Consider the following 72,089-nt stretch of genomic DNA (forward strand, 5'->3'; position numbering starts at 1 on the left):
AGCTGCTCTTACAACTGCTTAATAAGCAAACCTAGAAGGAGAATCCTGCAGACCCATTCCCACTGCAAAAGCATTTATCTTGAAGACAGCAAGCTGCATCCCTGCTGCCTACTGAAGGGTGCTAGAGCTCTGAGAGCAAGCCAACAGGAACAGTACGAGAAACAGGCCAGACACAGCTAACCAAGCAGCTATGGGGAAAGCCAGGGCTGTTCAGGCCAAAGCGTGACAGAAGCACCAATGTCATTGCAGTGCAGCACAGGTAAGAGAAACCGGCATCTCTAGGTGAACTAGTCAGGCAAATTCTCCAGATGCTTCCCTGCTCCCCGGCGATATTCCTCTACAGGCGTACGTCGTGACCTGGGCCCGTCTTAACAGCAAAAGGCCTTTTGTCTGGAGAAATTCCTTCAGCGTATCCTCACGCCTCTCATTACAGCAAATCTCCACACAGTGCACAGTGGCTCCCTTCTCACCTTAATTAGGAGTGGCAGTTCCACTACATTAGCCAAGTCAGGCAGGAGACTAGTGACCAACATGTCATCTTTCTTCCCACCGCTAGATGTTTTGCATTTCCCATCCGTGTTGTGCTGCTGAGGGTGAAGCTGAGAGACAGCACGCAAACCCAAGAGAGACCTAAGCTGCCAAAAAGCTGAGCAAGGCCAATATTCAAAATAAGCATCATTTTTTTTACTGGTTTGCAAGCGGCGAAGTGCTATTTGTGAACTGCTTTCCCAAACGAGACACCCCGCCTACGCTTGTGATGTCGAATTGCTCTGCATAAAGAGTTCCTGCATTATGAACAGGGAAAGTCATCTCTCAAAACGCTTGGGCAAACTGCAACAGAATTGAACTACGAAAGCCCACCCTCGAAGGGTTACACTCAGAAAAAAGAAAAAAATTGCTTACTGCTTGAACACCTTTGATTTTCTCTAGGCATTAACTGCAATATTCAAATGCAATCCTTTGGCCAGAACAGAGGCTGCTCGAGGCAGCGATACCTATTACAGGCAGCCACACTATAAAGGAAGAAGGCGGTGTGTCCTCGGACCGAACAGAAGCACACACTTAAACTCGCATCGGTTGCTGGCACCGACAGCCATTTAATAAGGTAGAGTGCTACTCTGGGGCAAACAACCCTTGGGGTTCTCGGAACACACATGCAGACCCCGATAAGGGCAGTTTCACTTGAGCAGCTTAATTAAAAGCCTCACTCTGAAGCTACTGCTCGTTTTCCCCAGGAACTCTTTCATGTTAGGTTCCATTTTGTCATCACTCATGATATAAAAAGCAGAGAACAGGGAACCAACTTCACATCTCATTTTCTGTCTGTCTTTAAAGCCTTAGAAGACAGCACCACCACTTCAGATTCCACAGACCTACTCAGCAGTGCTTATTTGCCTCTCACAGAGCACTCCAACTTAAACCTTGGACCCGGATTTTTCCTCCATTTAGCTTCAAGTCAGCATCTTAAATCTTGATACCTCACCTTTCTTATTTCCTCATCAATTTAGCAGATGTCAGTTCTGGGGCTTGAAGAAGCCAAAAACGATTCCTTACAGCATGATCTGTAAGAGCTCAACCCACAACCAGCCACGTTTAGTGGAACATTAGGGTTTAAAATAGCAATCAGTTTTTTGGTATTTACTAAAGACTTTTTGAAATACTTTCAGTCCTGCATTTAGCTTTCTCTAGCGATGTTACAGCAAAAAGAAAAAAATTTTCTTCTGACTTGCCTGAATATATTTTAGCCAAAAAGCCAATGACTTATGGATACATATACATCCCTGCAACTGCAACTACTGTTGATATTACTGGCATCGTATGTAGCTATTCTGCTGCCCTTCCAAATCATGAGAACATGGTTGAATCGATTAGCCCACACTGCAGCTGGGAAAACTGAGACTCAGCAAACAAAGCTGCCTGGTCACCCATGTTGGAAGAGCTATTAGAAGCACTTAAGCGCAAACAGACATCAGCCAGGAGAGGGACGCGCAGCCATGATAGCCAGTGGTCCTTCCGTTTGAAGGCAATCATGCAGATTTGCTTGGAGAGACACAAAAACAAGGCAGCAGGAGGAAGGTGGGAATAACAGACAAGAAAGGAGACGAGCACATTTTGCAATGGTACATGCAGATTGAGCTATTCAGCATTCTCAGCTGAGAAATTGATCTCAGTGATTGAAATTGCTGTCCTGGATGAGAGAGGTGTCAAGATATTCAACTGATGCGGTTCAGCCAAACAGCGCTGTCGGGTCAGGTGAAAGTTACCACAGCAACAAACTGCCAGTTTGCCCGAGACTGGGAACAGGCCGCCGGCGGAGCCGAGAGCAATGCAACCGCTGCGCTGCCAAGCACCCGGGGCTGGGCTGCTCGGCCAGGTGCGCTGCCGGAGCCAGCTCACACTTCCCGGGCTCTGGGAGTCATCGTTTGAACACCAACTCGCTCGATGTTCACGTGAGCACTCGCTGAAATAGACTGCTCTTAATTTCACCAGACAACTAATTATAAGGCGGATGATGTAACGAAATACACGACTAAGTTATAAAGTGACAGCCTGGGTAAGTTCCAACTATAACCTCACCCTAGATATGCCAGAAACTATCCATTTCAAACGCAACTGCAGTTATTTTCGCACTGCGAAATGGGGGGATGGGTGTGTATGGTTTGCAAACACTCATCGTTGAGGCCGTTATTTATAGAACCAGGAGCAACTGCCCAATCTTGCTTTTTTCCCCTGAAGAGGTTCTCCACAGTACAGCATTACTAGCCACCCGCTTCAACGAGTGATGCGAAGAGAACAAACTTCTTAGACAACTTAAGGCACTAAAAAAGGTTATGAAGAAGCTTCCTGTACCACACCCAAGGCTACTGGAGGCCTAACCGAACCTTGCTAACCCAGCATGTAACCTCTTAAATGAATTTAATACTAGTTGCTTTTTTCATCCTTACATCTCCTACTAGCAGATTGTTTTATAACTTGATACCGCTTAACATCAGAGCCTAGCTTCTGATTTCCCAGTGCATTTCTTCATGGTCAGTTTATACACATTCCTGCGTGCGCCCATTTCACCTCTCAGCTTCAACAGCTCGTCTCCCTGACGTATTCCTAGACAGATGCCACCGCGCAAGTCTAACCGGGCTAACCTTTCCAGCCTTGTCTGTTAAGACAGGCATTCCTGCCCCTAATGGTACTCACATGCCCTCTTTCCTCACGTCCCAGTTTGCCTCCTTTACTGTGCCCTGCACAATGCTTCCCTGCCTTTAGGAGAAATAAAACAAAAAAACCCCACTAACCTAAGGAAACTTGATTGTAAGAAGTACAGCTGAATTGTAGCACTTTTCTGAACCTTTTTAATGGTATTTGTACTAAAACAAGCAATGGCTTTGGAGTTATTTGGTACCAAAGGACTGCGTGAAAAGAGCAAGAGAGCTGTGGACTGGGCATACAAAAATAACAGTGTCAGCTGCAAGCATCAGCATCTTCTCTCCTGCTCTTTTTTCAGCCCATCATGAGTAAACACTGGCACCGGGGGAAGCCAGTTATAGAAAATACCAGAAGCCCGATTAATCCTTGGGCACCTATGGACAAGCATTTTCTAGCAAGACTTTCAAAGCAGGTTATATACCTGACTCCCTCTCACTTAATACGAAGTAGGCACATTATCTGCTTGGATGCTATCAGCCCTACCTGACCTGAGAAGTACACAAGTCTTTTTGAGAGTCAAGGTCCAAGCAAAACATTCATAAGCATTTGTGATTTGTGACGAGTGATTTGGACATTGCAGGGGCATAGGAAGACCATGTGCCTGACATGTCAAGCCCACAGGAAAACTCAGAAGGATAATTCAAGTCTCCCACTCTTTTCCGGGTCTTTCCTTTTGGATTAGCTCCCTCTGGTTGTTCTTACTACACCCATAGCATCCTTTGCCTTTTATCATGATCCAAATGCACGCAGTTCACTTTAGTGAAAACTCCTTCAGCACAAGGGGCTAGTTTGGAGTCTTAGCCCATGTCAGAGCAACCTCACTTACACCGAATCATCTCTGCTCTCCTTCCGCCCTTCTCAACGAGCCTCAAGTAGGAAGGCTAACGCAAGCAGGGGGTGACAGACGGGCCAAGCAAGAGTTAACTGTACAACCATACAATCCTCATTAAGGTGAGAATCTATCGCCAACCGCTGCTTATACATCCCTCCTATCAACATCTGGCCATTGACCTTCTGCGACTTCAGAATTTATTTTTTCAAACGTCTGTTTTTGAAGTTTCTATCCCTTTAAACTACTCCTGCTAGTAACCAGGTAAGTAATTTGCTATTTCCACCTGCTATGTAAATTGATTAACCACAGGCAAACATAAGGCTGATTCCCATGCTGAGGAGAAAGGAAATCTGTTTCAACTCATCTTTTTAACACCTAAATTTCATAAAGCTTCCACCAATGCTAAACCTGCAGCCTGCGCTCCAGCTCAAAACTTACCTTTCTTCTGGCCAAAAGGGAACAACTCTTCTAATGGCTTTTAAACTCACTGGGAATCTCAGCACAATAAACACAAAGATTATTTTGTTCATTTCAGCCTAACACAACGAATACTCCATCAGGCACGCAGGACTATACAGATGGTTGCTGAAGTGAATGGACTATCTTTCAAGGGCCAGTTGCAAAGTGACACCATCACTTTGTCACTCCAGCTTCCCACTTAAGGCAAAGTTGGAAATTCTTCCTAAAGAAGAATTCTGCAGATGGCAACATTTACACAGGAAGCGTATCACCTTTAGGGAACCTGAGGGGTTACGCGGCGTTCAGAACGTCCCTGGCACTGTCATCCATCACATTATCCAAGTGACAAAGTTCAGAAGTAACCCTCCTTGGTGGCAAGTCACCCAAGCTGTCTGTACTTTGCCAAGAGGTACGGGAAGACTCTCTCACACTCCACTCAGTGGATCATCGGGACAACCCCCGAAATAAAGAGCAGTGTCCTCCCCACCTCAAACGGAATGACTTCACAATTGCCCTGCTGAGTGTTAAGTCTCACCATTATTCATCTACTTCCCACAGACCCCATCTTGAAGAGAGGAAGGCACATGCCTTATTTGATGACCCCTATACTGCCCTTTCCACCAAAATAAACCTGAGAAGTTGAGTAAGTGCTGTTTTCCAACTCCAGGAACTGTATGCAACTGTCAGACATCCATAGGAAATCCTGAACCAGTGGGGTGCTTGGGGGTCAATTGCCCCTCAGTCTAGGACCTCCTGGGTGAGAAAAACAAGCTGCTGTTTCCAAACAAAGCAGCAAAGGAGATCTCAGGGCAGTCTAGGTCAGTGGCAAGATAAAACAAGAAAGGAAAAAAAAAAGAGAGAATTCCTTGATAGGGTTGGTGCTGTAACAAATCATTGAATCAGTGAGGCTAAACACTACTATGTAGCATTAGAAATCAGCAAAGTCAGAAAAAGAATTAGACTGAAGAAAAGGTAGAGGTGGGAGGGATAGAGAAGAAAACATAGACTACGCTAATATGTAATGAAGGTGATAGAAAAATCAAGTGGGATAAAGAGGAAGAGGAGACCATGAATGAACATGAATGGAAAGGAGACGCTAAGTTGACCAAGAACAAGATTAAGCAGGACTGCAGCAAACGGAGGTTGATTTTCAAGGCCTAACTTCAGATGGGAGTCACGTACAGACTGACCCATTACTGGAAATTCGCTCTCCCCTCTCCGGCACTTCATAGGGGTACAAGTGCATTTCTACCTCTGAGTGATTCCACATGCTGAGGCCACCAAAGTGTGTGCTGGACCCAGAGCCAAGGGTAACAAATATCACCACATAGGTTTCAATGAACCTTCTTTTCCCCACCCTGCCCCAGACTCCACAGCATGTCCCACTTGCACAGCAGTACAACCCGGGGGCCTGGCTGTCCATCTCTTACCCCCTGCCATTGCATCCATGCGATTAGAGAAATAAGCAAAGACCTCTCTTCCTCCCTAGGTACTAGGTACCCAAGCTCATCGATATCCAATTCTTTTGAAGCATTTCTGGTGAAAACTTCCACTTTATTATCCCCCCCCGCCTCGCAACCTGCAAAGGAATGCAAAACACCTCTAGAAGCCAATTATGGTTTGCTGGCCCAGCAGATCAGTTGAAACGCTTACATCTGCTGTTAAATAGCTTGTATGGATAAAACACAGCTTGCTCAAAGGATGACTCTTAGGAGCTTATTACCACTTGGGGGTCAGCATTACAGCAAGGCTCAGGGATAGCTACTGAAGAACAGCATAATGCCACGGTTCATTTAACTGAAGTGAAACTATTCCGAAGGAGAAAGTTGGCATTGCATGTCACACACCACAGCAGCAATAAACAAGTCAAGAGACACACCTGAAAGATACCCACAAGCAAATATAACACCATTAGACCCACAAACTACCTGTAGCATGGAAAAGGTCTTCCAGACATTGGGCCTCCTGTTCATTTACACCCTCTCAAGTTAAGCAATACCCATCTCCTATGTCTGACTAGTTCAGAAGTAAGGTTTTACAATTAAAGAATAAAATGCAGTCTGCCATACACAGCAGCACAGCTAGTACATTTAAGAACAGACACAGGTTAAAAAGCTGGCTAAGTTCACTTTCCTCCCTCACTCCCATAAAGCTGCTTATCCTAAAGCAGCAGGATTTACCCCCTCAGTCTGCCCTCAGGTAATAACAACTCCTTGTTTTGTGTTCTACTACAGCCTCTTCCAGCTCCTTGTTCTCCCTTCCCTCCTCCCACTCAGCCCATGCAGTTAAAAAAAAAAAAAAAATCTTTCCATCCCTCCTGCAACCATGTGTTTATCTCTTTATTTTTAAATGTTACAGCTTCCCAACATCTGTCTCTGTGTGGTATAATCTTACTGATGAAATACTTCATGTTTTCCTTGAGCCCTCATCAATATGTCTCTGTGTTATCAGCTTAGCAGATGGAGACACAGAAGGAATAACCTCAGCTTACCTGGGTGATTTCTTCTTAAGCACATACTTATTGTACTCCAGAACAAGAATTAGAGTAATTTTAGCAATGCAACATGATATCTCTCTGTAGCAAACTGAATTCTCTCAAGTCACATATGCATACTTCACAGCAATTTTCCCCTCGGATTCTCCGAGTTCTTCTCACTGAACAGTAGCATTTCCAACCTCATCCCCTACATACTGAAAAAACTCAGGGAGACACCAAGACCACCAGAAAAGCCATTGGCATAGCCAGAAATTCAACCTCACTTTCCCATGCTAAACCACACTCATTCTGTCGATTTACACAGCCCTTAACCAGATGACTACTCTTCTTTAAGTGCCTAAAGAAATGCCACTGAAATGCCTCCAAGAATTCCAGCCTGCCATAAAGCTGTACAGTGCACATTCCCATACGTTTAATACTCACTGGAACAATCCTAGCACCGGTGACATCAGTAGGTGCTTTGTCACTGACTGTTACCAAACCATGACTTCCTGCCTTGTGTGTTAACTGTGCAAAAACATGTTAAAAAAAAAAAGTCCTTGTGCTCAGGGAAAGAGTCTTGGTTAGCTGGAGCTCTGCAGATTACCTGAGAAGCAAAAGAAAGTACAGCGAGTTCCTCCTTAGCCTCGTAAAGGATGCCTACAGTGCTTGCCTATTTAAGCAGGCTTGCATGTCTAATTTCCTTTCGTGCTTCTGAAAAAATCTCCGCTTAAAACATTCAGCCAACTCAGTGCAAGTCATACTAAAACTTCTGGAATAGATACTAGGAAGCAACCTGGCAAACTTGGAGCCCAATCCTTTCCAAGACAAAAATCCCATTTATTCTGTCAAAAATCAGAAAGGGTTAGAAAACCCCACACCACCAAATCAACACTTCTCCTGCTTTGACTTCACATTTTGGAGGTTCCTCTCTTCTCCATGTAAAGTAAACATTCCAGTGATTACAAAGAGCAGAGAGGTTTCCTTAAGACTTTCTCACCACTACTGAATTCAGTCTCCAAAAACCTACCTTCCTTTTTGGCACAGCTGGATTTTGTGTTAGCCCTCCAATGTCAAAGATACTCGACCAAGACATTACACAGCAGCAACTCCCCTGTATTCAACTAAAAAAAAAGAAGGCAGCTGTAAGTCTCCTTTCTTTACCTCTTCCCCTGTCCTACAGAAATACTGCCCTGCACATTGAAAAAACAAGCAAGCGATAATCTGATAAACTATTTTGACATTATTTACTGACCACTAAGGCAGTTAATGGCCCAAGGCAGAGCCTACAGCCAGTAAGGTACTGGCAAAAAAAGCCATTCATTATATTCAGCTGAACAGGGTTTTTGGCCAAGTCACCAAAACCACACGGGCCAATTTAATTCTTTTGTCTTTGAGTTGCACTCAGCACAGAAATAAAACAGAAGTACTATCAAACTGAGTAAAGGAGCTACGCTTAGCAGGAGTAGCCTACCAACACATGCTAGCCTACCTGTCTGCAACCTCCATTGACATTTACACCATTTACACCGGGTCCTCTTTACGCCGTGCCTGCAGGCACGGGGGATCACAGCAGGAGCCAACACAAACAGGAGGGCAGCCGTAAGGCCGTTCAGGAAACGCGCTCCTCTGTCGAAGGGCTCTTGGGCAGCGCTGCTGCGGTGTAACAGCAACCGCAGAGTAAGCGCCAATCGAGCCCAGTGTACCGAACAGCTCAGCCTAACACATTAGAGAATGATTACTGAACTGAAGGTTATTTGTTGCATGTTAGGGTATGTTAGGGCGGGGGGGAGGGTTTTTATTTATTTGGTTTATAATCCCATCTGAATAAAGGTAAACACATAGGGATTATAAATGAAATAAATCTGAAGCAGAATAGAATGGGGGTGGCAGAAAAAAAAATCTCAAGAGGGTCAGGAGATAATGAAGATTATACCTCAATATTGGGATTATGATGTTAGTTCTTTATTTCAATAAAACTAGATAGAGATCTTTTATATCAGGGACAGAGCTTAGCTGTAAGGACAAAGTAATCTTCTGGGAATTATGCATACAGGCTCGACATCATTTTTATTGGATGGCTGATGAACTGGAAAACTCCAGGATAGCCTGGTTTTAATTTGTAATCTTAATTTTCATATAAATCGGTACAGTTGGAAGAAGGGGGGCAGATGCAGAGGGACTCTGATGCTGTGCTAATATTGCAGCATTAAGACAGCACATGCATTAAGGCTACAACTGTAACTCATCTAGTACCTGATCCTGTCTTTTTGTCTATCCATCTGTCTCCCATCTTCACATCTATCTATCATTTCCCCACCAAAAAAATCTCAACAATGACCCAAAAACAGAAGAGACAAAGTTTTCGTCCACCAAGAACCATCTACAATAGCTCTACAAAAGTCTAGCTCCTCACCAGGAGGCAGCAGTGTGAAGGAAGCAGAATCGGACAAGTCCCATGTTTTGGCATCAACTCCATCCTGACCCTCCCGTCTGAAATAAACAGCCACCAAGCAAGGAGTGAGAACATTCTATTGGTGGTTTTAAGTGTAGGGTCACCTAAACGTGGGTCCTAAGGCCTATGGGCAGCACAGCCCTTACCCTCAGATGAGCTGAGCATCCACAACTTCTCCTGCTAGCCTCTTGGGGAGGAACGGGGCAGAGATTCAAGTGCCTTAAACCTTCAATGTTGTGCATTTTTTGTTTCTACAGCAAGACATACCTTTTTCCCCGAGGCCTAGAAGTTGTTCCTCCTCGGTCCCAGGAACTTTCTCTATGGCATTTCGCTGCTTCCGAACCCTACCGCACACAGCAACGGAAAATGGCAGGTTCACCTTGAACTACAAGCCCACATCACAGGATCAAGCATGGTATAGAGGCTAATCCGGCCTGAACAACTGATGGTCTTACTAAGCAGGACACATAAAAGATAGCCAAAGAGGCAGCAAAGGGGGTGGGTCTTGTTTAAGGTCACACAACCTGGTGCTTACCACTTAGCCAGGGCTGCTCTATTAATGTCCAGGTCAAATTCCTGACCTCTGAGACACAAGGACTCCCATCCACGAGCTTCCCAAAGTGCTCACTTAATATGACGCCAGTAAAACCGATCGTCTGGCCCCCACACAGAGCATTTAGTCTCTGCCTCAATTCACTGGAAATCATTTGTCAACTCTGCTTTTTGTTCTGAAAAGTTTCTTTCAGGTGTTTCCTCTAACTTCCACCACCTCCTTCTTCAGGAAGAGGAGAGGAAATGTGGAATACAACATAAGCGAGACGGGAACCGAAACAGATCAGTCGTGGTGCCTTAACCAAAGGAAAGCGCACTGGTCTTCTCAACAGTTCTGTCACACAAGGTTCATATGCACAGAGTAAGCATTTACGTAACTAACAGTCCCGAGCAGCACAACCATAAGGAATGACTAACTGCCGTGGAATTGATTCCACTGAGTATAACTGATGAAATAAATAAGCAGTGGATTGAAGTGACCAGGCTATCCCCCCGATTGCCTGTATTCCTACCTTCTTGACAAGTAACAAAATCCACAGCATTGATAGAACAGCTGCTTTCATAAGGGCAGCAGTAACCAAAGAAGCTCCCAGAATTCCGTAGCACTTGAGCATCAAAACAACATTTCCAGGTGGAAAATTGAAATGCCAAAAAGATTTATATTTACTTATGCAGATGCCCTGCAAGCCTAGCCTCTAAAACATGGCCTATTATACTGGTGCTGACGGAGAAAAGAAAGAAGAACCAAACTTATCATTCCATTTCCCAAATATACAGCCACTGTAAAACGCAAAGAATGGGCTAAGCTGTTTTTTAAAACCTGCCTGATACCGAAAGGGTGAGAGTGAATGACAGAAGAGAATCTGATCTACTTGGACATAATCTCAAAGTGTAAATTTCTTTATTTTATCACTGTCAGGAATGCCTTAAATCAATTCCCACTCCTGCTTTTATTTCTGAGATGACATCGTGACACGCTGACAGAAATATTGTGCAAGCAAGCTGAAGAAAGGGCTCATTTCCCTTTCCCTGCTCCTCCTCTTCCCCTGCCACATATATCTCTCCACAAGTTCTTTTTCACCTCAATCCTCCACTCCGGGAGAGCCAACAAGTCACTAAAAGGAGTCAGCGTGACCATCGGTAGCAGTCACAGCAGCGCAATGAATCATCAACGAGCCCGCGTAGAGTGTGGAACATCATGACAGATAATGGCATTTCATCAAAACAGAAAATAAAGACTTAGGTGATGACATCTTATTTTGGACTTCCAAAAAGCCTCCAAATGCCCCAACAGACCTTCCAGGAGAATTAAGCAGTCGTGCACAGACAGACATTTTGGCTGCAAGTTTGACAGAGGGATGAAGGGAGGGGCAGGGGAGAGATTAGGATCAAATGGTCAATTAATATAATGGCTGAAGATTAACAAGGAGGTGCCCCGAGACACTAAGACCAGAGTTATTTACAGTCATTAGTCATGATTTGGAAAAGAGGCAGAGAAATGAGGCAATGACCTATGCAGATAATACCAAATCATTTGGATTAGTCAAATCTAGAAAAGACTGCAAGGAACACAGAAGAGAGAAAAGACAGAACAATTGCACCAGTGAGAAAAAAAAAAAAAAAAAGGTGATGAGCATTGGAACAAACAACAGAACACTCCTGTGCCAAATTCTAGGCAGAGACTATTCCAAATCTGAGAAGCCAGACAGGTTCTTTGGGCAGCTGGACAAGCAACTTCTCTCTTGTAGCGGTACAGATAAAGGAGAACAGAAAAGTCGACGGAAAGTATCTAGGTCTGGAAGCCACACTATAACATGGCTCCAGATACAAACACTGCAAATGATCATAGGTTCCCTGTAAAGGGCTTGGATGTGTTTTTTTTTTTCCTTTAATTACACATAATCATTTCAGAAAGGGACAGACAAAAACAAAGCCAGGGAAATCCGAACAAACCAGCATAACTACTTAGTATCAACAGAAGATTACACTCACTGTGACTGAAACGCAGCCACACTAAAACTCAAGGTCAAAATCCTTGTTTGTAGTTTTGCTGTTTATCCTTCAAATTCATCGTACCCAACTTTGTTATTTTTTAAAATAAAACTAGGACAACTACACATTTTTCTATATATTAGACAGTTGCCATAAGCAAGACTTGGTGTTTATGTTCAGAAATAGCCATCAAACACATTCACACTTGTTTTTACTACTTGTCCTCTGTCATTCTGCAGCTGCCCATTCTGGAATGTTTTTATTTTTTTCTTTTTAATTTTCCTCTGGAATATTCCGTCTGCTCATCTTCAGCAAGAAGATACAGGACTGTCCTATCATTCAGTGTAATGTTCTTGTGTTTCTGCTGCATTACGTCATGACAGCATGAGTATACAGAACGTATGAGACTTACAAGACATGAATTTTATCACCTTGCTATATCCACGTGTCCATGGATCACCGGTGATGTTAAATTACCAAGTTAAAAAAGCATGTCTAAACTAAAAAGCAAGCAGTGAAATTCAGGCAGAGAAACAGAATTCCTTCCAAAATTACTACTGGTCTCTATCAACTGGAGAACAGAAGCGAAAACTACATAATGGTGGGAAAACATCAATTTTTCTGTTAGTTTTATGCAGTATTTTACAGCCTCCCTGTGTTCCTGTTGCTTCCAACAATTTTTTTAACTTCTTACCAAGTTAAGGAAAGATACAGCAGAAAAATATCTCCGGGCCACTCTGCATGCACTTCTCATGGGCCCATCACACCGTTTGTCAGCTGTGACCAGGAGCTGAAATACATCCTTCGTGACATCCCAGAGCCAAAGAGATCCAGCACATCCTTCAGAAAGGCAACAAAGCAAATACTGGCACAAAGCCCAGCAGCGTGCCCTGGGGACAGATGGTACGCTGGGGTGTTGGAGCACAATACAGACTTCTCCAGGTCACCTGAACTCCTCTCGCAACCCAGCTGGAAAGTTTGTCTTGGCCTCACCAAACTCTTCAGAAAGAGAGTTACTTCAGCGAGAAACAACAGACCTTCCATTTGCACAGTTCTGGAAACAGACTGCAGATAAATGGATGCCCCAATACATCTCATTTCTGACGTAGGATAAAAAAGTCCATGGCCAGGCCTCACTACATCAGCTACTGAGAAGTGCATGGCCCCCTCCCGAACTGCAAGCTTTCACAGCATGTATGCACCGTCCCCTGCAGAAATGCAGGTGGTCTCCATCACTAATTCTTCCAGCAACTCCAGCTGTTCAGGGAACACAAGAACCAAGGGGGCTTAAAGCCACCAGGATAAGCCACCTAGACAGCCACGACAGCTGAAAGCAAGCAAAGGAGCTGTGGTTGCACCGCACGAGCACTGCTAACAACTGCTTATTGGTCCAATTCAGCAATGCTCAGCAGTTTCCGCACAAGAAGAGAGACTACTATAAAAGTAACATGCTCAAACTGCTTAACTGCATGCAGAAAGCCAAGTATGGTGGGGTCCTCTCATAAGTATTTAATATTATGTACAACATCATTTATTTACTGCAGGGAACCCCTCCTCCTATGTTCCGATATGTCTGCTTTCAATTTCACCCCAAATAATGGGGAACACAGTCACATTCGAACTGAAAAAATACACTCGATACACTAACTTCCCAGAAATGATAAAAATCCAAACCAGCTCTCACTCACCACAAACTATTTCTTTTTCTTATTTGTTAGCTACCCATCTGCATTGTTTATGATAATCTGAAGCTAACAAGCTCTCATTTGAGCTGAAATACTACTTTTCACAGGCATTAACAAGACTCATTCCCCATGCACCCTTGCAAGCAAACTATGCCTGTAAATAGAAAACAAAATGGAGTATGAACATGGCCTAACACAGACTGGCCTAGTGAGCTACCTTAACGCGTGTCACAGAGCAGCTCCTAACTATGTACGTGCATGTACATCTCTATATAAGGACAGATCTTCTGGCAATTTCAGGCTCAAAGGGGACACGTAGGAGCTTAACTGTGTTTCTTAAGAAGACTCCCAGTGCAACATAAGCCTAGCTTTGGGGTCCCCATTCTAGAACAGGAATAACAGCATTTTTACATCTCTCTCAACTCACAGGTATGCTTTCACTGTCTTGTCTTTTGTGTTTGCACAGAGTCCTGCCCACTGCACAGAGCCTTCCCCTAGATCTAGCAGTGTTTCCATCAAATCAGTAATGACTAAGACAGTAACAACAAACTTTTCTCTTGCTAAATGTGCTATACGGGTTGTACGATTTGGTACCCACAGGTACCAGCATAGCACAGCTTTGGTTTCGTTTTTGTCTTCTAACCACTAGAGCCTTCTGCCGTGGGGGCTTAGCGTGCCACATAGTCTCAGTTACAAAAGCAGTCAGAATTACGGTGCACCGCTAGCTGTCTCTTCCTGGTGTTATTTTCTGTTAAGTTCCCATCAATGGCAAGTAGAAGCAACCAAAAGCTCCTTTGGGTTCCAGCTGTCATCTTCCCTCCTTATGCCATCTTTTCTTGCAATTTCAGGCTTGTTCATTCCAAATGCGCTTAGTTAAAAGCTTTTCTTTTGGCTCTCAGGGCAAAGACTTGAGTACTAAGTAGCTTTCCCACTGCTCCTGTCTAATCTTCCTATTTATCAACCTGGAGATTCCTCCGTTTTGCTAATCTTTCCTGAGAGCACATAATCCTGATAGTGATTTCCTAAGCAAGAGAGTTAAAACAAACCGCTTCATAATTGCCATTTGGAACTTGTGGTCTTAATTTTGCACGTTATGCTCCAACTCAGCCAGGACTGTATCATTTGATATGACACATAACTGCAGCATGCCTTTAATTCCCATTCTCTCCTCAAATATTTAATGAGACCATAACTTTTTTACCCAGCATGGAGAATAGCAATTCCTTGCTATTCGCCTTGACTTCAGCATCCACAACAGGACGGCTTTATCCGTGGTTGGCAGCACTAGCCAGACAACAGCTTTGGGGGGGCAGGGAGAAGGTGTTTTTCATGGGAAAACTACCCAGCACACCCCTCTTCTCAACAAGCTGGTCACCAGGTAAAGCAACTTTTACTGCCGCACTAAGCACTGGCTGGATCTTGAAGGCAGGAGTGCCCTTTGTTCTCCTTACAAACCTACAAACAAGTTCTCCCTCATAAATGCTAGTTGTTCTCCTCTAAAAAGGGAGAACGAGCAAGAACAAAATCCAGCCCTCACGCAGTCCGTGATCTCCACCACACTATCACCTCGCCAAAACTCCTGCGTTAGTCTTAAGCAGAACAGATCTGTACTATTTCTTCTCCCCCTACTCAAGAGGGGGACTGCAGCAGAATCAATAAAAACTTTTAGATTGATTTAAATTTAAACAGAGCAAATTATGTGGATTGATTCCTTATTTATACATAAAACACATACATACAGTAGGCTAAACACTTCTGTACTAGGTTGAAAACAATGCTATGTACAACATAGCCATGTAGGCTTCTTTAATACATACGTATATAAAATAAACGTACGCATGTAAATATGAGGATTATTAAGTTATTGTACTGTGCAACACATTAGTCTTCTGGAAGTACTACTTCTATCCACATGCATTCCAAATCACATCTTCCATCACCCCACTATGGGGGAAGGGCATCCTTGTATCCCTCCTTCAGTGGCTCTCGTCCCACATGGCATCTTTCCTCTACCTGTGGTTTAAGAACTGCTTTTCCTGCCATTTTGCACCAAGGCAGAAAAAATGGCTTGCAAAAGCCTGGCTTTTTGATATTATCTGCTGAACCCGATTCAGCTTAGGCCTTAACAAGGGGGTTTCAATTAGATCTTAGAGTCACTAACTCAGAGGAGGCTGATCCTACCCTCCATAGAGCTACGTACGTCAAGTCAACGGAGACACAGATTCAGCACTGCTATCTTCCAATATTCAAGGACACAGTAAACAAAGACCTGGTTGCTGCCAACCATTCAGATAGCTTACAAGGAATTCAGAAGAATTTAAGTAAAAAAATTCTACCTTCCACATTTCTGAATTTCTCTGCTCTGTTAGCATACTGCCTGGGAAATTGCTTCATTTTTGCTTTCTTCCAAGTCAGAAGAGACACACAGCTAGGCAAGAATTTACATGCCGTCCCCCCGCCTCCTCCCCAACCTCTGTACAATATCCTTTTAATCAAGAATCACAGGTTAATCCTAGCTTTCAAAATACAATAATCATAGAACATTTTCTGTACTACACTCATTGCAGAACTGGACATGAAAATACCTAATCCTGTAAAACTACACAGATTTCTGATCAAAGTATAGCAGGTAAATCAAACCTGAAATGAAAGGATTAGAAAAGGTTACTGTAATTCTTTTCTGTTAAGTAACACAGAAGCAGATTTCACTGAATCTTACTCTGTAATTCCCATCTGGAAAAGCAGCACTGAAGGAATGAACAGGTTTGAAGAATGCCTTTTTATGACATCCATAAAGTAAAACACAGCAATTGGAGCCCATCATAACGCTTCATCCAGCAGCAGGTACTTCGCATACAATGGCAGCAGCACTGATCAAAACCCAGTGCTTGGAACAGCCATGCCGATTCAGAGAAGTTGTGCTCTTCCCCCAACATCGCCCGTCCGCTCTCCAACTTCTCTAACCCAGCCGAGAGCCAGGTGCGTAGCTAGAGGGAGGTTTCCTCCTCCTCACACGCTTCGCTCTATGTGGCACCCACTGGCTCTACCTGTTATTAACGCACACCGCTGCGCAGCGATATCGGGGCCTGCCACGCTCCACAGGCTAACAGAAGAACATTAACAGGTTGCTGCTTAGAGATACTTACCCAAAAGACCAACTCCACCTCCTCCACTCCCCCTTTTTCGTGAACACTTATTTACAAAAAGGTGACACAAAATGTCATTGTGCTAGCTCCCACTGGAACCTAAAGGAACCCTTGGGAACGTGGCATGGATAGGAACTATGCACCCACCCAGCTCTGACACACCAAAGGACAACAAAAACGGAAGGTTTCCCTCTTCCTTACAGACGATCCAATACTTCCCAAAGCCAAGAGACCACCTTTTAACTCGCTTCATCAGGATCTGAAGTATCCCCGTGTGGTCAGCTCAGCACTGCAAAACATCAGACAGCAGCCAAGGCAATTTTACCTGGCTATGTGCGAAGATATGGCACGCAGAAGTTACTTCTCCTAGTTTTCCTAGACACCAAAAAGCTTCACGACCAAATTATTTCCCCGCATCGCTACTTCCCCCTGTGGAAGCCTGAAATAAATCATTCACAACAATGAGCTGCAGGTCCGTTATGGCCCTGAACGTGGCCTCCTACATGCTACCTGCATTCAACACTACTGCTTTTCAAGCAAATGCGAGCTATAAGAAAAGTTCGACTAAACATGTTCCCGGCCCCTTCCTGTTAAAGCGTAGTCAAAGAATTACTGCGGTGTACTTTTAAAACAAGGGAACGATCCTTGTTCGTTGTTGTGGTTTAGCCCCAGCCAGCAGCTCAGCACCACGCAGCTGCTCGCTCACTGCCCCTATCCCGGTGGGATGGGGGAGAGAATCGGAGGAGTGAGAGTGAGAAACACTCCTGGGCTGAGATAAGAACAGTTTAATCGTTGAAATAAAATAAAATAGTAGTAGTAATAATAACAATATAATAAAAACAACGTACAAAGCAAATGATGCACAATGCAATTGCTCACCGCCCACTGACCAATGCCCAGCCAGTTCCCGAGCAGCGATCGCTGCTCCCCGGCCAACCCCCCCAGTTTCTATACTGCCCATGACGCCGTATGGTATGGAATGGCCCTTGGGGCAGTTGGGATCAACTCTCCTGGCTGTGCCCCCTCCCAGCTTCTTGTGCCCCTGGCAGAGCATGGGAAGCTGAACAGCCCTTGACTGGCATAAGCAGTGCTGAGCAACAACTAAACCATCAGCGTGTGATCAGCATTCTTCTCCTACTAAATCCAAACCACAGCACTGTGCCCGCTACTAGGAAGAAAATTAACTCTATCCCAGCCGAAACCAGGACATTCATCTTCCCATTTACGCCTCACAGCTTTACTGCAGTTTTCTCCCTATTGCACTTTGGGAAAGAGGACAAGCAGCACTCCTGTTCTAAGTAGAACTTAGACTGCCTGCCTGTATAAACCTCTTCTATGACCATTCCCGAGTGTGGCCTTTCAAATACGTAAGGGTGCTTCAGAAATAACCACCTCAGCAGCAGCCTCAGGGGGAGAGGCACACGCAGAAAGGCAACTGCTCTATCAGTCACGGCCTAGCTAGCAGCATCAAGATAACCGCATGTTCCAATAACATCCATACATGCATTCCTGTAATCATCCACCCCAAACAAAGTGGGTATAAAAACCCAGCTACTGCTTCTGCATTTTGCCAGTATCACATGTTTCAGCACCATTCTCTCCCTCATAAAGCCACAAAATGCTTCTGACCTTGCCTAAGATGCCTATTTTTTCTTCTTACAACATATTAATTATTGTTCTGGCACCCTGGCCTTCTCATGAAACCAGTTAAGCATGAAATGCCTCTGCGCAGAATAGCATTTCATATTTTCTATCTTATGTGTTAATTACTTCCCTGCTTTTCTTCATTTCTTTTAGGAGGGGGGGAGAAAAAAAAAAGGAAGAATTAACCCACACAGCCTGCGAGAACAAACTAGCATGCCAAGAAAAGGAAAACCAGCCTGCCGTACTCCTCTGCTGCCCATTTCAAAGACTTTCATCCATACTCATACTTCTTCTCAACTTCTAAACTACAATTCAAGAACTGATGAGATTCATTCCATTCTGAGAGCAGGCTGTAATTTATTAGCCAGAGATGCTACAGCTAGGAAATGCATCATTTGTTTGTTTGTTTGTTTGAAAATCATGTGTAAACTATGAAATTAGGCACTCCTGCAACACCGAAAGAAAAACAATGGAAGAAAAAGAATTAAGATGTATACAACCTTGATCTAAAAGGAGAATATAATGCTATGTGATTCCTTCATTCATATTACTGGAAAAATTGAGTTGCCAGTTTCTGACTAAATGAGTTCAGCGAGGCAGAGAGATGCACAGAACTCCAATTCTGAAAATTACAGAAAGGTACCTTTGCAGTTAACAAATGGTAAAGTCAACTAAAATGCTGTCTGATCTACCTGGTTTTGTTTTATTTTTAAATAATGGCGACAAAACAAATAGTGAAATCAAAGTGGGAAAAAAAAAATCCATCACAGACTAAACACTACCAACCTATCCAGCTCAGGCAGTCACTTTGCATCACAAATACTTTATGAGTATTGCTAATGATCCTTCCTACTGAAAGGAGATCTTACTCCAAAAGGCTAAAACCGACACTCTGGCGATAGAGAATCTGGGGGCTTTCTGGCTTCTTATTTTCTCCAGAGCCAATGAAAAATTGTGAATTACAGTTACACATTGAAAGCTAAGGATTTTATATTAAATTATCCCTACTTTTTGTTTTGTTAACTACTACTCATTTAGCCCCAGCTGGGAAAATCAAGCATGACCTTTTGTGATTCAGGAGCCACATGAAGCCCTAATGAGTTTTCTGTAATTCACAATTAAGAATAAAGACAACCTAAAAGACTCCAGCCCCAGCTCGCTTAAACAATACAGCTCAGAGGTCAAAGAGCCAAAAAAGCTTCCCTGCACGATATATTTTACTGTCATTAGTTACTCTTTGTTGCCAGGGTCTTCTGGGAATCGGGCATTTCTTTAAGAAGCCTTACTAACAACTGCTAAATCCCGAGGTCTTTTGCTTCTCTCTGTCTTTCCTCTACTCATGTGCCTCCAAACCAACCACCTCATCCCCGCTGTCGTCAAGCCCCTGAAATCTAGGCACACGCATTTGGCTCGGGCATCAACCGTATGTGTGGTTTCATCAAAGCCTGGTGGAACGGTACCTCAGTACAGCATTGCATCGTGACGTGATCCTGACTTACAGCTCCAGAAGCCGTAACAGTTCAAGGCTCCCGAATATCAAGTTACCTGAAGGGTGACAGGGAAGCATTAAGCACCTTGCTTCTCTCTGCATAACTGGAACAGCAACTTCCCTCCGCTTTTGCTGAGAGGGAAAACAAACGCCGAGCAAGCACAGGTACAGGCTCATTCTATTGAGCTTCACCTCTTGTTCTTCACAGCTCAGTACTAATCATCAGTCCGTAATGTAGTGCAGAATTGCCAGCCCCATCCTGACGATGTAGTTATTTCCAGTTGGCACTTGGGAGCAGTGAAGATGGGAGGCATTACTCATCGCCAAGAGTACAGATGTTTCTAATTGCTTTCCATTACCAAGAATAACAGCTGTTTACATCTATCAGCAAATAATTCACAAGAGCTCCAGACTATTAAGATAACACACCCCACCTGGTCACCATCACAAGTTGTCAAGGCCAAGGTAGTGGCTGCCAGAATCCCCTTCTGCATCTCTGTTCATCAAATGACAGCATGTGTCACCTTCAGATATCCTTATGCTACCCCACAAGCCCTGGCTTCTTGGTGGCCTGACAGATCAAATGGACATATGGATTCTTCATGGCTTCGCAGTAAATGTTTTATGGTTATACTGCAGCCAAGGGCAAATGACAGAGGAGCAAGGGACTTGCAAATAACCCAGTGAAAGAAATAGCCACACTTTTAATGAATTAGCAAAAAAAAGTGTGCCTGCTTTGCTCTGCAGCTGTGTGCAGAACAGTCTTTAAAAGCACAAAGTAGCCGATGCAACGATTAATCCCTCAGTTCTCTTGTGCGCTGCAGAGGGATCAGGTAACGAGCCTGCAGAAAATGGTCAGCAAGGGAACTCAGTTGTTCACTTAACTGAGTCAAGTTATCTTTTCTAAGGCTGGCGCAGGCGGCTGTCGGCGCAAGCCGCCACCGACTCCCCTTTTCGTCACGTCAGCCAGCTCAGATTGCTAGCTCTGCGGCAGGCGGGACTGTCCTTTTTACAGCACTTCGCAGCTTGGGGTCCGGGTTTGTGGCAAGGGCTCCCCACCATTTATACAGTACAAATAGATAAGCAGCCAATTAAAATTAATAATTAGGAAACAGGCAGCATAACACCCAACAAGTGACTGATATCTAATGAGTTCATCAGTATTAACCATTTCCTGAAAATTAAAGCTGCATTTTTGTTTGCCTTACAGAGCTCTGTACGTTCACGTGTCTGCAAACAAAAAACCTGACCGCACAAATTAAAGCCCACTGCTACCACAGATTCAGAGACAACTGGACTGATGTAATGAGAAATTTGTCTTTCTCCCTCTCCTTTGTAAGGTCTCCGTCAAATGCTTTGGTCCATGCACAAACCCTTCCTCCAGCCATTCCCTGGGCAACTTTTTCTCCTGTATAAACCCCTCACAGAACATACTAGCTGTCTCTAGCAACGGTACTGGTACACCAGGATCTTCTCTTAACAGTATTTTGCCTGCTATACTTAACTGCTTCCACTAAGGATAGCTTTCTTGATTATTACTTTATACCCTAATAACTATATCCTTAAAACACTAACGTAAGAGTTGACCCTACTTCATTTCAGTCCACACTAAGCAGCTTGTACTGCTTTAATGAGATTAGCATAAACGTGGCACAAATGCTCCAAGGTGTTAGTGTGCAGTTCCTATGAGTTCAATATACCAAAGAGGAGGATTTTGACAACGTACGTAATTTGGAAGCTGCCCCTATTTCAGGTGTGCCATCTGTGCCCCCCCAGACCTCCACCCCTGCCCCATCTGTTATGTCTTAAAAAGAAGGTCCAAAAGGCTCTTTCCTGAAATTACAGGGGTAGTACAGGTACATCCCCTTAACATACTTTTGAAAACTTTCTTTAGCCCCTCATGCACAGGCATGCATCTCTTTGGTTAGTCCATTACTATTTTTTGCCTTGGAAACATCAAGACACCCAGTTAGCATCTCCTTCGCAAGTTCCTTTCAACACAGCGCTCCCAGGAAAGGAATTACTCAAATTCCTCCATAATTTTTTTGGTCTCCCAGACTTGTCTAGCTATTGTTGTTCTCATCATTTCTGCTATTTCAGGGCAGTGTTTCCTGCCCAGGGATCCCTGCCAACAAGAGCAGAATGCCATTACGAGAGAAGGCTGCTGTGAGCTGCCACCATCACAGGGAATTTATCACTGCAAGCCACGATCATAATGGACTCCTTCACCAAATGACTTTGGATGCACAGGGCTTTGGCATCAAGTCTGCCATCCACACACAATTATTAAACTGAAAACGCACGTAATAGGAGCAGGGGACAGGGACATCACATCAGTGCAGGCAGCAATCTCTCAGAAGCTCTGCACACAGAAGCAGAGGAATTCACTCCAAGAGTCCAGACTGCCCGACAGGCGGACAGAAAAAAAAAAATTAAAAAAAAAAAATGGAACTCCAGAGCTTTGCTAAATCCAGCAACCCGGGAGGGATGTTAATATTGAATGCTTTTGGCTGGGAGAACGAGCTTGGCCAGAAAAATTGAGATGCAGAAGCTGCAGCATTATTTGCCAACCTTTGATGCCCCAACTTTTCACCCTTCCCTACCCTGTTCTGGATTATGTATCAATACACGAACTCTATTAAGCACACAGGGACCTTCCCTAATAGTCATTTCCCAATCAGGCCACTAATGAAGTAGTGGAAAAACACTTTTTCCAAAGTGTTCAGCAGCTCAAAACTCTCACAGTACTCAAAGAACAAGAGCTTCCCTATGCGTGGCCTTGACATCCTTCTAGGCCAGGATGGAAAAGAAAACTTTGTACTTGCGAATGCAGAGAGGCAGGTGGATATACATAATGGAACAGCAGAGCACAACTAGAGAACTCACTGAACAGTGTCGTCTTGTGCGCACACAAGCCATACGCTTTCACAGTCTGGCTGGAAGCCCCAATTCTTCTCAAGCGGTTACTCCCATCTCTTATGGTTACGTCGCTTCTCTCTCAAGCGTACGTCCCTCAGGCTGCCCCACTTAAAACTAATCCAGATATTTTCATTTTCTTTAGGCCTACACAGAATTTCACAGTCTTTAAAAAAAAAAACAAAAACCAACAACTAATGAGCTACCAAAGAGCTGTGTAAGACACAAGTGTAGAGCCATGACAACAAGGAATATATCACCAAACCCACAACAAGTCTTCTGCCATGTTCCCCCTCCCATCCTCACGTACCTACAGGCTCTCCCACAGCTGTTCTTCAGTCCCTCTGAAAGAGCCGGATTCTTAAAACATTTAACTGGGAGCAACAGGTCCCACTGAAACTAGCTTCAGCACCCACTGACACCATTCTGGTCCCTGTGTACTTTCCTAGAGCCTTACCAACCCTGTTAGCTTCTCGTACATTCAAAAAAGGAGGAGGAAAGATCTGGATTTAGTATTCCTGGCTTCTTACGTTACTTGTGTTGCTGAGGCTCTAAGCCATCGCAGACCAGCCATCGAATTGGAGCTGCCAAGGTACAAAGCACAGGTCAGGGGTTGAAGCCCAAGCCGTCTGATCGTGCATTTCTCATTTCAACTCCCTCTTATTTTCCTCAAGGTTTTCACCTTCCTGCTTTGCTTTCTTTTTCTTCCTCTTTATCCCACCTCTGCCAGCCACTAGCCCTTGCTACCAGTTGTCACCTCTCTGAATTCCCTGCCTTTACGAAAATGTACGGCCAGGGCAGAGAAGGCATTTAATGTCTACAGATACACACACTGCAGCAAGGCTTCTCCTCTGCTCCGATGCACAGTGCCCAACACGATAGCAAGCTACATTTCCAAATGTCCGTGCCTCAGAACAGCAGTGTGTAACATTCAGCATTCCCAGCCAGCTTCCCCTCATTCCACAGGCCAGAGTGTCCCAGGAAGAGCGATGGATATGTAAGCAAACACAACCAGCAAGCCTGCCCATGCAAATTTTTTGACAGCTAATCAATTATTAAGATATACCTAGGACCACAAGGGATGTGGAATACAATGCATTGTCAGTTCCTTAATCTCTTCATTCCCTTGGGAATCGCCACCGGTTGGTGACCATATCAGCTTTTTCACTTGCCATTATCCATGCAATGTGTTCCGTGCACCTTAGCCTCAGACTTTTCTCTCTCCCTTGTCACAACAGATTTCTGTATAAAATATATTCCTATTAGGCACTGATCCCTTTTGCTCTCCATCTTTCACTGTTTCCAGCATACCTCACCACCCTACTCCGGCCCATATCAAAATTCTCCATCTACAGATTACCTGCTGGAAGGAACTAGCGGAATTCTCAGTGCCTTCGGTCTGTCTCCGCTCCTCAGTGGAGCCTCATGAGTTTCCTGCCATCTACAACTGTGCTGTATGCATCTGCTTCTGAAATCATAGGATGGTAAAACAGTTCCCCACAGCATTTTAAAAAAAGTTGCTCATTGTCCTGGTGGAAGCTTCTTAAAAGCTTCAAAAACCCCATGAACATTTAAAAACTCAAGAAGCAAATGCTGGTTTAGGCCTTTTTCTTTTCCTCCTTACTATCATGATTTCAAAACTAGCCTCAGGATTTCTACAGCATGAGGCTCGTAGTTTCGCATGCTTGAGGCTGCCACCTGCTGTGAGTGTTGGGAAAGCAGAAAGCTCACAGTATAGAGATTTAAGAAAAAAAAAAAAGAAAAAACAGTAACAATAACCAGGAATGTAGCAGAGGAATTTCTATCCAAGTCTAACGCTCCTGTGCGCTCCTTTGCCTTCTGTGTTGAAAACCACAATGTCCTGGTAACAGGAGCTGCAGAAGACAGTCAAAGCCTCCATCTATCCATAAGGAAATGTTTAATTTACCCTTATGTTTTTTTGACTTGAGCATACAATGCTGCAGTTGATGTAGAAGATGGATAGATAAACCTAAAATACTGAGTCCTGAAAGATGCCAGCAAAATCTGAAACAATTAATCTTCCCGAAGTGAATGCGCTCTAACAGGGTGCCCAGGCATACGCCATTCATCAAACCGCACCTATCCATCATGCTGCACCAGATACAGAGCTTGGCAGGGCTGCCACGATTGCTGGATGACAGTGCACCTCTGAACCTCCATAAGGTAGTTTCTCTAGATAATTAGTTATGTTTCTCCTGAAAAAGAGGAGCCAAAACCTCTTATAAACACTACATATTTCTTATGAAGACATCAAAAGCAAAAAATTCTTCTTTGACACAACTTGCCTATTTTGACAAAAATGAGAAACTCGTGTGCAGTTGTTTTTAAATCTATTCTTCTTTTTGAGGATGGGGTGCCCCAAAGAGATGCCACCGGGACAGATGACTGTACTTGCAGACTGTATACAAATAGCAATTATTATGCCACCCTGACCAGTTGTCGTGGTTTAGTCCCAGCCAGCAACTCAGTACCACGCAGCCGCTCGCTCACTCCCCCTACCCCGATGGGATGGGGGAGAGAATCGGAGGAGTAAGAGTGAGAAACACTCCTGGGTTGAGATAAGAATAGTTTAATAATTAAAATAAAATAAAGTAAAATAATTATAACAACAATATAATAATAATAACAGTAATAATAATATACAAAGCAAGTGATGCACAATGCAATTGCTCACCACCCGACAACCGATACCCAGACAGTTCCCGAGCAGCGGTCGCTGCTCCCCGGCCAACCCCCCCGAGTTTATATACTGAGCATGACGTCATATGGTATGGAATAGCCCTTTGGTCAGTTTGGATCAACTATTCTGGCTGTGCCCCCTCCCAGTTTCTTGTGCGCCTGGCAGAGCATGGGAAGCTGAAAAAGTCCTTGACTAGCATAAGCAGTACTCAGCAACAACTAAAAACATCAGCATGTTATCAACATTCTTCTCCTACTAAATCCAAAACACAGCACTATGCCTGCTGCTAGGAAGAAAATTAACTCTATCCCAGCCAAAACCAGGACACCAGTGTTCCTACATGCGACGGAAAAGAAGCTCCTGTTGATTTTTTCTTTGCTCTTGTAGCACTCAACATAGCCAGCAGAATATAAGAGAGCCTGATAAAAGACACATGTACCAATAGACATTATCTAGGAGAGGAAGGGGCAGAGGGAGGAAACAAGACACTGTTTATGCCTACCGCAATGGTCCTCTCTAAGGAGAAAGGCAAATGCAGTCCTCCGGGAGAGATTTTCATAGAATCAAGCAGATCACATACCCAAGAGATGAACATGGCTCGCTGCAAGTGGAACAGCAATGACATATCATAATACATCTCATTCGGCTATCGCTTATTATAGAGCTCTAAGCACCGCAGCTATTGCTGTACATTCCAATAGGAGCTGGTGGGAGCTCCACGTACAGAGGCAAACACGAGAACTGCTGCCGTGCTGTCCATCACAACCTTACCACACAGAGCGGGTCACAGCCCGCTTTAACAGACTACACCCTCTAGGCTCATGACTGTTGGAGAAACAGTGTCTTTGATCTAAAAATGACTACACTATGCAGTGGCCATACTGGACTTGTTACCAAGAAATCATCCTGTATTGTATAGAAGATCACTGAAACGGCACTACCCACAGTGACTTAAGTTGCATTTTATGTTCCTCCTGGTTATCTTGTCCTCTACGACACATTGGTGAAGCTCTTCAATTTTATACAGCTTAATCTTCTTGATGTTTTTCCAAAAATCTTACTGCAGCCAGGGCTGCTTCAGCTCAAAGATTTACCTGAAGTAATCCTAAGGTATCCAAAACTGAGGTTTTGAGATGTCTGTTAAAATGTACACACACCACAGGCCCAACAGATGCACAAACAGACTCGGCGAGAATTTCACTCCCAGCAGCAACATCCACGAGATCTTAGGAATCTTAGTTTCAAATCAGAAACGACAGCAGGAGGTCACTAGTCCAACCTCCTGCTGAAAACAAGGCCAGCTGTGAGGTCAGACCATTTTCGATCATAAGTTATATCTAAGTAGCATGCCTACTGTATAAAGGAACCACATAGTTACCCTGTTTTATGCTCCATTTAAGCTAATAGAACAAAAAGCATCACAAAACCTAAGTCTACTGGGGATGGCTGAAACAAACTAAAGTGACAGTAAAGATTCTGTATTAGGAAAGACTAAATGTTTATTCATGCTTTAATTAGAAAGAAGGAGATCAAGTGACCCAGTATAGAACTTCAAAGTGATGAACAAGTTATTCTTCCCTGTTTCACGTATACTGGAACAACCAGAGACAAAAATTAACTACTTCAGCTAACTAAACCAAACTTGTTCACATAATGTGGGCTAGTTAACCTGCAGAACTCACCACTCTCTTCTTTCCCTTTACCGCCGAGCAAGAATTTTTTGGTTTTTACAACACTTGACAGCTACATGCAGCAAAACCAGCTTCCCAAAAACACGCAGCATTTTTACACAAACAACACAAACTGTAGCTCTGATGTCTTCTAACTGACAGAGGGAATTTAGTTGGATAGAACATTATTTTACTCAATGGAACAGGCCTCCCTCATCAAAGTTGCAGTAGCTGACTCAGCAACAGCTTCAACTTGAACCTGAAACAGGCCTGATATCTCTCTCATCATGAATTCCCTGGCCCTGACCCTTGCCGGAGCAAACAAGCAGGACAATAGAATCCCTTCTTGAAGAAAAAAAGAATAAAGAGCACAGACAGCATTAGGTCCATTTCAAGTTTTAACAAGGAAGAACAGGCTCCACCCTCCATTTAAGAATTACCAACTCATGCCTTTTAATTACCCTGTTTCCTCAGCTCAAGATGAAATGTGTCTCGTTTCAGCCCGAGAAGGACATAGCATCCCCATGTTCTGAGCCACGGAAAACAGGGACTGCTACCGAAACGTCCATCTGAACTCTTCTTAACGGTGGCTGTGCAGAGCTACTGTGCTGCTGCACCAAGAGCCTGACAGCTTTCCCCCATGCTTTTCCACCTAAACCCCACAGTCAGTCAGTTTGCAAATTTCTACAAGGGAACTTAAAAGGGGGTCATTCCCTGGTGCGTTCCCAAGCAGAGACTCCAACAAATCCATCCACATCCCAGTGACTACCATTCTTTGTTCACGGCTATATGAAAACGCAGCCTAGCTAATGGGAGCACAATATGCAAGATGCCAGAGCATCTCTGTGATTTACAGTATGGCTAATGAGCAAATCCAATGAGGAGGTTTGTTGACTACCATAAAACCAGATGGATGTAAGCAGTGATTAGAAGCAATTAACTCCATGCAGCACTAAATAACTTTCCATCATTAATGTACTTTTTTCCACCCCATTAGAGGTACACAGGCAAATATAGGAAATAAGGCACACTCCACCTGAATTTCATATATTCCTATGCTTGGGTCAGGTGGAGGATAAGGGGGAGGCGAGAGAAAACAAGAGAATGGAACAAGTTAACAATAAAATATATATACACACACACACACGTAGCTGAGTAACTTGGCACTGCAAAGCCATCTCTGCCACAGGTGACACAAGCCCTGTTACTCATCCTGATGTCAGAACAGCCCCGTAAACACTGCAGCAAAAACCCACTGCTTACACTAACCTTAGACACATCATTTTTGCCATCAGCAAAACAGCCGTAAGGCCCTACCAGCACCGATGGAATACTTGAATACTTTCAGTGCAAGTGACACAAGAACAGAGCCCATGGAATTTAGGTTCCGTGTGCTAAGATCACCAAGTCATTAGAACACAGTGCTTCTAACCACCACCGCACTGCTCTCAAGGCCTTAGTTTAGGATTGGCAACCTAGACACGTCCCTAGCATCTTTTTCACTGCACATGGACAAGCAATAGAATCCCTTTCTGTAAGGCCCTGCAGATTCCACAAGCTTGCAGAGGTTCAAAAAGCAATTGAGCATATGTAATAAAATTCAGCGTAGCTAGGGCTATTAACAAGAAACATCACCGCTGACTCAAAAAGTCCTCATGCAGCCGACGGCCAAAACCAGGAACAACATACCTGAAAGACATGGATCTTTTCCATTTTTTTCACATTAACAAGGACAGGAAGCCTCACTAGAGGCATCTCTGGTACTCCCTAGTGCTATCAATCATGCCACTCTGGCTTATTTAAGAGATTCAGCAAGAGAGAAGCAGTTAATAACCTAGTGCTACCAGTGACCGTTTAAGGACAAGAGCTCCTAGGTATAAAAACTCTGCTTATGAGCCCATAAGCACTTAAAGCCATCATCATGAGGAGTCTGGACTATGCATCACCCTCGGGCTGCAGCAGAAATAAGGCTTATGTAAAGGAGTACCACCACCCTGCTACTCATAAAGATCTTGCTAGAATGATAAGGACCTCAGAGAAGCAAGCCCAAAAAACAGCAAATAAATTAACTTCCCTGTTTGTTGTCTTTCCCACAGTACTCTGGTCCAGCACAAGAATTACCGAGCAGGATCAGAGCTACATTCCAGCTGGAACAGAATCCTATCTGCGACAGCAATCCATATCAGATAGTTCAGAAGTCAGCCTGAGAAATTCCGCAATGAGCAGTAACAAACTAAACAGCTTTTGGAAGCTGTTTTTCCCCAACTCCAAGCTGCTGGTGTAGTTGGTTTGTGTTGAAAGCACCGATATGTGGGATCTGGGGTGTCTGTAACAGAGTAATGTTCCAAAGCATTCTGCACTGGCTTCTATCTGTTTCTGTCCAATTAACAGTAACATTTACCCAAAAACATTATCTTCAACTACACCAACAGTAATAAAAATGATGTGTTTCTACAATAACTGCATGATCATTTAGCTATCCTTTCACTGAAGTTTAAACAAAAGAAGTGTTTTGTACACATTTAAGGCTGGCTAGTCATTATTTCCAGCGGAGACGGCAAGGATTAGCATTATCATTTCCCCTAGTCCTCTCCATCACTTTGCAACAAGCACAGCTTTCAGACACTGCAGGTATTCAGTAACCACTCAGAGCTGTGTACCTACTGTTCTGGTCTTAACTCACAGGTGCAAGAAATTTCACCTGCCTATTTGAGAAAGTCAAGCAGTAGAGCAAGCCTCCCCCACTGCTGCTGCTAGAAGGGGTCTAGTAAATCCCTAGCCTCTGCTCCCCCACTGTTCAGTAAGCAGGCATCTGCTTTATTGAGGACCTAAGTTCTGCTTGAATAGCATTACGTAAAATGAACCTCCGCACAACATACCATTGCGTTTCGCTTGGATGGAACAAAAGCCTCTTCAAAAACCACTTCCCCACATAACACAGAAACTGGACCCTCAAATGACTTGGACCGATCATCTAGACTACAGGCGCACAAAAATTCTGTACTACATCAGAGCGCTCCTCCCAGCGGTGATGGCATAACCAGTCCAGCACACACTTGGAGCTCCCTGCAAGTAAGGGATGCATTGGCTAGACTGTCGAAAGAAGCAGTAGCCGGTGAAGTAAAAAACACATGGCCTTTTTAGATAAAGTATTATTCATTTAAGTTTTGAGCACGTCCAGGAACAGAGATCCCAGCACCACTCCAGGTCCCTGTTAGAATGCCTGACCACCCTCCCAGGGAATTGATTTTTCCTTTACGTCTAGTTGGGATTTCCTGTGTTCCATCTTGTCCCTCTGTCCTGTCACCGCTCACCTCCCAGGACAGGCTGGCTCTGCCTTCTCTACACTCTCCCATTAGGCAGCTGTAGACAGCAGCAACATCTCCACTACTCAACATCTTGATAAGGCCTTCGGTTACCTTGAGGGTACCCATACCCTACCTTAAGAGGTTCCCTTTTCAGGCTGAACAGTTTCAGTTGCCTCAGCCTCTCTTCCTACCCTACGCTTTCCAACCCTCACATAATATTCTGTTAGTACAGCGAATAGAAGCTTCTGGTAGAGAAACACATCTCACTGCTTGTCTGCTCCAGTTGCCTAGTCGCATAAAGATGACTTAGAGAGTTAGCAGGAAAACTACCCAGAGAGCTTAGTCTTTTTGAAGCACTGCTCACTACATGGATTTCTGCAAAGTCCCAGGATTCCCTGCCTTTTCCCGCCTTCTCCTCAGAAAATAAAGCCACAGAGAAAAGGCAAGGGGGGGGGAGGGAGCAAAAAGCTGGCATGCGGTGGTTTGAAATGAGCAAGATGTTAACTAATTTTACTTTTAATCTTCCCTTTTGCTGCAAAGTGAGCCATTCAAGCATCACATCTTCTGCATTTTCCTTGCCTCTTTCAGAGAAGCATATTGGGGCAGAACTTGCCAGCTGTCTGCCTCCTTCGCCTTCTGCTACCATTATCCTGAGGTACCACCCCACCTTCTGGCCCTCCAGCTTGTGGGGGGGTGGGGAAGGGAAAAGGAGGAGGGAGGGAGGTAGGATAGGGAACACACACTTATTCTTACACCACGTCACGTGGCGGGGGAAACCAGAACGAACCTAGATAAATGTTCCGAGAGGACACAGCATAGATGGAGAGCTACAATCTTTCCAAATTGACTTTACACCTGCCTTCATCTACGTGCACACACCCACGCGTGCGTGGCAAGAGCCCTGTACTGCAGTTTTTACTGTAGCTTGCCTTGCAACTTAATAAGATCTTCACCATTAAGCCCTCCATTCTGAAAGAGAGAGCAGCTACCCCTTCCCCCCACGCCTTGGTAGTATTTTTCTAATGCTAACGCTCAGCCAAATCAGTTGAGTCAGGTTTGGAACGACTGCAGTTTCACGGCTTGCAGGCTCCAAGTACATACAGCATCCTGGAAATCAAAGCCCTAATGCCTCGTACTGTCTGTGTGTAGGTGTAGCTGTTTGCAAAATACGCACCATATAGAACTGATGTGTGGCAACAGCTCTACGTTTACAGATGGATTCAAGCGATGTGGAGCATGAGCGCATCATATAAATGTATAATTTTTCCTATACTTACCTACCACACATGAAAGCTTGAAAAAGAGCAAACAAAAGAGCATTTCTATTTATCCACTTGCTCAGATATTCCCCTCCGGTTTCTAACAGCAGTTTTGACCTTTTTTTTGTTTTAAAAAACCAAACCACTGCAAACCTAGTGTTTCCCCTCAAACTATTTTAACCCCTTAGGAACTACAAAGAAACAGCATTTGTACCAATAGCACAGCATGCAGTGTCCCACTGGTATAAATGGGCAGGCTTTTTTGTTTAGCAGAAGTAGACCACCACCAAATTGGACTATCTGAAAGGTCAGGCTATTTACCAACACAGAAACCTGGGATGCTTCATGAACAAGTTTGAAGTTAAGAGACAGTATTTGTGTGGCTTCCCCTAAATTCATTTGCTCGCCTGCTTTCTCTTGTCAGACATTTACTCTGTTATGAGCGAGTACTAATGGAGGTTTCCCCATTATTTTAACTTACGTAGTCAAAGAAATGCTAATCTTCACACAACCCCTTCTGCCGACATTCTCCTTGCGTAACACAAAATGCCATATTCCACCCAACCCAGCTTCCTGATTCCAGTATGTTTTCCTCATCTGGACACACTGCAGAGCCATCAACAGTCCCACCCAACTCAACAAGCTACTCACGTCTTTAAGTACACCACATTCAAGCGCTCCACGAGTTCCAGAATTGAGCTGTAGTTAGATCTGAAATAATTTACCTACTCAATCTAGTCTATATCTAGTTTAAAACTTACAGAAAAGAGTCACTAACAACATCAGACAGTTGATGACAATATAAACTTACGGTGTAGGTAAACAATAATGCAAGATTCTCATCAAAACTATAGAGGTCCTCACACACTGGTATAATTCTATTCCTTCTGGAAGAAATTGAGGTTTCCATTTCAAGTCCTGAGGACTTCCTCAATAAACAAGCAACCTCTGTGATATACCACAAAGCATCTACCAAACACCAAGCAGTATTTCTGCTAAAAAACCCCAAGCTTTCTAGCCAGAATTCGCAGCAATCTCCGATACTTCGTTTGGGACAAAGTTATGCTCAAAATCGATTGATAAATCTCAGAAATTACAGCTGGAAGGAAGCTGGAGAGGCCTTTGAGCCCACCCTCCTTCTTCAAAGTAGAGTTTTCTGCACTTTAACTCCTTCTGACATGATGTTGTTCCACCCATCTCAAAAGAACTGCTCTCATTTTCAATGTTTTGCACTTGCTCCTGCAGTTTATTTTAGGAAATCTGGGTAGGTGTCAACATCAGCAAGCAAGAGGTCCCTTTTTCCACCTGCTCCATCTATGGGAAGGAGTTTGTATGACAAGAAACTGAAAACCAAACCAGCTTGTCAGGATCTGAACCTTCCAAGTTCCAGACTGCATCTGCTAGGCAAGCTGGTGCCGTAATACCAAACGCATCACAGCAGCCATGAAAAAGCCTTTCAAGGAGCCCACTACACTTTATAAAACCAAGCTAATATCCTCACTGAATCAACTTTCTTTCCCAAAAAGACATTTACTACTTACAGGTCATGATAGCTGTCATAAGGTATCAGCTATACTCTGCTATTACCAGTACAGTTGTGATAATGCTGAAAACAAGAAATCTTGGCAAAATTAACTACCTGCAAAGAATAGTACCAAAACAGGACATCGGTACCAATCACATGAAGTAGTAGTCAGTGAAGCTGAAAGTCAAGAAGGACAAATCAGTAAGAGAGCGAGAAGCGAGAAATAAGCTCGTTACACTTGCAGCATTACACAGAACCTGAAAAAAAAAAAAAAAAATTGCACTGCTACTTTGTAAAGTCTGCAAAGCCCATCATACAAAAACATACAGAGTCATAAAAGTAACATGACAGCAACAGTTTAGCTCAGCACCAACATCTCTGCACTGTGCTCAGAACTAGGGAAGAGACAAAATGGACACAGATGGTTCAGAGCCAATACCATACTGAAAGCATTATCTGCAGGTAAAGCCATCTTACACAGTTATCAAATATGTACAGAGCTAAGAAGTTTCCAAAGCCAACATATTTTCTTAAGTGCTTTCCTAGGATGAGGGTGAAGGGATAAGAAATGACATGCTAAAGAACATGCTTAAATCTTCAGGATTAATCCTAATGCAAGTCACTGCTGAAAACTAATCCAAGTATTCAATTTTTTTTATTGTGGGAGCCACTGTTGTGCAGGCAGAGGAAAACTGAGGTTCTTAAACAAATAAGGACTACTGCTACCGCTTCCGTTTACCAACGCTATCGCAATACAACATAGCGAGAAGTTTCAAATTTCTCAAGCGCAACAGGAACTCCAGAACAGAATTTTTCCCTGCACTTGCAGTTACGTTTTTAAGTAGCTCTCTTGCAAAATCTACCGAGGACAATCCTGCTTTAGCAGGTTTTCAACTAAAATCCTCTGGATGGTCCACAGCCTTCCAGGTGAGACGACCTCAACACCGTGCTTCTCTATTCCACTTATTTTCACCTCAACAGCATCTCCTAGTCAACCCATTTAAGACATCCAGCACCCAATGGTAGCCTGTATGACCTGCCAACAACTTTCATGCCGAGTAACCAACACTGGTTTGCGGGTCCCGTGTACCCTTTACACAGCACAAAGCCATAGGATTTGTAAAAGGTTACTTCCATAGCTCAGACTCTTCAAAGCTATTACAGACACACACAACCTGCGAACTTAAACCTATGTTTCAAATGTATGGATGATATTTGACTGGTGCCTTGGCAGTAGCTGGGAAACTTTACATATCAAAAAAAGCAACGGGGCACTGAAATCCTTCTAGACACAGAGTAAAAGTAATATCCAACAAAATATTTTGCCAGAAGTCAGGTATCTCAGTCAGATAACATAGCAAAGCTCTCCTGTACAAAGACCTCAAGTGCCATTGCATTCCTGAACGCAGGCCTGAAAAACAACAATCACTTAGCAGCCAGCACTAAACCAGATCAGCACACAACACACCCACACAGATTCTTCCAAACATTTCTCAAAAGCTGTACCTGGCTAAACCTCTTGTCTGAAACTGCAAATCCTGAGTTTTGTGGGCAAAAAGTAATTGCATTTTCTTTGGGCAATTACAAACCTGCCCCCAAAATAACCACCAGTGGGGCTTGCCATCTACTACAGGGTATGTTTCTGAACCTTTATTCTTATATAGAAAGCTATACACATTTCTACATCACTGAATCAAAGTAACCGCAGTGTAACGGCATGGCTACTAGGAACAGGGCAAGGTAGGAAGGCTTACGTAGCACGTGCCCCTGCGACACACGCGTGTCGTGAGAGGGAAGGCACAACCATGGGGCCCTACAGAAGGACAAGCTCAAGATAATAATGACATTAGACATGACCCACATTATCTTTGGTTTCCTTTGGGCTGGCAGTTGATATCAGCTTTCTCCCCAGCTCTTGTATCTAAAGGAATGAAGATGTTAGCTACACACGGTCCGATGCTCAGAGCGCTGTTATGATGATACAACGCAGTTCTCGGGCATGGGGAGTGCAGGAAAATACCTCTGCCCAGGTGATATAAATGGAGCACAAAATCTTTAAAGCCCGAGACCTAAACTGCAGTGTCAGGTAAAGCCACTTGAGTCAGACTTGCAGATGTGAGGAAGCCAAACTTCGCTGCCTGCTAAGGCCAGAGCTGGTCAGTTTGCAGTAAAATTACTTATAACTGATATCGAAGCTGAAGCACCAGGATGAAGTGCCTCAGACAAAGCAGCCTCTTACAGATTCCACACTGGCAACTGGGTTAGAACACTGCCTCTGGATTCATTTACAGCAATGCCTGGAGGACTGAAACCCAGTGACAGCAAGCTGCAATTAAAGATTGCAGGAAAAAGCTTTAAATGGTTGCACCGCATGAATGCATAGGGATGCTAATCGCCCTTCCACCTAACTGGCGGACACAGCCCTCACCCTTTTCCTTTGCGCTGCTCTCCGATTTAGAAATCGGCTCTTGAAACAATCTGTAACCGCAAACAAGCTGTGCAGAATAAATAAGCTATTATTCTAACCAGCAGAACTCTTTAGAGTTTTCACGTTGCTTTGTTTTAACCTAAATTACAGACTTGTTTCTTGCCAGTTGACTATCTTGTAACTTTGCGCATTTAGATGTTTTTTCAGCCATCTGACCAACCGAATACACATGGGCCTCAAGTCAAAGTCTTCCTTAGGTGTCACGAGGTAACAGCACCACAACTACGTGCAACTGAGTAAGAACATTTTGTTTTTGTCACATGCCTACAAGACACCTTCTCTGCTTGTTTTAAATGGACGATATGCCACTGAAATCCATGAGGTGGCATCCATTTATACCAACAGATAGTTTGAATAATTATTCCATACTGGTTTCAGTAGCTGCAGAACATGCTCTTGTTATTTCCTGTGGAAGTATTTCAGGTATAAATACAGCACAGGTGGGCAATCCTCCTCTCAAATTTTTCTTCACTTCAGCATTTCTAAGCCACCTAAGCATTTGACTGTGGATGCACAGGTTACTGTGGTTCAGCTGATACACGAATCTTCTCAGTTACATGCCAACTTGTGGCAAACACAACATAACCCAACTCGAGCGTCTGCCACCTCCACAGAGACAGATGATCTTACCCCACTCCGGGCCAACCAGCTCGCCCTTCTCTCAGCAGTCTCTGCTCCAGCTGCAGATAGAGCTCCGCTCTTCACGAAACACCTGCTGAACTACCTCAGTTTCTAGCTAGACCAAGACACTTGCTTACCTACCGAGCCTGCAACTAGGCTGCCCTTCTGCAAGAGAGGGCAAGGAAGTAGTAACCACTGCAGCCATCCTGTACTCGCAGCAGTGGTAGTAATATTAGTAGAAGTAACCTGTAACAGCAACCTGTATTTTCCGTGTTATGTCAGTGAAAATTAACACAACAAAATAGCCATTCCTCTTTCTTGAGCCTTTTTTCTACTCTTCCGTGCAGCTTCTGCCCTTTGTATTTTTCTTTTTTCACATGTCTTTCTACAAGCCTTTGAGAACAGAAATTCTTTGAACGCTTCACTTAAGAGGCCCTTTTATGCTTAACTGCTATTAAGTAAAGCAACGCAGGAGACATTTCATGCACAAAGTTGAATTCTGCAAACAAGAATTGAAGGTTTAGAGCTGGCCTGGCTGCGAGGAAAGCACTCCAAAAGCTTTAGCGCTGCTGATGCTAAGGGGGAGCGACAACTGTTAGTGTCCCTTTCCAGTTAGTCTGATGACTTACTCTTATAGCAGACAATATGAAATCTTTTTTTACACTGTTAAAATCAGGCTCCCATCGATGAGAAAAATTTAAGAATCCTTTATTCCCATTGCAGTGAAAAACTTCTATTTTAAGTGCCTGCAAAGGGTTTAGGCGTTTCACATCTGGACTCTATTATTTAAAAACCTGCCTTACATTTGTCACAGCAAAAAACCCTGTTTATGCATCAACAGAACTCCCACTGTTCCCTTTTCTCAGCATGACATACTGTCCCCACCTAAATTCAGTCCTAGCCTTCTTGTAACTCCCATCTTGTTTTTGAAATAACAGAGCTGTCCATTCGCAACTGCGCTAGCACTCACTAGAGACGTTTGTGCAAGTCAACAAAAATCTCATCGACCTTAGACACCTAATTTGCACACAGAAACACATGGGTTGAAGGCAATTCCTGAAAATACGTCTAAAATGACAGAAGCAATTTCTTTCGTGCTTATGAACAGATTTTCAGAAGTGACTACCTATTGCAGGTGCTTTAGTTTCTCCGTTTTTCCTCTCTGGGCAAATATTTAAGAAGCTTGATTTCAAGGCCCTCCACTTAAAATTCATTCTCCTAATGATGGAATTGCAGCACTTAAAACTTCTGGAAAATCTTGACTATCAAATACAAACAGACTCATTCTGTGTGAATTAACCACGCTCTAGAGAAAAATAACTAATCATCAAGAGTTTAAGCACATTTCACCTACCTGGTTCACGTGCCAGAAAACACCTAGTGCAGGCTGCATAACTAACTCTAGTACTTTATATTGCAAAGGAATAAGCTGATCTTTTAAAAGGCCACCTTCGTATTCAGCACAGAAGAAAACAACAGCAAAGCAGCCTGGGACACACTGCAGTCCATCCTTTGCCATCGTTCATAAAAACTCTATCCATTTTAAACCTGAGGCATTGCCTGGCCGAACATTAAAAAGTTATAGTGATGGAATAGTACACAACAGACTTTTCTAAATGCTTCCATCCCTTAATTTCTTATTGTCTTCAACAAACTGATGCGTTGCATGGCTCCCCTTTAATGTCTGTGCACCGAGTTATTAAATAAATGACTGTGTGCAATGGCAGTGGCCCATGACACGCAGCTATTTCATACTCACAATGCAAATTCAGCTGGATGGATGAAGCTGTCATACCGCATCCTCAGTAGGATATTTGTTAGCCTCATTTTGCTGCTGTCACCGGCTATATATGTTACTCTGGCCTACTCTCATGCCGAGCAGGAGTTCGGAAGTCACTGCTGGAAAAACTAAGTGTGGAAAGCCGCACAAAAAATTCCCTGTTTCTCAATACAGCTTTCAGAAGAAAACAGAAAGAAAAGTTTTATTACCACATAGAGAAAACACCGGTTTAGAAACACACAAACATGTTCAAGAAGCACAAGTGTCTCACGCTACATTTTGAGGCTGAATTTCAAAATGCTTTTGCAATTCCACGATGGACCTCTGAACATCATCTGCTCTGATGCATCTCAGATACATACCGATAGTGGATACAATCGGCATACGAAGGATACAGGGAATGAATAATCACCCTCTAACTGACATCAATAACGGACATGAAGCCAAAGAGAAGCTCACGTGACCGAGCACCTCCATGATACCACTACCAAACAGGTCCCCGCTCTAGCACCAAGAAGTACAGAGAACCATCTGCTCTTCACATTCAGCCAGCTGCTGGGCCCTCCGTCAGGACTATTCATCTCAGCAGTGATTTTTGAGGCAGGTACTTCCATACTCAAAACAGTTACGACACAACCAAAGCCGCTTAAGGAACGCTACCAGAAGTTGGCAGCCGTTAGTCAGGATAACAACATGGACAGGGCTTGAGTGTCGCTTAGCAAAGCCAGGATTAGTCATTGTATTTCTCCTGGTAATTCAATCCTCACAAGATAACTGCTTTCACGCATTCAACTTCCTGCAATCTTACCCGGTAAGTAGCACCCTAATGATCTACATGCAGGCACACACAACCACACCACCATGTACACATACACACACACACATATACAGATTATAAAAGCCAAAATAACTTTGGCACAACACAAAGAGGTGGTTGTCAACAAAAACAGATGGTCAAAGAATTGGGCAAACACTCAGAGTTCCAGAAATGAAGCTTTTGCTTTCGTTCTAAATGCCACACTTTCTTAACCAGCTCCAGACAAGAGGATACATGAAGCCAGTCAAAAGCTAGCTTCCTGCCAGGCTTCTCTGTTTTCATGACAAAATTAAGAGTCCACAGATGGAATAACTCAAAGCTAATTTTTACACAGGTTGGTTTCCCCTCTCTCCCTCCTCCCCATGATTCCAAACAACAAGAATAACATATTGTGGGAAATTAAAGCAACAACTACAAGCAGGGGGGTGTGGGTCAGGGGGGGGAAGTAAAATTACAGTGCGAGGTCATTTTGTTGCTGCAACTTCAGTATGAAGAGAGCTCTATTTAATTCAAGAAATTATTTCTTTAGCGCTGTGACCCAGGAAGCCTGTTTTAGCTAAAAGCCTGACAATATTAGGCTCCACCATTACAAGTTCTTGTTCTTACCTCCTCCCACAGACGGAAGGCAACTGTCCTATTCTTGCTCTGGCCTGCGATCCAACTCCCACCAACTTAAGATAGTCCGAGCTTTCTTCCAGTCCTCTTAATCTCGCTGTTCCTTCCCCTCTCCCACACTTCCACCCTTCCATTGAATCAAACAGAGCCCAATGGAAAGCAGACAAGGTAAAATCCTGTCTGGTTTCGGCTGGGATAGAGTTAATTTTCTTCACAGTAGCTGGCATAGTGCTGTGTTTTGGATTTAGTATGAGAAAAACGCTGGTAACACACTGATGGTTTAGTTGTTGCTCAGTACTGCTTATGCCAGTCAAGGACTTTTCAGCTTGCCGTGCTCTGCCAGGGGCACAAGAAGCTGGGAAGGGGCACAGCCAGGAGTGCCGACCCAAACTGGCCAAAGGGACATTCCATACCATACGGCATCATGGGCAGTATAGAAACTGGGGGGGGGGGGGGGCCTGGCTGTGGGGCTGCAATCGCTGCTCGAGAACTGGCTGGGCATCAGTCGGCAGGTGGAGAGCAATTGCATTGTGCATCACTTGCTTTGTATATTATTATTGTTGTTGTTATTATCGTTACCATTTTACTTTATTTCAATTATTAAACTGTTCTTATCTCAACCCAGGAGTGTTTCTCACTCTTAGTCCTCTGATTCTCTCCCCCATCCCACCGGGGCAGGGGGAGTGAGCGAGCGGCTGTGTGGTGCTGAGTTGCTGGCCGGGGTTAAACCACGACAAATCCTGTTGACCAGAAGATGCCTAGCTTGCAGCACAGTAAATCGCAAGTACCTGACCTACAGGTGGTGGACACCCCTCTGAAACTGTTGATACAGGGAGCTACGTTCAAAGAAGGTAAACAATTACAGTATTAAGAATCAACAATAATTAGCAAAGAACGTGTTCATCTTCACATCTTCAAAAAAGTAAAGATTAGGAAGATCCAAGCAGCATATTGGATTATTCTTCATTTCCCTTCAAATGAGCACTCCCAAGTACTCATCCAAGAACAGAGGCATTCAAATATGCCGACTGCATTAAGAGTTAACGTCTCAAAGAGTTGTCATTTGCCAGCCATCGCTGCCCTGTCATCTTTTACTTAACACAGAAGAAAAGAACTGGGGTATAGCGGAGTCAAAACCTTCTGCAGAGCTCTGTAAAAACATGGTTTTGTTGGGACATACAAAAAAAGAAGTATTTTTAAAGGATGCGTAAAAACACCCAAAGCTTTGAGCAGAAACAAAATGTCATTGGCCAGTTTAATATTATCAGTTTCTCCGGGGTGAAATTGCTATAAATCCATCATGGTTTATGAAGCTCTGCCCAAATGTCTATTTTCAGATAGTGTAGCAATACTGTAGTCCAGTAGTAATGCTGAAATAAACCCACTTAAAGGGCCAGCAGCTGCCATTAATTTTGGCAATAATACTAAGTTATTTGCAACTGATTAATACCAGCACTTAAGGCAACTGATGAATATCAGTCTATAAGGAGACTTCACCACCTTCCCTCCAACCTTTTGTCAACACCGAGTACATAGCGCAGGATGCAGCGATAGATTTCCGCCTGCCTTTTATAAGGAACTACTGCCGTGCCACAGCTTAAAACAACCATCCTGTTACTTAAGGCTCCGTGTGTTTAACAAGCCTAAGCAGAAGCACTAAGAAAGCAAACAATTCTGCTGGGGCAGGGCGGAACTTCCCTTATGAAGATCCTCCTGGCTCTTAGCATGGGATTCATGCCCTTTTTTTTGTTGATCTCATTTTCAGAAGTGAAATTCCAACAAGCACATCCAAACCCTAGTGCAGGGTTTTGGAGGTTTTTGGGGTTTTTTTTGCATTTTCTAAATCACACAACTTTCCTGCATATAGCTGCTAATGGAGTCTTACACGAGCGTAATGGAGTATTACACTACTGCAATCAAAACTTCATTTTTACTTTTTTAAATGTATGAAAAGGAGTAAGCAATTTTGAGCATCCCCTACTGGCTAGGTATTCTTAACGTGATGAAATAATCTATGTTTTACACGGCTACATCTTACATTCCCACACCGGGGAGGACAAGCACTTACGTTCCAATGAGTACTGAGGCCTATATGATTCTTTGTACCTCATATTTAAAAAGCAGTATTCCCAGTTTAACTTACACAGGTTTTTACAGTTGCAAACTCCCACTCCTCTGTTCCGCAGTGTCTATAAAAGCCACCACATGGAAGAGTGAAATAAGCATGAGTAAATCCTTGCAAAATTACAACTTATGCACACAAACTGCAGACTAAGTCCTGATACTCTGATTTTACCTGACATAAAATGGAACTGTCAAGAAACACAACTACTACCCTGTGAGACCTAGCAAAGCTAAACCCAATGCCTAGATTTCTTCAACCTCAGACCACTACTTCAAAAAGTCGAGATCACCGTGTCTCTCAAAGGACTCAAGCGATCTAGCCTCTTCGCCGTTTTTTCCCCCCACTGGAATGTGCAAACCTTCTGACTGTTCAGTTCCTAGGGCAGAACAGCAGTTCCATTTCTCTCGTACGTTACAGAGAGTTTTCATACACCCTAGCGCACACCTATCAGGGAAAGCTGGTTTCACCACATAGATGCATTAACTACACAACCGCATCTGGATTTTCTCTGCGTAAGGCACCCATTATCTAAGTGAGCTAAGTGCTCATTAGCCACAATGAACGGTACAAATGGCTGAGGTTAGCTGACTGAAAGACTGACCTTTCTGAATATCATGCCTCCAAAATAAACTGCACCATCTACAGCGTTTGATGTTCTGCTTAATTGGAACCTCTTTTGCCTACATTTTGTCAAATGCAGTAAATGTCACTGCAAATTTTAAGTGACAAGAACTTGGAAGACACATTTAATTTCCCAGTGGCATGCAACAAACTAAGCCACTGTGTGCACTATGCTTGTTAGAGCTGATCTCAAAGGTCCAATGCCTAACGAGAATTTGAGGAATGTTCATTTACACATGAGCTCCTGCCCTTTGACCTCAGCAGTAGTTTAATTTATGATGATGCATAATGGGCCAATTGCGAAATTAGCTGCGTAAAACTATGAGGACAAACACAGCGAGGTGGAAACTCAGGACCAACAGCAGACTCTGCTCCAATACGGCTGCTTTACCTCGCCAAAGAGCCCACGTGAAATCTAAAAATTCTTTTTTCTGTCTTGGACTAAGAGTTCACCTCCTTCCATACATACTATACTTACCACAGTTCAGTAAACTGAAACAGTAATTAATACATATCCGAAGGAAAACATGTCTCAGCACAGATGATGGTATTTAGGCAACCAATTTTTTGCTACTTCCTTAGTTATTTGCCACACTTTGTTACTTCTGTACAATCTCGGTCAGTTTCCTCTTTAAGCCTTCCATAATTTAAAAAGCATCCTCACTTGCAGTATATTTAGTTATTTACATAAGCATACACTCACTCAAACACCAAAAAGTAAGTTTTAGCATTATCTGAACGCTCTTGACAACGTCTTAAACCCTAGTACACCTTTCTAACATAGAGCTCTTCAGCTGAAAAAAAATCCCAACTGTCTTTTGGAAGACTAAATGTATTTTAAGTAAGCTTTACCGTGAACACCTTTTCACAGTCTCAGATGACAAAAAATATGACTGCACATCCATGATGAACATCTCCTCCTTATTGGATTTAATGCCTGTCATTTAAGATACGATTTCCCTTTCTGTTGGCTGCGCAATGCAAAATCATCACGTACAGTTTTGCTCTTTTGAGAGCACCATGGGGGTGGGGTGCGCACAACGTTGCACAGACAAAAGATAGATCAAGTCCTAACCCAGGTATAAAACAGTCTCGCATAGACATTAGACAAACGATGAAAACTAACGATGGCAGCTGTATCTAGATCAACCCATTGCCTTTTCATCTTCCCCCACAGCCAGTGATTAATGCAGCCTTCTCCTCAGAGATTTCAAAGGTCTATCAGACCGGACAAATAAGCATTCAGGCAAAAAGGAAAATGCACAGCCATTATACCCATATAATCCATGCAAGAACTGTATTATGTATATTACAGAGCGGGACTCTCTGGATATACGGGTCCACAGCTACCCCTCTGTAGTTTGCAGGGCTACAGATAGTCTGTTCTGGGAAAAAGAAAAGGCAGCTCACACGAGAGTAAAAATAGGCTTCTGCTTTTGCTTTATCATTTCCACAATTAAAAAAAGAAAGCGATTGACAGTAAAACAGCAACATTCTTGTCTTACACCTAAGTCAACTCTCCTTTCTCTACTGCTCACAGAGCTCATTTTCCCGCCTATATTCCCAATCTCAGCACTTCGCAGTCAGTGCCATGAAGCCACAGGCTGTCATTAACAATGCACTGGAGTTTCACCACTTCAGAAGAAGCCTTTTGATAGATCGATTATGTGACAAAAAGCCCCCTTTCATTCTTCCTCCCACTGCACCCTCTGCTGCCCTTTTCCCTGCCTCACAAGGCCCAAACAGCACGCTCGCTTTGTATTTTGCTTTTGAGGGTATACCCCTTGCTGTATATTCATGCTTACTTCGATGCAAGATTGCATATAATAAACATGATAGTCTACATACAAACACCACAACTGTCGCTTGAGCAAGAGCAGTACTACATGCTGAGTAACAGCAGCGTTCTACTGACTTGAAGGTCACCCACACCTTCGCCTCTTTGGCAAAAATACAGCACTCTCAAACACAGTATAGCAGGACTCAATCTTCAGCAAGGCAAGACAGCGTAAGAAGGACTTTCCAGACTAGCACGAGAGTCACAATACAGCCATTAAGAAGCAACGGTTAAGTATCTTGGGGAACAAGCCGTAGTACTATTTACGTAACCCTTCCAGCAGAAAAGCGAGCAATGTCACATCACAGCAAAGCTGGGGACAAAGCCATAACCAGAATATAAGAACAAAGTCTTGAATCGAGCCTGCCAGAGTCATTTAGGTAATCGGAATATGACATGTTTCATTCATCATTAGCTCCGATACCTTTATGAGCTTTTGCATACTCCAGGAATCATCCGCTAACTCAAATATCCCACTCTGTCTTGCAGAGGCTACCCTAATTTACCACTGCCACTGGCCCAGGATCCTTAAGGGTCAAAGAATAAGCTCATCTGCCCCCCTTCTCCACAACCCCCACAGACCATAGCTTTCTCTGCTTTCTTTCAACAGGCAGTAAGTCAGTAAAATTTAGCTAAGTCAGTAAGAAGCCACGGATGTATTCTGTAAGCATTCGAAGCTCTCTTTGTCTTGCATCATTTCTGCAGTACTTTTGTCAGAAGAACATCTGCTGCGGCTCGCACCAAAGAACCATCTAGCCCAGCATGCTGTGACAGAGGCCAGAAGCGGACACCTTGCAAAGGGTACAAGAATAAAGCAGGCACAGGGGGACACTCATTCCAAACACGCTCCCGGTCCCTAACAACTTGCAGTTCTGGGACTTCTTGAGCTCAGGATGGCTTTTCTGCATTTAACAACTCCCAAGGGGTTTCTGTTCCAGGCACTCGTGCACGCTCCCCTCGTGTCTGACAAGCCATCACTCACTCAAGTCAAACCTGTCTGCAAACCTGCGCTTAGCTCCCCGGAGACCTCAGTGGCTGCCTCTCGCTGCTCAGACACACCTTACATCTCTAGCACGTAAAGTCATCTGGATATATCAACGCAGATAGCTTCTCAAAGGATCCTCTGCCGCCAAAACAAAGGTCCCTGTCCCCTCAATACATAAAAGACAGGCAGCAGACATATGACAGAGAAACCCTCATTCCTAGGCACAGTCCTGTCATACATTTTGGAAGCCACCGTGGCTTGGGAAGATTCTGACAAAACATTAGTAAGGTACCCTGCGCCGTTCCCAGCTGCGCCTTCTCACACTAACCCTGAGCTCCTCGCCTAGGCTTCTGCCATCCTCACAGTGTTTAAGTTACATGGTGCGATTAAAGGCATCGCTGAGATTCTTTCTGACAAGGCCTCCAGTCCTGTGCTCACAAAGGACACCCAATGGCACCTACTCTGGTGAGGATTCGGCTTGTGCCTTAGAAGAGCTGGAAATAAGTTCCCCCCCTTTGCTGGCCCTGTTCCCCCTTGGTGGCCTGCAGGTCATGAATTATTTCATTTTCTGGAACTCTTCTGTTAAACTCTTCTGGAGAGCCTCAGGTCCCTCAAGTGGGAGCATTCCACATGGAACCACTGGTAGCAGACATGAGTCTAAGCCAAAGCAGACACAACGTGATCAAAAGAAATGAAGAGAGCTATTCCTTTCATTGCTGCACTTATAGCTCCATATAAAGCATAGAGAAACCTGAGTTCGCGTCCCATTCCTGCTATCTGTTGTGACATTGGAAAGGCCCTCACCTAACCCGAGGGAGCCTGCAGCCCTCCTTGACTGCGTAACAGTGATGAGTTCTCTCATTTCTTTCTGTACATCAGCATCTCTGAGCAGAGGCCAATTCTTAACACATACAGCTCCCAGCACTCTGGGTTCCAAGCACTCCAACACACCGCTCTCATGCTGTGTGACATCTACTGAAACCACAAGCTTATCCTTATTCAGATGGAGACTATTCCTTCCTCCCATCCTGCTCTGATCAGTCCTAAGACTATTCCTGACAAACCTCCTTCCCATTCCTATCCTCATCACTTCCTCCATCTCTCTTTATAGAACAATGCTGTGTCTTTTAAGAAATCAAGTCCTGCGGGAGCTCTCTGGAGTTGAGCATCTTTATTGCTCTGTAAGAAGATAAAAAGCAAAAAGCAAAGAAAAAGGAGAGGGCGAAGGCACTTACAAATCCTCGCTGCAAGGTCAGCCACTAATACACTATGAAACTATTAACAAAGAAACTTAAATTTAACATGTCCCTTGGGTGAGATCATGTACATTCCCTTATATTCTCTGTCTCCTTTCCCCATCTGTCCCTTTGTCTCTGCGCTGACTCCTGACAGGACCGACCTACTGAGACATGCCTGATAAAGCCTGACCAACTAGGAATGCTATACGGGAATTTGGCAAACATCCAATGAACACCCCATTGACCCTCCCCCTTTCTCCTTCACTCCATCTCCATTTGGATTTGGATGCCATCGTCACCCTACTTTAAGTGACCTGCATTCATTGCGTCCCTTCTCCGGGCAGCTTCTTCAATAATTCTAGGCACTTGGCATTTCCCATAGAAAATGAGGACCCTGCCACAAGACCACAAAGATGCTGCTTTCAGTTCCAGAGACTGCTTGGCTTGGAGCAAGCTGTGGTGCCCAGGCACCAGGATCAGTGCATTTCAACTACCAGCAGCTGTTAACTCCAATTCTCTTCCAGCACAGCTTAGCCCTTTGCAACCGAATTATTCAAAAGCCGCAGGAGGCAACAGCACAGCTCAAACCTCTGCTCTTACACTTCACTTGGGATGGAGACTGGCTTTCAGAAGCACAGGTGAACACGTTACCTTGAGGTTCCAGGCTTTCCACACCTTCACCACCTAACATGTGCAATCCACACCCCCCTACAAGCCACTGTCCCCCAGAGGAAGTCTGTCAGTTCCACATTTTGCATTGCTGTTTTTCTAGCACATGTAATACAATATTACAGCACACGGACTCTCAACCTGTCTGTTTTTACTGAGCAATAGAAATTGCCTCCTGCAAAGCTAACTATTTAACACCACCAAACACACAAGAGTTCAAAGGGATCGGTGAGAATAAGTACCCACCTTACCCATGACAAACCCATCTTCTATGGGGAGCTACCTGAGAAGATGGTTGCTCTTCAAGTTTTCCACCTTTGACTTGTCATTGACACTACTGCCTCTCCCCCAAAACAGAAGTAACCCTGTTCAGACGTGATTTACTCGAGTAACTGACCACAAGAGGAAGAAACAATTCCTGCATCCTGAAAGAGCAAGCGCTCTGTCTTGTCTCCTCCATCACACAACTTCTTCCCCAAGACACCCACCATTAACACCATCAGCTGGAGTCATGTTACTCAGAACAAATCACTTGGAATAATTTCACTCACTCACGTATTCCCAGGTGGCAACTTCTAGGCCCACGGACTGTGTATTACACAAAAAATTATAATGCAACGAAGAGTGTACGAAACATACAAAACTGACTAGGTTACACTGCTCCAGAGGTTAAAGAGCTTCAAACACTACAGATGAATGAGCTATCTCCTAGAGAAGAAATTTTTTTTCCATGCTCCCTTTTCAGGTGAACGCTAGCTTTTCCACGTCACTCTTCAGCCGAGGCCTACGTAACAGGTGAACAGGATAGCTGTTCTCAGCTCTGCTAGCAATGCCCCTCTACCTCCCCTCACATCTTTTTCCCCAGTGTTTAGCTGCTTCCTCCATTCAGACTGCAGGCTCTGCAACACAGCTTGCCTCGCACTCTCAGTTCTTCCAACACCTGATACCACAAGGCCTGGACTCTGACCGCTACACATGCAAGCAGTAACAACAACAGACAGGAAAATTCCAATTCATCCCGTACAGACTCCCACTTTCACCTAGAAGTTTGCAACAATCTCTTCTGTCACTGTGTATGCCAGCAGTCTGCTGCTATAGCAGGGAAACTCTGGTCTCAGAGCAGCAGCCTTACAGAAAAAAACCCCTGTTCACCTCCAGCCATCGCGTTTGCTCAGACATCATTTATTTTACGTCTGCTCTGCTCTCTCTTCCTTCTGCCTGAGGCCTAGATCAGGTCAAGTAGACCAACCCTAACCAGAAGCAAGAGCTCTCTAAAGCCTCTATTAGCCAAGTGCAGGCTTTTGTACAACTGAAAGAAAGCCTCTCTAATGAGAGCTTTCCTTCCAGCTCTTTGATTAAGTGTAGTGGCCAGAACAGCAAAAGTGACAGAAATGCTCACCGTGGGTCTTCAATTTAGCCTGTGTAGCCAGCCAAAACAACTGCGGCTGATCGGATATATGAACATGCACTACAGAATGTGAATAAGAGAGGAAACTCAGAATAGGCAGGCATAACTCTGCAACATGGCGCTGCCGATTTTTTACAGCGGTTACCCCCGAAAGAGCTGTATGTACAGTCTACTGCGCACTGTGGCCAGAGCTTCTGGCTTCAAGGTCTCTATGTCACAGATGGTTTATCTGAAGAAAAATGGTAGCCGGATAGAACTGCATAGATTTCCTTTGTTAACAGGAGCAAAGCAACGGAAAAGATGTACGCAGAGTACTGAAAATATCACGGCAATGGTAAAAATTCCAGATATAATACAACTCTCGGTGAAAGCTGAAGTCATTACCATGTAATTAATTTCAAGGATTTTTAGGAAGCAACATGAAGGGCAGCAGGGGAAGGGTTCATACTGTGTGGTTTCTGAGATCAGCAAGTGGGAGGTTCCTTTACATGAAGACCAATCACAACAGTACTCTTCTGGACGAGGGAAGAGCTATAAAGAATCCCAGGCATCTGCCACTAACAATTCCCTTTATACATCCTAGTGCCGTGGCAAATGCAGCACTTCACACTCCTTTTGAGCTAAGACAGTATATACCAGACACCCAGTTGCCTCTTCTTAAAACAGCCATTATCTTATATTCGCAGTAGTGATATTTTGCACATGCCAGGGGAATATTCCCTCCAACTACCATGCCTGGAAACTAATGCACGATAGACAGCCCTCCTCCGCACCCCTGCACATGCACACAAAATCATTCAGAAGGAAGCTCTCCATTTCCTTTATTGACTTCAAGCATAAAAGGCATTACTTTTCAGTAGCATTAGCTTTCCCTAAAAGAGTGGAATCCTTTGTAGCAGTCCATGGGCTCAAACCCTCTACAGAATTTGAATAGATTCTGTAATTCACTAAGAACTTTGCCAAGTAACAGCACCAGTGTTCCAACAAAACGGTATCTCTGGACATGGGAAGGCTCCGCGCTCAGGTCTATCAGCGACTTGCGTGTACCTGCTAAAACACAGCCCCATCACGTTCAGTTATGAGCATTTCGCACAACACAGAGCTCAGTCTGTGTCCACGATCCAGTGGAAACAGTGCTTACTCTGGACTGCACTGGGGAACAGCACATGCCAACGACCGTGCTGAAAGATCCAATTTAAGGTGCTCTTCTCCATCCTGGCCTGTGTATTTTAGGGTCTGGTTGTTGTGTTTAGTGGTGATTCCCTTGGGGTTGGGGGGGAAGGTGGGTATTTAGCCACACAAAGCACAAGCACAATTCCGAGTCGTCCACAAGATAATACAATCAAGGAAGCGAGCAAGCCTTGAGAGCGCTTTGTACCACACAGTCCCTTCCGCTGTTGACTGCTACCAACAAGGCTTCTTGCCCCAGCTGGATCCTCTATCTGTCTGCAGTACTAATTTCGCTCTTTACAAAGAACGAATGGTTACAAGCTCCCTATCGTCAGAAGCTTCAGACAAGAAGTCCAAGTATTGCCAAACAGCTAACACTAGAGGTTCACAAACTCCATAATGCTCTTGGCATGGCAACACAACATTGCTTACTTGGGTTTTACACTTCAGTTAAAAGCAGCATAAAGATCACAAACAAGACCAAATTTTCTCTAGTTTCTGTTTGGGCCGGACAGCGACCGACTTGACATTTACCTAAACTCAACTAAAGCATTTGCAGTCATTCTGTTCCAAACACTTGGATATGGATTCTCAATAGACTACTTTGCCAAGGGAATGTAAGAGAGGATCAGCACCAAGACTGTTCTGGTAGAGGGATAATACTGTTAAACCCAACTAAACCTGAACGCAGTTCTAGGATTTGGAGTATTTATCTACCTGTATATATAAACTTGGCCCACACCTTCACTTTTCCCATGCTGACATTACAAGCTATTTTATTTCCACACTTTGACCACTCCTGCAATTGGAAGCACCAAAATCTCTAAGAGGTGCAGTGCTCCTGCATGTTGGAGCCAGAGACAGGAAAGAAAACAAGCCCGGTACACTTAATTCCCATTCCTCTACAGCCATCAATGAATTCTCCTGTACTTGAGCAGAACAGATGCAGTAAGCATTACCACTTCGAGGACGTACATCCTACTGAACCCAAACTTGAATACTTCACCCAGCAGAGACATTAAGAATTTAGTTACTCAAGGAAAACACATTTAATAGCTTCCTTTTTGACAAAGCTTCTGGAAGCCAGAGTCAACTGAAACCAATGTAAAGCATTAGATTCATCTGTAATGTTCTGCAGATATGCACCACTACACTTCACTTTGGAAGCTGTGACTGTGTGTAATAGCCAGTTCTAGAACACAAGTAGTTAGACAAATTGAAACAAGAGCTAAAGGCTCACTGTGAACAGCCACTTTTGTTTTCTTTAAGCCATCTATAGTCAGATGGTTAGTACGTACACTCTGCACCTTTAAAAAAGGACTAGAATGTAAGATTTTGCTGCTTTGTGCTGTCAGCTAGGATAATTTTTTAAGTCATCTGCTGCTACATGTTACACATAATTGAAAAAATTATTTTGGATAGATATTACAATGCTCCAGCGACATTTCTTTCACTTGACCAGCATTATCTGCAACAGCATCGATATTCCTTAAGATTTGGCGCTGTAGACATTGTCCTACCCAAACAAATTTCCACAGTAGTAGTCAATTTGGTTTGCCTTTATTTTCTCCATCAAAACATACCTCAGGGAAGTAAAACTTCCCTCCATGCTAGGCTCTTAAGTCTTCACTGCCGTTAGTTTACGTATGTAAACAGATATATCGGCTATTTCTTCCACCGAGAGAACAGCCACCTCATGTTTTCCTGAAATTATCATACAGATTGCTTACAGAGTGACTAATACGATTTTCCTTATTTAGAAGTCAACAGATGTTTAATATTGCATGTTCTGTTTAGCCTCATTTGTGTCATGCTTGAGGTGTCAAAGCTGAGAGGCTAGCCACAGAAACAGCTGATGCTGTTGAGCCCGGCCCAGGACTGCTGTATTTGTACTGCAGCACAAGGGATAGCCAGACCAGAGGAAGTTAAGACATTAACAACTACGCATATTCCAATTTTCAGCTAGCAGCTCTTGTGGGAACCAAGGCAACACAGCAGGGCTGAAATCCAAAGCCTCGCTTCACTTGTAAGCGCCAGCTAGCTTGTCTTCAGGAGAACTCAGGCAAGGCCAGCTAACTGAAAAGCAAGCCAACAAGAGGAAGAACACTGCAAAACCATCAAGGAGCCCCTGGCAGTTTGTTCCGGGGACGGCTGGAATCCCAGTGAACTGGCACCTTATCACATGTCTAAACCAAGGCTGGAGAACAGACTTTGGTCAAACATCAATCCTTGGGTGCACTGCAAGGCTAATGACATAAGCCGAGTGATCTGCAATATTATTACACATGAAATCAAACTCCGCTTTCCCTGGCCTAAACATTTATGGCTGAAGATACAAACTGAAGTTATTAGCCAAGAGATAGCAGAGGCTGTTAAAACAAGTCAAAGCCCTTGGGAGAAGACTCCCTGACATGCAGCTCCCAGACCAGTGTAAGCAATAAAAAACTCTTTGTGAGTCCCTATGGCCAAGAGCAGCATCTAGGACTGGAAAACAAAGGAGAAGGAAGTGTTTAGGGAGCATTCACTCTCCACTTGGTCTAATGCAGTAACTGCCTAACACCACTTCTCCCAAACAAGAGAGCTGTTCCACTGCCTTTCATTTTTAATCCATCTCCCTGCTCGGATACCACATTTACAGAGACATTAAGTCAGAAAAATGCCCCTTTGTACCATCATGATCTGTCCTGGCCTGAAGCGCTTAAGAACACTGTTAATCACCTGCTCAGAATTAGGCCAGTAGCAGCGTGCTTTCTCTCACCGCAACTGCGTTTTCCTTCCTCCTGTCACATTTTCCAGGACAGCTAAATGAACAGGATGAGTCACATAAAGATGGGACCCACACGCTCTACAACCTTGCAGACTGAATTCCTGACATGCTGCAAGTTAAAGGCTCCTCTAACTTCCTATCTCTTAAAGCCTAATAAAAATTATTTACAGTCTCTCCGGGCTATCTGGTTTAAGCCTCTCCAGCTCAAGTATGACCCTTTCTGGGACGCTATTAGGTTTCTTACGGCACTCTGACTAGCAATCACATCTGTACCTGACTGTCAGGGGACACTCTTGGCTGAGCTGGCCACCTTGGTCTATTGCTGAGAGCTCTGAAATTTCTCAATTGAAGCATTTGAAAGTTAATGAACCCTTCTAATACAAAGCTCCCACAGCTCCAGAGTTCTTTTACGAGCCCGACACATGGCGGAGGCATAAGAAAACCTCACTTCGGGCAGGCCTCTCTTTTCAAAACATGCCAAGGCAGAAGGCCGGACTCTCGGGCACCGCAAATGGCCGACAGTCAAGAGCAAAAGGCGTGATCCGCAGAAGGTCTGGACAGCTCCACTGTATTGCACTATATTCAAGGCCACAGCAAGTGCCGACAGCTTTGCTACAGGTAAAGCTATTGCTTTAACTCATGAATTATAACCATCAAGAAAAAAAAAAAAAAGACACCTCACTGAAAAACTAGTACATTACTAGAAAACAGGTCAAGCTAAGCAGCTTTGAAGGCCCTTGTACACAGGTTCAGGTATACCAGAAAACTGTAAGCATATGACAGAGCACACGCAAGATTTTTCCTGTTCATTGTAATGAAAACCCCCAGTTGCCCCTGCAGCAGGGTGGTTTTTCTCCCACGTCTCACAGAGAAAATTCAGTGTTTTAAATAAATTTAGAAATCACAGGCACTCACTGGCTGAATACATGGCTGTTACACATGGTAAACCACTCTTAACTCTCCTAAGAGTCACCAAGTCACAGCCGTTGTCCAAATGCAAAACAAATATAATAAAAAAAAAAAAAAACCCCAACCTCTGGAGTCAGCTACAAACAAATACCATGGGGAAAAAAGCTTTTCAAAGCAACAAATTACTGGGGTAATTTCATTGGAACTTTGATTCATGTTTCAGGGACATCTTTGTCTTCCAGAACTCGTACCTTCAAGTAGTGGGATCTAGAAATAGAGCCTGGCTACCGTACTCTCTCGCAATTCTAACCCGATGCACCACGCAACTGAGAACTATTTGCCCATCCATTTTTTAACCACCAAAACACATCAGTGGGCCAGTACACGGCTGCAGATACAGAGAACTGCTAGACATTTTTACAGACATTTAACCAGCTCTTCAGCAGAAGGCGAGAGCAGAAGACAGCACAAAGGAATCCCGATGCCTCTGTCCCAGAAGCACAACCTTCTTCCACGTCCCGCTCATTTCAGGTAACCATTCCCCTCTCCGGTACCACACGCCTTGCCCAAGTGACACCGCCAAGCCCAGGGATAGCACCGCACTTAACCGAGAGCACTGAAATGGGATCAGACTGGTACATCTACATACACACAAAGTGCAGGGCAGACTGGGCTATCATTGCAGTGGAAGAGGAAGGGACTGGCTTTTGTCTTTTGGTTTGGGGGTTTTCTCCCCCCCCCCGCCCCCCTTTTTAATTGTTAAGCCTGCAATTGGGGTTGAGAACAGGGAGGGGGAGAAGGGAAGAGAAGAGAATCTGGTGAACAGCTGGGGCCCATCACTTTTCATTGCAGGTCTTGGAGAGATGTGGTTGACAGAGTGATGCACAGAGGCTGTCCCAGTTAATGACTTCACCATTCTCCATCATTATCCCCATCATTAGGAAATTAGGAGGACAGAAGGTATTTACTGTAAACCTGCCACCTCCCAAGGAGAGATAAATAGAAACTGATAAATGGGATCTTCTGGTGCTGTTCGTCTATTAACCTTCTGCTTCCCAGTTTAGGCATATGCATGCTATCCTGCCATTAATATCCAGTAATTGGCATAGCAGCGGGCAACACAATCCTACCTTTAGCGTACGAACATGTCCTCTGCTGCATGCAAGTGCACAACTACGCTTCTATCAAAGCTCTGCTAACCAGGCCAGCGAAGAGCTCCTGCGCAGCTGCTTTAGCTTTAGCTCTGAGGTCAGATTTACCAGTCAGACCTGGTGGGTCTTAACATGAGGCACCAATTTGGTCACAGGAGGCTTAGGAGAAGGAGAGGCAGGGAGAGAGGACTGCGTGTGCATGACCTCCCCACCACAGAAGCAAGAGAACAGCAAGTATACACGTTTGCACCTCAAGCTGAGCTGCTATCGGTTCTGTCAGCCTACCTCTAAATACAGCTCACGAACGCCTCCAGGGAAGAGAGTCCCACTTCACTGCAGTCTCTGAACACCAAGGAAAGAAGGGTTTTCCTCACCAGCTTGAAGCAAACTGTTCTGCAAACTGTTAAACAAAAAAAGCAAGCTTCAGAGGGCTCAGAATTTGTGAACTTACTTTCCTAGCCAAAAAGTAGCCAACATTTCAGCAACTTCTTTGACTAACGCTTCTGTGGTGCTCCCTCACTACACGTGAGGAGATGTCTGCGTGCACTGACTTGCCTTACCCCCACAAGACTGACTCTCTCAGAAGAGTCCTCACAGCGATAAACTGAGCCACCACCTCCTTCCTCAGCAATCAAGCCCTGCAAGGCTGAAGCGAGTCCATATTCAGAGAGACCAGAATTTTACCCAAACCAGCCCCCCTGCCCCACAACCACACAGAGAAAGCAGGCCCCCGGGCAGGTAAGTCAAAGAACTCTCTTAATCTGCTTCTTCCACCTGGAACGTCACACCTCTACTTAGAAAAACCTCACGCCACTGCTACTTTCCTCTGTGTATTACGTGACATTATTACTTGCTTTTACTTACCCCACCTCTAGGCATTTTCCTTTCAACCAGCATTACAGTCTCCAATTCACATGATGAGCAGGCAGCTCCAACTCAGAGACACCAGCTAAGATCATAGCTGCATTTCTGATGATGAACGAGTTAAGCCACAGGTTACCATCAACTCTGACACAATTCTTAAAAGAGTCCCCTGTTATTATGGTCATTGTGAACAACATCTAACCTTTTCCAGAAGCTCAGAAAAAACAGAGGGCCTGTTCTTGCATGCACTACCCCAGCAAGCTGGTCATCTGCTCTATGTTGGATGGACGACTCCAGCATCCATTGCAATGTAAGTATTTCTCTCTTCTAAGCTCTGGTAACATCTACAGCTGCACACTTGCATCCAGGTAACATTTTTCAGGGTCTTATAATCAATAAGCCTTCTTAACTGGAATAAAAAAACCAAGAACATTTGAAAACACTGAAGTTCCAGGGCTTGAAAGAAGTTAAGTAACTTGCTGCTTCAAATAACTCAGCAGAGACATTGCTAAGTCAGGACATGAAAACAGGAAGTAAAATCAGCTGGTATCCTTGAATAAACTACCATGGAACTCAAGGGGTGCCCAGGCCTAACACTAACAGCAGCTGTATTGCAACAGCTATCATGCTGGAGACAAAAAAAGAAAACAAAACCCAAAAACCCAAACCCACAAAACCAAAAACAACAACAACAACAAAAACCCACACAAAACCAAAAAAACTGAGGTCACAATCCCAGCTCAAAGAGCCTGGCATACTTTGTCATCTGTATGGTATCACTCAAACAATTCATAAGCCAAATAACTTTTTTTCTTATTTACATATAACCTTGACAAAAATTGACAGGTCTACTCTCAATTTATTTAAGCATAAAGAATTACTTTCTTATTTCAGATATTTAATGGACATAGAAAAAAAGAAAAAAGCCAAAAATACCATTGCTACTTCCTGACTCAGGCTTTAGCACTCAAAGGAATCTCTGCTTACAAGATAAAAAAAATATACAGCCTTTAATTTTGTGAAAACAGGAGGCCAGATGAAATACAGAGAATCTACCACCCTTACTGAACAATACAGTGCAGAAACAGCCTGTATGCAAAAGCCGCCTCAAGTACTGCCACTGCAGGGAAGCATCCTTTATTCAGAGTTCATACCTTCCAGCCTTAAGACATATGGGACCATACTCGGTTTATTCGGTGTCAGAAAGCACAGGGTTTTTTTGTCCCCCCAGTACACACGCCTTCAATGCAAACAGGCACAACAATCCTGTCTTGTTCCAGTCTTTCCCCTTTCATGCAAGGCAGAGCGAAGCTTTGGCATCAGCAGGAAAGCCCATACTACTGCCACACATGCTGAGACTTCCCACATCCACCAGGTTTAAGACAGTACGACCAGGAAACTGCTCCAGTCTGAACCCAGTTTGTGTGGGGGACTGCTGAGCAGAGTTTTCTCCTCCCCAATCCGTACCACCCCTCCCAATGCCAGCCTAGCGACTGGAATAAATCGCAAGCCTTAAAAAGCACTTGCACAGCTTGCAGGTGGCTCAAGCCATTGTGTCCGCAGGAACGCGCACCTAATGACTCTGCCCTAACCCAGTCTCCCCATCTTTTACCATGGCCTAGAGATGCACGACCCTGCGCAGAAACACAACGAGCACAGTGCTGCTGACTGGTCTGCAGGTAGAACTTGTGTTTGCTCCTTCTATACACAGTCTTGTACGCATTAATTCAGTGCAGGAGACTAATGAAAACGTGACTGTGATAGTGAGTTCTAACAGTAACACAAGGATTAATTTCCATCTGTCTAAGCAACTGGCAGTGTCCATCAATTATGGCGATACCCAACTAACAGTTGCAGCTGCAAAATAAAAAAAAAAAAAGGCAGAATTAACATTTCAAGTCACTGTCATTCACCTGAATTTTTTACAGTTGTAATTAGCAAGCTGCAGAAGCTGTCAACAATCAACATCAGCCAATCTGTCTGCACCAGGAACCCAACTGCCTGCCAGAAATTGCCTTCGACAGTTTTTTTTCTCCCCTTGCTTCCCCCATTAAAATTTTTCCTTCAAACCTCCTTAACGCTCTCATCTTCTTTACCACCAGTCAGTAGAATTGAATGTGTCAAAACAGAGAGACACAGAATGACTGACATGTAACTGATAGAGTCATAATTATTTCCTTTCTTCAAACCTCAGTACAAAAATGTGCTGCCATCTCTTTCCCCATGACTGTGCTTCCCCTTCAGTACAGGAGCAACACGGCAGCCCCTTCACAAAATTTGACCCTTACCTAACCCTGAACATTTCTCACTTGGAGATAGTAACAAATTAAAGGAAACACTCCTGAAAACCTACTCTTTGATGAGCAAGTGCACCTGTTTCCCATTCTTTAGCTTAAGAGCTTGTTACACTCTTTACGACACCCACCTGTTCCAGTTACTTCAGGGAGCAGGTCCCCCGGGACAGCACCATCTCAGAAACACCCAAACACCCGGTGCTTTAATTTCTTTTTTTCTGTTGGACTACACCACACAAACAGGAAACAAAACAAAAACAACTAAGAAACCACCAAAACTAAAACAAACAAACATTTGCTCCTTTCAGTGTCAGCCAGAAACCAATATTTTATAAACACCTGGAAGTATGCAAAGCCTTCTCTCTCTGAAAGAAACATTGTAAGAGAAAATAAACATCTCAAACCACTGCTGCTCTACTTTCACTGGAAAGTTTTGTTGTTTGTGGTTTTTTTTTGTAGCTTTGGGATTTTCTGTTGGGTTTTGGGGTAGGTTTTTGGGTTGGTTTGGTTTTGGGGGGGGGGGGGGGGGGGGTGTTTTTTTTTAAATAAACCCACACATTTTTGAAGCTATTCATTATCCTTGAAACCAAGTTGTGGCACAGACAACACGCGCTTCCCTATAGATTAAGAGTTTATTTTTCACCCTTGCATTTGTAGTAGCAGGCATCAAATTACATCACACATACTGTATGATTGTAAACGACTTGGGATAGCTTGCTCTCACAGAAGCATCACCTCATATAGCTAACTATTAATTGAAGTCATTTTACATGGATGAGCTCTCCTTACCTGCTGGAGCAGCGCTGAGGTCATCTCAAACATCATGACCAAAGAGATCTCTGACTGTAGCACAGCAGGGTAACATTTAATACAAAATACTACTATGAAAGGAAGCTACAACAGTGCACTCCATACGCATACACTGCTATCTGACCTCTATTTCATGCATTAATTAAACTGCCAGTTGAGCAACCAGAATAAAAGGACACAGTCACTGCAAAAAGAACAGCCTCAACAATTTTTATAACCACCAACATAAAAAGCCGTGAAAAAGGGCCAATTCCTTTTCTTAAGGAAACATGGAAAAAAAGATTTCGTACACAGCTTTTACATACAGATTTACAAACCTGGTAGAGTTAATTAAGACTTATGAATTACTACAAGCCACATTAGAGTAGCAACAAACAACTAACATTGGAACATCATACACGGCAGCCCTGAAAACCCCTCCCTGGTACTCTTACACAGATAACATTTATCAACTAAAAAACACCGAGAGAAACATCCAGTTATTAAAAATAAATATCTGAAGGGCAGGTAGAGCAGGACAGTTCCTCAGCACAAACCTTCCTTACCTACCCCGAAGCACAGTAGGTCAGTACAAGCGAAAAGAAAAGCTGCTGCTACAGAGAGAGACTTGAGGCCTCTCAGAATAGGCAGAGCGGCTGCATTGCACTGGGCAGAGTTAACCTGTTTCCCAAAAACACAAAACGTGATGGAAATCCCTTCTTGACTAGGCCAGGCTCTAAGATACAGAAATATCTGCAGCCTCTTACAGTGGGACACAGCCTGCTCCCCTTTCAGCGCCCTTTGTTTCCAGACACAGCCGGTCACGGCTTCTCAACAGGGCTAAAAAAACCGCTTTTCCTCCCAGAAGTAGTAAGAAGGATACAGGACCACAAAACTTACTGAACAAGCTGAGACCAGGACTTAACCTCCCAGGACACCCCACTCCGCCCTAAGGTGAGAAGCTTTCTTACCGAGAAAGTCTCGCCGGCTCCTGGGCGGCCCGCGAACAGGGCTGCCCGCCTGCCCTCGCCCCAGGCGGCTTCCAGAAGGTTCCGCGGGGCCGCGGCAGGCAGCGGCTGGCCTTCTGGGCTTAGCCGCAGCCAAGCTACCGTGCCCCCGCTCCGCTCGCCCCTGAGGGCTGCGGGCTCCCGCCTGAGGGGAAGCGGCGCCGCGCGCCCTAACGGCCGCCGGCCCGCGCAGGTTAAACGGGGCGCGCGCCGCCCCACCCGGCGCCTCGCGCCCCCGGCAGGCTCACGAGGGGGCCCGCGGCGCCCCCTGCAGGCGCGCTCCTGGCGCGGCGAGCGCTCTCTGGGGGGCGGGAGGCGCCATTTGCAGCGGCGGCGGCAGCCGCCATTTGGAGGGCCAGCGCCGCCCGCCCCGCAGCTGCTCCCCCGCCAGAGGAAAAAAAAAATCAAATATTGACCCATCTTTTGTTTTGGTTTGTTTCCTCACTGCATTTCCCACTGGCCCCAAAGGAAAGTTAATCTGCGTTTTCTGTAATTAAGATACCATCCCAGCTATGAAATCTTAAACTTTCTTGTCAGCCTACACAACAGGGGTAAGTCCAAGGCAAACCACCTTGGCTGTGCCTGGGAGCGTGCGTTTATGCTTTACACAAAACCTTGCACCGTTTGTTTTGCAGCAAAGAGATCTTTCCCCAGTGGTTAGCGATAGGACGAGAGGAAATGGGCTCAAGCTGCGCCAGGGGAGGTTTAGCTTGGAAATTAGGAAAAATTGCTTCCCAGAAGGGGTGGTCAAGCGCTGGAACAGGCTGCCCAGAGAGGTCGTGGGGTCCCCATCCCTGGAGGGGTTCAAAAAACGGGCAGAGGTGGCACTTGGGGGCACGGTTCAGTCTAGTCCACCCTTGACTGGTTTAGTGTGGACTTGGCAGTGTAGGTTAATGGTTGGACTGGGTGATCTTAAAGGTATTTTCCAACCTAAACGATTCTATGATACTTGTAATTCTAAAAGGCCACTTTAGTTGAGGTCGTGTCTCTACTTGGCATTGTCCATGGGCAGAGCATATCCTGCTGGAGCAGATTTCAGGAACGCGCTGGGATGCTCAGACTTGCTCCCGCATGGGGCTGATGCTCCCTGTGCTGCTGTTTCCCCCCGGCCGGTCTGCCTGTAGCCAGCTGGGCTCGTCGGAGAGAAAGCAGGTGAGAGCACCAAAAAGCTGAGAAGCTGTGACACTGAAACAATGCACTGCGGGGGCCTGCCCTAAATTAGAAAGGTGAAAAACAGAACTGCAGCCCGCTGATAACATTCCTCAACTGCTCCCCCCCCGCACACAACCCCGTGTTCCCTCATCCATCCCTTCCCCCTGATTCCCTCTCTCAGCACCCTTCTGTCTCTGTTTTGCATCAGACGTGGCCATGCCTCCTGCCTGCCAGGAAGACAAGATGGCTCAGTCGCCCTGCAGTCAATCAGACAGCTTGGCTTGCACGGGAGAGCCTGGCCAGCCGAGTCATGTTGTGACCTCCTTCATCTGCTCCTCCAAAAAGTTTTGGATCCACACAAACCCCTGATAGCATTCTGCTCCAGGAGCTCCAGGCCGGGAAATGGGGCCGTGGCCGCCTCCTGACCCCCGACACCCCGTAGGGCTGGTCGAAGGGCCCACGCGCCCTTTCACTGCTCTGAAAAAATGTCTTTATTTGCTGAAACCGCACACTGCTGTCAGCCCGATTTCTCCTCACAAGCCTTTTTGCAGTGACCTTTGTTTAGGAAGCAGTTAGCGCATTGTTCTCTCACTAAATCCTTTTCCTCCCACCCAAATAATTTTTGGCTGGTGCTGCTGGCTAAGGCAGGTCCTGAACCTAGCGCAGCTGCAGGCTCTTTCAGTGGGGACAGCTAAATAAAAACACCCTGCAGATTTGGGGCAGGAGTACATTCGACACAGCCTTTAATCAGCATTTTTTCTTGAAGTGCAAGAAAATACGCCGTGCGTCCATTGTTTCGGCTTTCCGAGAGGAAGAAGCTTTTCCTGGCTCCTGAGATTTCATGCCGGTGGGTCTGCGACGTCGAGCGCCGAGGTAGCGCGCGTGAGGTGCGCCCGGCGCAGATGCGCTTTGCCGCCCGGCCCTGCTGCCAGTGCGGACCCCTACTCTGACATAGACAACAGCGGGGCACAGCTCTGTTCTTCACCTTTCTAATTTAGGGCCAGGTCCCCGCAGTGCATTGTTTCAGTGTCACAGCTTCTCAGCTTTTTGGTGCTCTCACCTGCTTTCTCTCCGACAAGCCCAGCTGGCTAAAGGCAGACCGGCCGGGGGGAAACAGCAGCACAGGGAGCATCAGCCCCATGCGGGAGCGAGTCTGAGCATCCCAGCGCGTTCCTGAAATCTGCTCCAGCAGGATATGCTCTGCCCATGGACAATGCCAAGTAAAGTCAAGACCTCAACGAAAGTGGCCTTTTACAATTACAAGTACTGGGAAAACATCTTTCTCCTTCCTGCAAAACAAACAATGCAAAGTTTTGTGTAAAGCGTAAAAGCACGCTCCCAAGCGCAGCCAAGGTGGTTTGCCTTGGACTTACCCCTGTCGTGTAGGCTGACAAGAAAGTTTAAAATTTCATAGCTTGGATCATATCTTCATTACAGAAAACGCAGATTAACTTCCCTTTAGGGCCAGTGGGAAATGCAGTGAAGAAACAAAAAAAGCCCAAACAACCAAAAAAATAAAGTTTAAATATATGATTTTTTTTCTTTCCTCCTGCTTGTGAGTCCTTTCAATTGCTGTTACACATGAGCACTGTATGCTGTCACAGCCATAACACTGCCGCAAACGCACTGGTACGTTGGGTATGGGAACGCACCGTTTATATCTGAAATACAATACTGTGCCTGTTCAAGGACATAGTAATAATTTAAGTGAAAAAATAACTTGTGGCAATGCTGCTCAAAATTTAACAGATCCTATGAAATTTAATTCAAAACACTTAACAGTACCCTTTAAACATAAAAAGAACATTTGTACTCTGAACTACTGTGGTAGGTTTTTGAGTTTTGTTTTGTTGTTAATTCCTGTATGGTCTTCATTCTTTGTAGTATTTTGTAAAGGAAGAAGTATGGGAGTAAGTTAAATTTCAGCAGGGGATTGTTCGGGCTTTTTCACCTTTAAAATTATCCAGGATTTTTCTGAAATCACAGAAGCAAAATCATGCATTCCATTTATTAAAATCAGGAGACTTAGGATTGAGACTAAGACCATACGGTGTAGTTTTATCTGTTCCGTCAAGACATTCAAATGCCCACTGCCTAAACCTTTCCAAGTATGCGAAACAATGATCAATATGTCAATTTTACATGGATTAATAACTAACTGGAACAACAATTTTGTTCTTTAACAGCACCATTAAATAGATATTCACAGTAGTTTTTGGAAAATCATTAAAACCTTCAAGTCCTGTGATTCTCTTGACTTAAAATGAATCTTGTCAAGAGATGGCTCACAGGAATAGGTCTTTGTGGAGCCAGGCACTTGTTTTATGCAATTAAACAAGAGATTCTTTACGTGAGATTTTTCAAAAGCACCCATAAAATCTGTTACTGTAACCCCCAAGAAAATCAGCAAGGTCTGCTCTACAAAAGTGTATGCCTTTTTGCAAACCCCACAACGTTTCATTTAAGTGGCCTTTTTTTTTTTTAAATACCCTCCACAGATCCCACAGATTGAGGTGTACAGACGAGTCAGGAGTCTGCAGATCCCAGCTGGAAAACCACTGCTTTAGGAGCTTCTGACTCTGCCCTCCATCAATACAGGGCTATGTTTCAGTGGTCACTTACAAGATGTACAACTGTATTTACATAAAAAGGCATGGAGGAGACCGCTCACTTGACTTTCTTTTTGCTAGCTGATGATAAGGCCTACAGCTAGACCTAGATTTTTATTGAAGTAAAGCGAGTGAGATGGGTAAAGCCGAACTAAATAGCAACACTGCTGTTGCCTTTGTTGAGACCAGTATTTAGTCCTAAACACCCCCAAACTGTGTTTTTGTTGCCATGATGCTAATTGGATCTGCCCTGGCCGAGAGGATTCCTAACTGAGCTTTTAAGATCCTCAGCACCTCCTCCCATATGGTCAACAGAGACCTGGGATGGAGGCGTAACGTGCATTTTGCATGCTGACACACAGCTAGAATAAGGGACATCTTTAAGGCTTCTCTGACAGCATCTTTCCCCAGAAGACAAAAAGCTGAAAACGAAGAAAGCGATCAGGATGGGACCAAAGAGGTTCACCCCACAGGATTTTCCATGGAAGTACCTCTTCCATGAACGGAGCCTGAAACAGAAATACAGGGCTGTTACGAAGGCACCCAAGCTCAGCGTGTGTTACGCCGCAATAAACATCACCACGCTCAGGAGTCTGTTTTCCTGGTGGTGTTTACAGCTACATCTGCTAGAAGAGAGACTGCTCTTTGTCGTCAGTACAACAGTTGCAATGACACCCAAGAAAGCCTGAATCAGCAAAACAACGTTCAGCTCCAAGTAAGAGATGTAAGAAAAATACACCAGCCTCACGGGACATTTGGATCCCTGAGTCCTCACGGTGGGCAGCAAGATACACAAGGATGATGGAGACTGCGAGGCAGCAGTTCCTGAGTGTCCACTGGGCCAGGACGAGGATAGCTTGGGAAAAAAAGAAAAAAGATTAAGTACTGGCTTTTTTGGGGGGCCTCCTACCATGGAAAATGACAGCTTTTTCTTTCCGTTCAGACTGAACTGATTTACAAATGGCATTTACCCAGAGCCCCAGCCCTGTTCTCTGTCCGATTACAAAACACAGCTTACGTGGGGCAGCAGTCTGTGAGCAGCAGCAAGCTGGCTCCCTGGTACCATTTTGCCATAAACACGCCATTCGGCTGTCCCAGCCCCGTGCTTGCTCACACCAGTTGCTGCCTTGCTTGGCTCGGGTGCCGGCAGAAAAGCTCAGTGTTTATTTAAGCGAGAGGCCCGCTCTCCTGGACTGTTCCCAGCTGTAAGCCCTTTGTCTCTTCAGCACGCACTGCACAGGGAACTCTCCTTTAAGTACATCTGTCATGGAGACTGTGTTTGTGCTTTGCTGTCAAGGGTAAGGGCAAGTTCGAGCAAATGTAGACAAAATCCCCGAGACAACCAAGGCTGGCTGGAGTTTGTAGAGAAGACAGTCCACTGAAAGGAAGGCGATCTGCGACTGCAAAGCTGCAGAGCAGGATGACAGAAATCATTGCTTTTGCCCCAACGGCAATTGTCCTAGGCTGAAAACTATGAAAATGCAGTTCTAGAGCGAAAAGCCTAAATTGTGGGAATTAGCAGCCTCGTTACCTCTGGCTACAATCCCACGAGTGCCCGAGAGGCATTTTGAGGCACTGAGATTTGTTAACATCTGGCCACAAGCAGAAAGGGACTCCTCAGCCCAAACCTCAGCTCTCGGCAGAAACACAGGCCTCCAGGATGAGCCTGGACAGACAACCGAATTGAACCTCTGCAGAACACCAACAGCACCTGCTGGGCAGTCAAATCCTTGAGAGGGATCAGCTAATACCAGATGACCAAGTATCTGGTTCTGTACATGCTAAGAATAGCAGGTGGATAACAGGCACAGCTATTGCTTTCCCTAAAAGCATTTCCCAGAACTGTTTCTGGGAAACCGTAAGGATGCTTAGATTTTTTCCAATCCCAAGTGAAATATTAGATGTTTGTCTTTTTCGTCAATGTAATTAAATTCTTGCCAGGCAAATAGGACACAAGAGCAATCTATAAAAGAACAATCCTTGGAAAGAGGATCTGACTCATATCCACTCTCTCCTGCATAGCAGCTGGGTTTTAATTGGTTTATTGAGAAGTGAGCACATAAACCAGAGACAGATCAGATTTCTGATCAAGCATTCAAAATTAATGTAAATAAGACAATAATAAATATTTCATATGAAGCATAAACCGGTGCCAAGCCATTTTAAGAGGAAAAAAAAAGTATGGAAACAGAGCAAACAAGAAAACATTGCTATATACTGCTCTCCTGTCTCAAAAAGAGTTTGAAGGGATGCCGCTCATTATAGTTCCTGACCTCCTAACAGATGCCTTGTCCCTTGCTCTTACTGTTCAACATTATTTCTATTGGGAATGAGAGATTATCAAACTCGAGTGATGGAAAAAAATTATTTATGACCCAGCAGGGTCTTGCCTGGAAGTGTCCTGCCTAACTAGCACGTTTTGTGCCTTCGCTTTTGCATCTGGGCTTTGGCAGATTGAGTCATATGCTTCTCACCAAGGGCCTCCCAGATGTCAAGAGAGAAAATGGATCTTGGACGTAACACAATTGGCCATCTAGTGGGAAAGAGGGAAAACTACCAGACGGTTTGAGGCATTTTCCCCCTTTTACACTCCCGACTAAAGTCCAGTTAAGGGAAACCACAGACAATATTTTCTTAAACCCTACGAAGTCCAAAACAATTGTTTTAACCTTTTCTAATCTGACTAACAGCCAAACACCGTCTAAGGTGTTCAAGATACACCAGAAACTACACAACAATCATGATTAATTAAAAAAAATCAAGTTGTGTTTAAAATTTGATTGTGACTCTGGAGTGTCTGGAGAGGCTCGAGCGTGCTGAGCACTACAGGAACATTGTAGACTCCTTCCTCCCCAGAAAATGGTCAACGCAAGAGAACACAAGTAATGCTGGAGCAGGTGTAATTTGCCCAAGGTTGGTCCTCTCACCAACTTCCTTTTCCAAGAGAAAAATACAAAGCTCCTACCTTCCTTTTACACATTTTCAGCCTGTCCTACAAGCTACTGACCAGAAGTTAGAGGACGCACCCCAACCTCAAAATGCTACAAAACAGGACCAAGTGTACTAACCGAAAAATCAATTTTCCACTGTTGTGACTTCTTCAACATCACAGAATGAGCCAGAGGAAAGGGCCAAGTTCAGCTATTACCAAATCATCTCGGAACATTTTACAATCCAAAGGGACTAGCGAGGAAAGCTAACGGGCACTGTTACTGGCAGTCACGTTTATTGGCGCTAAGCCTCGCCAATTGACAAGCTCCATGTGTCACCGAGGCCGTGGCTATATGAGAAAAATTACATTCCTAGCTTGACAACATTTGTGATGGCGCCTCTGGTCTAAGCTAATTTAAACACCTCTCACAGAAACATTAGGGAACAGCCATAAGAAACTATGTTTGCAAAATCAACATTATCAGCAAACAATGGTGTCCCGGAGCTTGTACGGTTTAGTACAGAGACAAAGTCTTGTCAATATTTGTCGTGTTTCCTCTGCAGCGACTGCAGCGCTCAACTGCATAGTGATGCCAACAACCGGCTGTAACAGAATTTGCAATATTCACCTCCGTTCATTTCCAGTGTTTCTGCGCTTACCAGGCCAAGGCGACGCAGGGACTAAGGAGGTGGCCAACTTACATAGTAGAGAATGTTCCAGGGAAGTGCCTGTGTTCAAACACCTGGGAACCGGTGTACTAATCACCAATATTTATAACACTTTGCCCCGAGCTGGCACCCAGGTGTGCTATTCTGGCCCGCCACTGCTTGCAGGGAATGGCACTGCAAAGCCTCAAGACGCTTTCCACCTCGTCTGACGGGGAAGACGAGGCAATGTGCATTTTGTAGCAGTAAAAGGAGTTATTAGTCAGAAATGGAGACCGTAGCCTGAAAAGGGAACGTTAGGCACAGCATCCTGCCCGTGCTACCTGCCGTTGCAGCGATCACCCGCGGGGCAAGTGCAATCCAGTCATTTACCCCTGTGAGCTTCATAAACCGTTTCTGAAGCTGCGAGTAAGTGTTCCAAAGATGGTAGCAGTTTTGGTCAAGATGACTGCAGTCACTGAAAAACTACCATTTTCTTCACTTTTTCCCTTCCAGTTCCACTGCTCATTAAGATCTGAAAAGAAAGAAGAGGAAAAAGGACCCAAAACCAATTTCAACATCGAGACCCAGCTCTAAGCTACTGAGATCTCCAACATAACTTGCACGCTACATAATTTTGAGAATCAGGGCCTACAGCCCTAGCAATGTGTCGGCGAGTTCTCTAAACACCCTCCTTGTCTCTCACGATAACCGATGAGTTCTTAAGTACTGTTGTACTTAAGATATCCAATGGACCAGTGGTCCAGACGACTATGGTGGTTGCCTTCACCTTTTATATAATGTGTAACTCTAGCAGAAGAAAGTACCCTGGACAATGTTCATTTCAGGACAACAAACTAAGAACAGTTTGCCTAATTAAATACATTTTGTTCCCCATAGAACAGCAGATCTCTCAACGCTAGAGAAATGGTATCATTTCTTTTCAGTGAGACAGTCGTGCTTTTCCAAAAATGTAAATTATTCTTGCAGGGAGGAAGAGAGAGTGGCCTGGCAAAATGAGCGATATTTGGCATGATTAGCTCTCCTCGCTGTCTCACATTCGTTTTCTGCAAAAAATCTGATGTGGCAGCTTGTTTAAAACTTGTTTATTGGGAAGAGGTCATAAGCTGAGCACTCTTCAGAATAGGTCAGGCATCTGATTAAAGGTTGAATAAACTGAAATGCTCCACATGAATCTCTGAGACAGGAGCTTGATGAGGAGAGAGAGCTTGTCTTAGAAAAATGTTGCCAACTACCTAACATCGCAGGCAGCCAGCAGACTGCAGTACTGGTTAAAGGAGCAGGGAAATTAAATAATTCTGCTTGTCGGCATTAACAAATATTCAGTATTATTCTTCTGTACTTCAGGACAGGCTCTTGCTGGAAGAAAGCCCCTCTGTAAAAGGAACATAATAAGAAATCATGCCAGCCTTGAAGAACTGATAGTCAAAACAGACAGGAGAAAAAAAGAACATCTTGAAAGGATCTGCAAAACAAAGGAGAAGGGGAAAAAAGAAAAAAATCAGCTGCTTATCCCAGGTCTCGTACCACACCGATGGGAAAGGAGAGAGCTGAATTCACATCTCCTGAGACCCAGCTCGGGAGTTGTCCCAATGGCCTTCCTCCCGTCTTCTGTGCTTTTTGCAGTATGTGGGGAAAATGAAAAGAAAGTAGGGGGGGTTCTATGTTCCATGTTGTTGCTGTTACTATTAGACATTCCTGTCAGCTCTGATGTGATAATTTGAGCTGTGCTTTCCAAAACTTTGGAGACTGCAGTCTAAAGTCTGGTGAAGGCAATAGGCTGATTTCATTATTGTGCAACTGGAGCTGTAATGCACTCGAAAGGTCCAAGACAAACAGCAATATGCTTCCTTTCCCCCTCCTCTCGCTTTCCACTTCTCCTCCAACTTCATCATGCAACTATTACAGAAAGCAGCCTGAAAAGGAGAAATTTTATGTTTCCTGTATTGCCAGCGTAACGCAGGCTTCCTCTTGCCGTCCCCATGTAGTCTCCTGGTCAAGACCTGTAGTGTCCTGCTAGGCAGGCTTGGAGAGTTCTTCGCATCTGGGATGAAACAACCAAAATCAATTCACAGCCTCCTTGTAAACTCTGAAGTAACTGTTACTTGGGGGGGGGGGAGGGGGGGAAACACACAAAACAAACTTCCAGATATTACAAGGCTAAGAAAATGCTTAGGAAATAGAGTGGGGAGAGATTAAATAAAATTTGAGAACTCAAAAGTTTTCTAATGGGCAGGAAACTCCACTAAACAAAGAAAACGGGATTGATTTTTTGAGAATGATTTCCTGATCCACAGCTGCGTAGAGAAGGAATGGCCAAATTTATCAAGGGCAAGTGCCTGGTCCTTGCTACGTCTCAAACCCGGGAGCTCTGACGCACTGCACAAGATCTTCAGCTCTTGAGCATTCTGGGTCTCCTCGTGAAGTCCTCCCTTCACAACAGCTGACCTCAGCACCGTATACTGCGTTGCAACGCCGGGGTAATTATTGAATCGGCAAAGATCTTACAGGAGCTCTGACCCTTAATTTCTCAAGCCTCTCTCATTGTTCAGAGCATTAATTCCCTCTAACCTATAGAGTGCCAAGTAAATCTCTCAAATCGTTAATTCCAGGCAGGCTTTTGCTAAGAGTTCCCTGAAGCATAAGGTGCCTACCTTCCTCAGATAGTGCAAAAGCCTCAGCGGTGCCATAGCCCGACCGCTCATCTGGTTGGAGTCCAGAACTGACAACAGGGACGTCTCAAGTCCTTCTCCGGCCCCGCAGGGATGACTGGAATAACCCACCAAACCTTTTGCGGTCTGGTTTGTCCTGTTCTACAATGGGAGACGGGTAGGTAACATTTACGCCACTAAAATGACAATTGCCGTGCGTTACTGGGCCCGGCTCCCGGCATGCAAAGCACTGGAAATTACAGTGAATTTCTAGCAGACACTTAAAACTCCTCAGGTGAGGCATTTATTATTAAGAAGCCAGAGAGTCCTGAGAAGCCCAAGTAAGGCAATAGGATGCTTCTGACACGTGGCATATGCTTTGCCCACAGCCTTCAATACAGTGGTTCTGGAAAACAAGAGACAGCAACCATAGCAGCACACCGCACAGCCCCTCACCTCTTGCAATAGTAAACACAGTCTGTTTTCCTTGAGGGGAATACAGTTCTGGCCTGAGAAGCACCCCAAACTTATCCATTTTAGAGACAATCCAGCCTGAGCAGGGTTTTTTTGCAGAGTAACAGAAAAGCGTTGGCTGCAGAAACATAAAAGGTCCCAAAGCAAAATCACCTTTTAAAAAAAAAACCAAGAAAAGCGTTCTACTATAAAAGAGTGCAAAGGACTCAGAAGAAGTCTGATGCAGAAGAATTACACTTCCCCACGCCTTTTCCCTTCTGCTCTTTAGATACACTTGTAGGATTTTCTCCTCCCCCCCCCCATTAGGACATGGCGCTCTCATACGCTCTCGCTCTGCCTCCTCATTGTAGTCTCCAGCAAAATGTCAGAGGAAGGGAAAAGTGACAAGCTTGTAAGAAAATGAATATCTCATTCTGTTTGAATATTACATTAACCCCCAAGCTCCGCTGCTTCATTTGTCAGCTTTTTCAGAGCTCTCCATCTCGCCGGCACCCCTGACCTGGTTGGTCTGATTAGGAATGATCAATGTGCACATTTGCGGCGGAGCTCTTTGCACATTGCTAGACCCTCGGCCTTCAGTCACTCATGCAGATAATAACGGCAGTTCGAGTCACTTGCCCATAACTCCAAGCTTCATTAAACAGGGGGGATGTCACCGAAAGTCCCTTTAACTGTCTTTTCGCTTCTCCGCAAGGGAAAAAAAAAAAAAAACTGACAGTGCTGAGAAATGGGATTTGGGATATAAATAAAATCCTGATTTGGGTATTGCGCTGCACGCCTGCAGTTGGCCTGCGCCTGTGTGCAGGAGCCTCCTCGTTCAGCGGGGGTGGGAGGAGAGGCAGGCTGGGCCCAGCATTGCCCGACGGGGAGTTTGCACAGAAACACGCCTGCGGTCAGAACAGCTTCAAAAGGCACGGTTCCCTCTGAATGGAGCAGGCGTTAGGCACAGACCCCTGCCAGTCACCACCGCTGCCGCTGGCTGTCACGCTGCTGTACCAGAGGTTGGTTTTCTGGGTACGTTATTCTGCCTGCTTGCAAGCCGTGCTGCACGTTACACAGCACGCTCATCTCTGCTCAGAAAAAAAATCCCTGCTCGGAAGGAGTGGGTCTTCTGAGAGACTTCATGTCCTGCTTTACAGGCAGAAACTGTTACTTGCTAAAACGGGCGATCCAGACGGCGGCTGAAGGGAAGCTCCCAGGGCAGTCAGCAGGGAGGTGGAAGCGCAGGAGCAGCCTGAGCCCCGCACCCAGCTGGCTACTGCCGAGAGCAGCCGCGCATTTCGGACTCTGTGCCCATCGCAGACGTTTATCCTGCGGGCCGTTCCCTGCCCTCCATCTGCACGTACCGCCCGCCTGACATGTCTCGGAGCCCTTCAAGCACCGAGGGCCTGGTCTGCTGAGCTGCTGCTGTGGGCTGTGATGGGCCGCTGCAGGAAAACCTCTCGGTCAGGATTCAGCTCCACGCCCCTTGTCACCAGCAAACACCAGCATGAGCTCTGGGGAGAATCAGAAAGATGCTGAAGCAGCTGGAGGGTTTGAGTCAGGGTGTTTTAAAGTGGGAGGAGACGCACATGCAGAGGAAAACATAACTTTAAAAAGGGAAAAACAAATACTGGACAGGTACACGGTACTGCAGTACTAGCTACAGGGCAAAAGCTGTTTATTTTCTCGCCCCATTCTCACGCCCAAAGCCCAAAGATGCAATCAAAGAGAGGTTAAGTGAACCAATGGGAACCACAGGAACAGAAATTAAACTCAAGCCTCCTGGATTTCAGCCCAGGGCTTTCCCCGCAGTTACAGCACTGCTAGGCCATGGGCGAAGGAGAATATTTTAACAGACTAAAAGTGTCTGCAGGGGGTTGACCCCACCAGGAAGAGGAACGACTGAAGATAACGAGCAGTCTGAAATGCGTGAATAGAATATGGCATAGCTAAAGCGTCAGCCCACCAAGCCTTTTGGGGCCAGTGCAGGCCTCCCTCTAGCCCCACCTGTGCCATGTGCAATAAAGAACAGAAGTTTCTTCCTCTTCCATTTCAGATGGAGCTAAATAAGGGAATGAGCCCCCAGTCTTCAAGATTTTCCCTCGATCTGAAGAAGGTGGACCTTAGGGTCCCTTTTTAAAAGGTAGGTAAGCTCCCAG

This window comes from Pelecanus crispus, chromosome 4, assembly GCF_030463565.1.
Source record: "Pelecanus crispus isolate bPelCri1 chromosome 4, bPelCri1.pri, whole genome shotgun sequence".
In the NCBI taxonomy this organism is placed as follows: domain Eukaryota; kingdom Metazoa; phylum Chordata; class Aves; order Pelecaniformes; family Pelecanidae; genus Pelecanus; species Pelecanus crispus.